This window comes from Cryptomeria japonica, chromosome 7 (genome assembly GCF_030272615.1).
Source record: "Cryptomeria japonica chromosome 7, Sugi_1.0, whole genome shotgun sequence".
Taxonomy (NCBI): domain Eukaryota; kingdom Viridiplantae; phylum Streptophyta; class Pinopsida; order Cupressales; family Cupressaceae; genus Cryptomeria; species Cryptomeria japonica.
Genome location: NC_081411.1, coordinates 335,676,991 through 335,749,079, shown reverse-complemented (window position 1 = coordinate 335,749,079; position 72,089 = coordinate 335,676,991). Strand labels below are relative to the sequence as shown.

Here is a 72,089-nt window from a genome sequence, read left to right as displayed (position 1 = left end):
TCTTCTTCATCCATTTCCGGTTGATTAACAACATCTTCCTCATTCTTATAGTAATGGATGAGTTCTTCAATCTATTTGATTTCATAGGCAATTCAATGGGTCTCAGTTTCAATAATTGCCCTTTCCATTGAGTAACTTCAATCTTCTTGCTTTGAACATAAACTGAGATTTGTATTGATCGACTAAAGCACTAATTTCATCTTTAGAAAATTCAAGAAAGTATTGTACAAATATCTCATCAATAATTTCCTTTTCCAATTTTATAGCTTCCTCGCATTTATCCAAAAGAATATTGTACAAAGAGATTGAAATAACCTTTCCCAGTTCATGTGGATATCTACTGTAATGACACAAATGATTGATTACCTGTTGAATGACTTGCTTCTTCTCATCTTCAGTGAAGGAATCAAAATGCTCTTTGACATTGTCAAATCTATTCCTTCCTAGTGTCTTCATTGTTCTTTCAAAATGGGTTTGAGGATTGTAAGATGCTATATCAATAGGCACAGTTGCCTTTGGCACTTCCTTGACTATCTTTGCTACTCTATCGGTAGCTTTCATCTTCTTAGGTTATTCTTCTATGTCAGTGCCCTCAGATTCTTCATTAAGAATTAACTTTAGACCTCTTTTATTTGTCACATTCTCCTTCTTTGTATAGACTTGAGGTGCCAGTTCCTTTTTGGTTTGGATACTCCTAGTTACCCTTGTATTCTTTATCACTGGAGGTGCTTCATCAATTTTCTTTTTCTTTCCTTTCTCACTTGTGGCAGGAGCAATACTGGTTTTGTCCTGTGCATCATGGAATAATACAATATCTAGTTTTGCCTTCTTTTTATCTTTAGGAAATGCTAATAGGGTATTAGCATAACCAACCAGTAAGTCATGGTTCACCTCATAACTCATATCTTCTATTTCTTCTTCTCTCAATTGCCTGCATCAAACAAAAATCAGTGGTAATAATAAAAACAATGTCTTTAGAAAAATGACTTACCACATCTTCAGGCAATCTCATTCTCATTCAAATCTTCTTCTGAAACTCATTGAAATACATATTCATAGCAGTGGGTAAAGTATTCTTTACAACCTCGATGTTGTTCTTGATTTGTGTTGATACCGGTAGATCCTTTGACCACTCAATATCACCTATTCCCGGTAGAAAATTTTGAAAATAAAAGAATAACCTAACCAATAGCTGACCATACTTGAACTTAAGACTGCTATCCTTTTTGATATATTGAAAGTTTAGAAACAATTGTCTTCTAATAGCCTCGCAAAGATCATAATCTGCATTTTCAACTATCATCTTGTAAGTTGTATGAATTTCTACAGATGGAAGACTATTTAGTCTACTGGAGTAAAATACTAGGTAGCCTATCACCATTGCTACCAATTTCATGACAGGGTCTCTGATATTGTTGACAGAAAAAGCACATTTGTCAGATGTTGAACCGGTTAGTGAGAATATTGTCTCTTTTGAAATTCGTCTTAACTCAAGTACTACACCGGTTGAGAAATAACTAGTTACAACCTGAATGGATTCCTTGGTAATTGTGTGAGTTCTCTCTAAGTACATGTTCTCACCATGAACCCAACTCAAAATAATTCTGATATGCTCTTCCTCAAAATATTCCAGAAAATAAGCGAAGTTATGAAAACCCTTCTCAAAAACCCTAGCATACTGTGATTGAATTTTTCCATTCTCATCACAGAGGGATTTTAGCTGAGTGTAAATATATAGTGATCCTAGATCCTCTATCTTACAATCAATATAACTTGACAAATCTCCTTTAACTAAAACTCCACTCAGAACTTGTGATAATTCATTATACGACACAATTTCTTCCGCTTCTACAACTTCTATCGGCTCACATGTAATCATTAACATTTCTACAGACTTTGAAGATGATGCCATTGCAAATGAACAAGATTCAAAGCAGAATTTTCAAAGAAATACCTTTTCTTATGCACGTTGCCTTGTTTTACTAGTTGAATGCCCAAATGCACACCAGTTCGATCTTCTGCAACCTTCAAATCAGCTTGATTGCAAATCACAAAGCAACTTCAACAATTATCACCCAACAATCTTTCTTAGCTCAACAAGAACTCCAAATTTCTTTCTTGAATGCATTAGGGTAAATTTAACAAAGTAAAAACTCACTTTTATCCTTTTTACCTACTGCATTAAATGCTTGCTAGTTAGAGTTACAAACCCTAATTTCACCACTCAAGGACAAAACCGATTGATAACATATTGACAAAAAGTTACCAAAATTTCATGCTTCAAAATTCTTTTACCGCTCATTTATCTCAAGGGGTCCAAAGGTAATTTGACCATTAATCTCCCCTTAGCCATATAAAAAGACTTAATTCACCGGTGCAGGGTTCTCTTCACTAGGTGAAGGAACAATTTCTTCTCCAGGCAAGTCATCACTTTTCTTCTTCCATATCCGATTCATTTCCTCTCTTGTTTCTTCAACATTAAATGTCTGCTTTCCTTTCTGATCCTTAGAAAGATTGACCAGTTTGATGTTTCTGGATCTACAAAAATTTGCAAGGTGCCCCGGTTTATTACAGTGATAGCAGGCCAGACCAGATGATTTCCAAGGTCCTGCATTTCCTCTCCTAGTTCTTCTTCTGTAGTTCATAGCCACATGACCAAAGTTATTACAGATGGTGCAAATGACATTTGTTACCTTTTCCATCTCAAATGGACTAAACTAGTTGTCATAGGGTCTTTGCCAGTTCATGTTGACCTGGTTGTCAAAATTTCTCATTCAGTTGCCATTCAGTCTTGGATGCATAGGTGGTATAGGATTGTTTGCTCCATATCTGCACTCAATAGATCTATGTCCATACATTCTGCATGTGAAGCAATGACCTTCAAATTTATTCGACACATACCTAGCATTAGTATTGTATCTTGCATTTCTATTAGGTTTGTCTTTACAAACATTTGTAGTGTGACCAGGTTTATGGAAAACAAAATAAATAGGTTTAAAGACCTTCTTACCGGTAGGCTTCTTGATCTTAGGAGCGGATTTTTTCTTAAGAGTATTGCTCTTGGTACTGGAGGATTCACCTTTTTTAGTTGTATGAAAACCAAGTCCAGAGGTATCACCTTTCATCCTTTGTGATTGAATTTTTTCTTCAAGCAATGAACTTTTCCAATTTCTCATTAGCTTCGGTAAGTTGTTTGATGAGATCTTCATTATGCTTTGATAGGCTCTCTCTCAGAGATGATGCTAGTTCAAGATCTAGCTGTAAGTTCTCTTTCTCTTCTCTTTCAGCATTCAAATGCTCATGCAAGGTAGCATTTTCTTGCTTGATCTTGGCAATCTCTTGATCCCTTTCCTTGATAAGATCTCCAGCAGCTCTTCTAGCTTCTAGTTCCCGACTCATGTGAATAGTAAGACCTTCCAGCTATCTCCTCAGATTTAGATTTTCACCATTTAACTTTTCAACCTCCTTGGCTAAAGCATCAATACTGGCCTCATCTAAAGAACTATTGTCAGATATCTCTAACAGTTGTTTAGTTAGCTCTCTCCTTTTGACTTGTGAAGCTTTCAGTTTGACCCTAAGGATTTCAAGCTCATTTCTGCTAGCTTCTATCTCTCTAGCCATCTCAAAGTAGGTCATGTCCCCCATGGTGATTTCAAGGTTCCCTTATAAGCGATTAGGCTTTAAAGAAGTTAGGCTTTGATACCAATTGATGGACTTGAAAAGCATTGAGAGGGGGGGGGGTGAATCGGTGACACCAAAAATAAAACTACTTCAAACACTAACTGGTAGATGAACTTAACAAAACTTTTAAACACAATGCATGTAATCTAAAATGATATAACAACATCCACAATAAGTAAAACATCCACCATAACACAAGTGTTTGTATGTGAAAACCCAAATAGGTAAAAACCATGGTGAGATGGAACTCACAAGTTAACTATCTGCAATAATAGATAATTGACCGATTAGGATCTACAAAGTGGTCTGCTAGGAGTGAATCTTGTTAGAGACACCAAAGCTTGATTAGAAGCTTATACCCTATTAAAGGTAGTACCCTGTTAGGAGTAACCTCGGTGGAGGATTTATGAACCCAAACTAATGGATCACCCTGTTAGAGGATTTATACAAAGAAGCTTGTTAGAGCTTACCCAGTTAGGGAATTTAAATTCTGTTGTGATTGTTAGAAAACAACAGGATTGGCTTGATCTGTTTGAGTAGCACAATAATTGCTTGATCATATCCTTATAAACATATTCAACATTGCTCTTCTGCATACTCTGCAACTTAACTCTTTTGTCTTTCACACACAACATATCACTTTCACTCATATGAAATAATTCATTGTAATGTCAATATATAGACATTAAGATTTCATGTTGGCCTAAAGAAATCATAACACAATTTCCTAGGTGCGGTGTATTTGGTCAAGTGATCATAACACATCACAAAAAATATCGCCAAAAATTTGTTGGTGGGATAACTCATCACGATTTGTGGTAACTCATCACAGAATCAACAAATACCGGTTGGAACAATCAATACCGGTTAGAGTTAAATATATGAACCGTTATCCTTGAATCTCCTGATAGAATCTCTGCTTGATCTTCATCTTGATGCCAACTAATGTGTATCCACTACTTATCTTCTATGCATATACCGGTTGTTACAAAGTACCGATTAGAGATAAACCTCTTAGTATAACCTTTAGCATACCGATTGTAGTATAAACAAATTGAAGCTATACCGGTAGACAATATAAACATGTGTGTGTGTGTGTGTGTTTTATCAATGACAACATATGATGAATATATTACAATCATCATCAAGCCAACAATGACAACCTAGAGAACGAGTTATATAAAAAATGCTACTAGAATCGAAATGGATGCAACTAGGATTCTAGTGAGTGCTAAGATATGAAGATGAAGATGAAGGGTGCAAGCTAGGTGATTAGGAGGCAAAGTATACTCCAAATTGAAAGCTAAGTATTCTGTGTGAGTTAATTAAACTAAGATGAGAATGCAAAACTTACAAAATAAGTGAAATTAAGCTAGGATGGAAGATTAAAATACAACTAAATGAAGCTAAACTGTGTGCTATGGATGCTTGAGGATAATGTTGATGCTTGGTGATGACAAAGACAACTCCTTAACCTGAAATGTGACTATAATTTTTAGGCACAAAATACTTGATCAATTGAAGAAGGAATGGGCTCTATTTATAGGGAAAATAGAGAAATGGATGGTTGAGATTGAGTAATCTCAACAAGGGCTAGGATTGAAAGCTATCAATCCATGGGAGAGATTCAATCCAATGCCAAGTTGACAAATGTCACCTTGAGAGGGCTTGAGGGGATGCTAAACAAGCATTAGATGTTAATCAAGAAATTAGGGATAACCTCAAGGAGTGACATTATGGATAATGTCATTAGCCGGGGAGGCATTGCATTACCCAAAAGGTAAACTCTTGTGCAATATGGGAAAATGGTTAAAGGGACAACCATCATGGCTAAGGGGTGTGGGCTTGCAAGAGGCATTAAATGCCTTTTGAAGACTTTGGAGGCTAACTTTCCCAAAGAGGAAAACCACTAGTGGTTTATGTAAGAGCCTTACATGTTTGGAAGACTCAACAGGTTAACTTGTTGATATAGATAAAGTCTTAAATGCATTTTGAAGACTTTCTTCCAAATTTGGAGAAGTGACTCCCCCAATTTTAGGGATGGGACATGATTAGGAGAATAGGACATGATTATGATAGGATTAGAAGGCTTTTAGAAGAATGATTAGGGGAATGCAGGATTTTGCAAGTGGGTGAGGGAAAATAGGTAATTTTGGTAAATTAAAAATGATTTGATTTAGCCAAAAAAGGGGATGCAACTTGCATTTGTAGGATTTTGCAAGTGGGGGATTTTTAAATAAATTTTGATTTATTTAAATGCAAAAGGGTTTTTAATTAAATGTGAATTTAATCAAAAAGGAGAAAAGGGGATTTTAATTAAATAAATAAGATTTATTAAATTAAATGGCTAGGGGTACTTAATCAAACCTTAGTTTAATTAATAGGTTAGGCTAGAGGAAATGGATTTAATCAAATCTTTAATTTGATTAATATGATAATTAGAAGAATAGGGATATTAATTAAATCTTAATTTAATTAATTGGAAGAATCAAGGATAATTAAATGAATAAAATTCACTTAATTCATTGTGCAACTTTTAGGTGTCTACAGACACAGGTCTATCTTCTTTAATGGCAATAAACACAACTTCATCTCCTTCTGATTCATCATCTATAACACCTTCATCTACAACATAATAATAGTTCTTCTAGTTCTTAAACTTCTAGTTAGACTTATAAGGCTTATCATACGTCTCGTGCTTCTCATATCCATCATTCCTATCATGCTTATCAAACTTATCATGTCTGTCATACTTAGCCATTCTCTCTGGGCATCTATAAGAAAAATGTCCTATCTTATTAGAAGAAAAGCATTTCAAGGGCAACTTTCCATCCTACTTACTGGAACCTTTAGGAAATCTCTGGGCAATCAATGCTTCAAGCTCATCAAGCTATTTTTCTTGCTCTTCTATCTCTCTTCTTTCTCTTTCATATTTGGATATCTTGCACTCATCTGGGTCATATTTCTACTTACCGGACACAGATGCTGATGCTTTAAATTTTGTCTTAGACTTTCCATGTGATTCTCCAAATTCTCTCAGCTCAATGCAACAAGTTTCCCAACCAACATATCACTTGCTACTGTAGTTACACTCCAGATCTCATCAATAACAACAACCTTATGTTTGTAAGTAGGAGGCAAAGATCTCAACACCTTAGAAACAATCTCATCTTCATCAATATTTCCACCAACACATTTGATACCAAGGACAAGTTCATTCACCTTAGCCATGTATGAATGTATGTTCTCATCATCTCCCATATTCAATGTCTCATACTTTCCTTTCAAACTTTGCAACCAAGCAACTTTCACTTGACTATTAGCTTCATACAGGATCTCAAAATTCTCCCAGATCTCATATGTGGTCTGAAGTCCCATTACATTTGTCATTTCAGAATCAGTTAGGGCACTAAGCAATGCTTCCTTTGCTTTGATATTATATTCAACTTCCTTAACCTCATCAGGAGTAGATGGTCCATTCTGAGGAACACCATAGACATTCTTGGTAATCTTCCAGTAATCTTCTCCAAGACATTTCAAGTGCACCTCCATTTGGCTCTTCCACATGGTATAGTTACTTCCATCAAAGCTCAGACTATCCTTTTTAAAAATAATACCTTGAGCTGCCATCCCAGATCTCCTCAAGTGATTAAGCTTCTATTGGAGGATCTAACTCTAATACCAATTGTTAGTAGCAATCAAGAAGGAAGACTGAGAGGGGGGGGGGAGTGAATCAATATTCACTAGATACAGATAATTAAACTCTAAAACATAAATTGATAAACTGCAACAACAAATAGATAAACAAATTAACAACACAACACACAACACCAAGATTTTGACGTGAAAAACCCGGTCAAGGCAAAAACCACGGTGGGAACCTACCCATAGTAAGCTGATACTCTCCAGTAGTATGTGAAAATTATTATAATAGGGAATGCACATGCATTCAGGAACACTACCTAGAGCTCACCGCTCAAAAGACAATTACAACAAATTTCAAGATAATTTCCACCATTGAATGATCACCGCACATCGATTTGATAAGAAATCAAACCCTTGTCACATTCTAAAAATCACTTCGTAGTTTCCCAAGAAATCCAATCCTTGTACACACTCAAACACCATCTTATTATTACACATGGTTTGTGACATGTCATCACTAAGTTATGAATATGATAAGATCCATCGCCAAACCATAAATCATTACCGGTGAAAAGATCTGTTACCGGTATACATTCTTCTTCACAGAGTTTATGATAGTAAATCATAACTCACTCAATTCATTGAATTGCTGATGCAGTGTGGAAAATAGATGCATGTTCCTATCTTCAACACTCCTGAAAAACTGCAACATCTAACTCTTCACCAATCGTCTATATTGGTATCTTGATCATCACACTGTTCCTACTTACCTTGCTGTAAAACACATTCCTCTACTGGTTAGGTTATACCAGTAGGCCTAGATGACTTAGATGACTCAACAAACATGGTTTCCATCAATGACAACACAAATAAATTCATCAAACAATTTACAACTATATCATCATCACCTAGCCAACAATCTCCATCAACTTTACAAGTTATGCCAACAATGACTTTATCGATCATCTTATCATCTCATCATCATCTCCATATGCCAATAATCTCTCCATTATTTGATGGTATGATGAAAGAATAAGTATCTGGTAGATTACTGAGAGGGGGGGGGTGTGAATCAGTAAATTGAAAAAATGATACAAACTTCCCAAAATCAATCTCAATCACACAAGGTAAACTTGTCAATAAAATACCACTGTCAAGATCAATACTCACAAGAATACCAGTTGACTGTTGTAGCAACTTAACAGTAAAAAAATTTAATCTTGTAAACATCCAAATGCTTAATCATATGTCAACATACTTCATCTCTTAATGCTTCAAGTTATCATACCTTATCAAAATAGTTAAGTTTAATCAAAACAATCATAAGATCATAACCACAAAAGCATTCACCACATGACACAAATATTTATATGTGGAAAAACCAAATAGGTAAAAATCACGGTGAGATGAGACTCACGAGATAGCTATCTGAACTCTTCTAAAGATCACCCTGTTAGGAGCCAAGCCTGTTAAAGCTTTTACAAAAGTCATGTTAAGAACTGATCCTGTTAGGAATCACCCGGTTAAGGGATTTACAATAAATGCATTGATAAAAAGCAAGTACCTTGTTAGGAGTAACCTTGGTAGATGATTTGAGAATCAAAGTTAATGGATCACCTTGTTAGAGGATTTAAGAAGTAACCAAGCTTGTTAGAGCTTACCCGATTAGGGGATTTCAATTCTGCTGTAATTTTTAGAAGACTACAGGATTTACTTGATCTGTCTGAATAGTACTACACTTGTTTGATCAGATCCTTTTAAGCTTCAATCCACCTTTACACAAACTGCAGATTCATTATCCGGTTTGGAAACCACACACTCAACTGATTTCTACCATCACCTTTTTTCAAAACAACTTCATTGACCTTAAATACAAATCAAATAGGTCGGTAACACAACAAAAACCTAATTCTCACATAGAGATTACAAACAAATCAGTTCAAGTATGACCGTTGGATTTACATAGCAATTTGTACACATTATTCAAGAAAACTCCAACAACTCCTTGATCACTGCTTCATCGGACTTTGTAACTCATCACGCGCTTTGCATTAGATGTAATACACTCTGCTCATCCCCTAGACAAACAAACAAATGCACCAAAACAATTTGAACTTGTCTTCATACAATGACCATACGTGTCACCATCATTACCACTCAACATTAGATCATAAACCAACAAACTAAATCGGTTAGGGTTTAACGAAAACAACTGGTAGGGTTCACCAGTTATATAGGGTTTATCCTCATATACTGGTTATTGGTTCAACTACATACAAACAAACACATGCACCAAAACAATTTGAACTTGTCTTCATACAATGACCATACGTGTCACCATCATTACTGCTCAACATTAGATCATAAACCAACAAACTAAATCGGTTAGGGTTTAACGAAAACAACTGGTAGGGTTCACCGGTTATATAGGGTTTATCCTCATATACTGGTTATTGGTTCAACTCACATACTTACATACCGGTTTACAATATCTTCCACAAAGCTCTTCCTACCAGTTACAAGACAATATCAATAATGACAACAATATCAACAATATCATAAATATCATTACTGGTTAATTGACATCAATGCCAACATAACATATCATTAATGCAATCTTCATGCAAATGCCAAGAATATGCCAATAATATCCCCCTTTGGAATTGATGGCAACACCAAAATGACAATACCAAAATCTCACCAAAATCTCATCATGCAAAACTTTTAGAGTTCCAGTTATGACTGTTGTACATGTCTTTACTACTCTTCTCATCCTTTGCTTTACTTCTCCCCATACCACTTTTCTTCTCCCCCTTTGCATTTCTTCTCCCCCTTTGACAACAATGCCAAATGTGCAAAGTGTCAAATTCATCTTTTGCTGCTCTTATTTTCTTCATCTCAGCTGCTCCCCCTGAGGAGTAGCCCACTTCTCATCAATCCATAGTGAAAGATCTTCAATTAGTCCAGTTGATTGATGCCTCAACAACATCTTAGTTGACCTTCGATAGGGGCATAACCCCTAGCTTGCCTCTGAGATATTCAAAGGTAGTCTTAGGCAATGGCTTAGTGAATATGTCTGCTAACTGCTCCTTACTAAACACGTGTTCCATCCTGACTGTCTTTTCCTGCACTCTCTCTCTTAGAAAATGACACTTCAGTTCAATATGCTTTGTTCTAGCATGCAATACCGAGTTATTTGAAATACTTATTGCACTTGTATTATCACAATATGTGATCACTGATTCTATCATAGTCTCCTTGAATGCTTCCAATACATGTCTCATCCATATTGCTTGAGTATAGTTCATGGATGCAGCCACATACTCTACTTCTGTTGTAGATTGAGAAATGCAACTTTGTTTCTTACTAGTCTAGGATACCAGTCTTCCTCCTAGAAAGAATACGCCACTGGTTGTGCTCTTTCAGTCATCTACATTACCTGCCCAATCAACATATGTGAATACCTTCAAAGAGAAGTTGCCTTTGTATGGATGACATAATCTATAATCAATAGTTCCTCTAAGATACCTAAAAATTCTCTTTACTGCAACCATATGAGTATCTTTAGGATTATTTTGAAATCTTGCCACTAAACCAACTGCATGAGCAATGTCCGGTCTGCTATGAACAACATAGTGTAGTTTTCCAATCATAGATCTATACCCAATTTTATTCACTGGATTTGAATCATCTTCCTTTGATAATCTACAACCTGTAACCATAGGGGTTCCAACTGGTTTACAATCTTCCATTCCAAAGGTTTTTAATACCTCCTTCACATACTTAGACTGACTGATAAAGATTCCTCCTTTCATATGTTGGACCTGCAAACCAATAAGAAATTTGATTTCTCCTATCAAAGACATTTCAAACTCCTTTTTCATTTCTTCTACAAAATGTAAACTGATGTCATCATCTCCTCCAAATATGATATCATCTACAAATACTTCTGCAATTAATAACTTGTCTCCTTCTGTCTTCAAGTAGATATTGATGTCCTCACTAGTTCTTTGAAATCCAATCTTTATCAGGTGTGAATGGAGTCTCTCATACCATGCCCTTGGAGCTTGCTTTAATCCATATAAAGCTTTATGCAGTTTTCACACCATATCCTTGTCTTCAGTAATGCAAACCCATCCAATTGTTCTATGTAAACTTCTTCTAGAATTCCACTAAAAAATATAGACTTAACATCCATTTCGTAAACCTTGAATCCCTTGAATGCAACAAATGCAAGTAGCATTCTAACTACTTCAAGTCTAGCAATCGGTGCAAAGGTTTCTCCATAATCCTTACCTTCATCTTGTGCATATCCTTTGCAAACTAGTCTAGCCTTGTTCCTAATAACTTCACCATCTTCATTCAGCTTGTTTCTAAACACCCACTTAGTACCTGTAGTCACATAAATCTGTCCACTTAATTAAATGAATATTTAGTATTTATTTGATTATTTAACCATCAATCAATAATTAATTAAATTAATATTTAATTAATTCATCTTAACCCTCTTCTCCCATTAATTAAATAAATTATTCAATTTATTTGATTTAATTCACTTAACCAAATTCAAACCATTAATTAAATAAATAAATCATATTTGTTTAATTAAATCTTCTCTCACATTTAAATAAATTAATATTTATTTAAAACCCCCAAAATCTCATCTCTCACATTTAAATAAATTAACATTTATTTAAATCACCTTTATCCTCCACCCACTTGCATTTTCCTACAAATGCAAGTTGCACAATTATTTTAAATAAATTATTTATTTAAATCACCTTTATCCTCCACCCACTTGTATTTTCCTACAAAAGCAAGTTGCACAACTATTTTAAATAAATCATTTATTTAAATCACCTTTATCCTCCACCCACTTGCATTTTCCTACAAATGCAAGTTGCACAACTATTTTAAATAAATTATTTATTTAAAATCCTATTTATCCTCACCCACTTGAAACCTTTAATGGTTTCCCTTAAAGTCTTCAAACTTGATGGCTTCCTTCTATAGTCTTCTTAAGCCTTTAATGGTTTCCCTTAAAGTCTTCAAACTTGATGGCTTTAAAGTCTTCAAACTTGATGGCTTCCTTCTATAGTCTTCTTAAGCCTTTAATGGTTTCCCTTAAAGTCTTCAAACTTGATGGCTTTAAAGTCTTCAAACTTAATGGCTTCCCTTAAAGTCTTCTTAAGACTTTAATGGTTTTCCTTAAAGTCTTCAAGCCTTTAATGGTTTCCCTCAAAGTCTTCAAGCATTTTAATGCTTTATCTTCCTTTTTCTCATTTAAATAAATTAATATTTATTTGAATATTTACCCAAATGCAAATTACACCATTTAATTGAAATAAATGATTTTATTTTAATTGAAAATACCAAAATTCCTCCCACTTGCATTTTCCTACAAAATCCACTTGTATGCCTAAACCCCTTCTAGATTCTTCTAAACCCTTCCTAATTAACCTAATCCATCCCCTAAATATTGTCACATTCCTAAGCAAATTGGAGTCACTTCTCAAAGACTCCAAAGTCTTTGAAAAGCAATTAATACTTTGTGTGTTCAACAAATTAACCTCTAAAGTCTTCCAAACCACTTATGGCTCTTACATGACCATTAATGGTTAATTCCACTTGCACCCATGGTTAAGGACTTTGACCCCTAACTTAACCCTCATGTAACCCATGTGTCTCTTCAAAGCATTTATTTCTTTGACTAGGGTAACCATCATGTCCCCTCAAGCATTTAATGCTCCTTATCTCTCCTCTCAAGCCTCCTCATGGTGACACTTGTCAACATGGGATTGGGTTGAAAGTCTCACATGGATTGAATATCTTTCAATCCTAACCCTTGTTAAGATTGCTCAATCTTAACCCTTCATTTCCCCATTTCTTCTATAAATAGAACCCTTCTCCTCAAACAAAAAAAGGAAGCATTAGAGTATTGTTGTTATACTGGCATTAGCATAGAGCTTTCTCATAGCATCACTATCTACACTTGCATAGCATTTGCTTATCATATTCAACCATCTTGAATCTCCATATGGCATCCATGGCTAGTGCTAAAAACTGAGAGCTACACTCATTTGGGACTTGGAGAGGAGAGGAACAAGGGATGAGCAACTATGAGCATCTTGATTAGCTTTTTTATTCTATGTTTATATGCTTTCTATTTCATGCTTAATATCTCTCTTGATATGCCTGTTTAGGATAATCTTTTGTTGCTAACACTAACGTTTGTTTCTTGTGCTCTTCTGTGTGTTGCCATCAAACAAATTTTCTAATCCTTTTTGCAAAGCATCAGTACCAATCACATTTTTATCAGTTGGTCTGAGGAAAAGTGACCAAGTGTTGTTCTTCTCTATTTGAACAAGCTCTTCATTCATAGCCTTTATCTAATCATCATCCTTGAGTGATTCCCTCATTGTCTTCGGTTCAACTGTGAAAATCAGACAAGCACTTTCTTTGATCTTTCTTCTAGTTTGTACTCCATCATTCCTCTCTCCAATTATCTGATCTGCTGAGTGATTCAACTTTACATACCTAGGTATAAACAGTTCTACTATAGAAGTCTCATCTTGTTCTTCATCTTCATCTTCTTCATCTACCGGTTGAGCAGTATCCTCCACCATTCTGCTCAACATCATTTTGAACTTCTGGTTCAATAATCACTAGCTTTTGTTCTTCTACTGCATCAAATTTGTTGGTATCATAAGATTTATCAGAATACTCATCAACTTTCACATTAACACTTTCCACAATCTTCTTGGTTCTTTTGTTAAAGCACTTGAATGCTTTGCTCTTAGTTGATAACCAAGGAAAGTTCCTTCATCACTCTTAGGATCAAACTTTCTAGTATACTCATCTCTCTTTATGTAACACCTGATGCCAAAGACTTTGAAATAACTAACATTTGGAGTACGACCATACCACAATTCATAGGGAGTTTTGCCGCTACCTTTCTTGACCAATACCTAGTTCATTGTGTATATTGCAGTGCTAACTACTTCTCTCCAAAACATCTTAGGTACATCTCCTTGTATGAACATTGTTCTAGCTGCTTTAGCTATGGTTCAGTTCCTCCTTTATACAATCCCATTCTGTTGTGGTAAACTTGGTGCATACAGTTTTCTCTTGATTCCATTCTCATCACAATATTTCATAAATTCAGCAGATGTGAATTCTCCACCTCGGTCAGATCTTAGGCACTTCATATTCTTATCGGTTTCTTTCTCCACTAGGGCTTTGAATGCCTTAAACTTGCTGAAAGCATCAAACTTCTCCTTCAAAAATGTAACCCACATCATTCTTGAATTATCATCAGTAAATATCATAAAATATTTATCACCATAAAAACTCCTAGTCCTCATAGGACCACATAAATCAATGTGCACCAAATCTAAAATATTTTCAGAAGAAAATGATTTTCTCTTGAAAGAGGAAGTAGTCATCTTACCCAAATGACACTATTTAAAAATCACATTGTCTGGTTTGACAAATTGTATCATACCTCTAACCATACTTGACTTGTTGACCTTAACCAAATTATCAAAATTCACATGACAAAATCTTCTATGCCATAACCAACTGTCCTCAACTTTTGCAACCAAACAACTGTTAACATTAGTGTTCAGATGAAATAAGTTATCTTTTGTTTGTTTACCGGTAGCAATCAATTCTCCTTTGCATCCTAAAATCCTTCACACTCCACTCTTAAACTCAAGATGATAACCTTTATCATTCAACTGACCAACACTCAATAATTTATGCTTCAATCCTTCAACCCAATATACATCATCAACATTAATTTTTCCATTTAAAGAAATATAACCTTTACCTTTTACCATACATGGTGAATTGTTGCTGAATTTCACTACTCCACCATCAAATTCTTCAAGTAAACCAAACTTGTTCTTGTCACCGATTATGTGATGTGAGCAACCACTATCAATGACCCACTCATCACTGCTGTCAATATGAGATACTAAAGTTTTCTTGTCAAAGATATCTTCCTTAATTGCTACAAAAAAAATTTCCTCATTATCTTCATCCTCAGATTCCTCATCAGTAACACCTTCATCAACTGCAACATAGCATTGTTTCTTTCCTTTTTCTTTATAATTTCTAAACTTTTCCTTTTGATCACTGCTAGGACAGTTTGCAACAATATGTCCTATTTTGTTACAAGAGAAACATTTAAGAGGAAGCTTTCCTTTGTACTTACCAGTGCCTCTCAGAAGTCTCTTAGCTATTAAAGCTTCAAATTCCATCAAGTTGCTTTCATCATCCATTCCTTCATTACCACCACCATGTTGACTTGACCTATAGACATCCTTTCCTTTTCTTACCGGTGCATTAGATACTAATGCTTTGAAAGAAGATTCTACTTTTGGTACACTATTGTCAAAGCTATTCAACTCAAAAGCAATAAGCTTTCCTATCAAAGAATCAACTGTAACTTTATCTTTGTTGACCGACCTCAATTCTTGGATAGCAGATACTCTAATAGCATAAGAAGGTAGTAAGGTTCTAAACATTTTACTTACCACTATGTCTTTTGTTATGGATCCACCATCCCTTTTGATTCCTTAAACAACTTCTTTTATCCTCTGTCCATACTGGGTGATGTTCTCACCTTCCATCATGTTAATGTCATCAAACTTGCCTCTTAGGTTTTCTTCTTTATCTTTTGCACATGCTCTTCTCCACCATAAATCAACTTCAACTTTTCCCAAACTTCATAAGATGTTTCAAGATCATGAACACCAATATATTCAGAATCAGGAAGTGTACTTACAATGGCTTCCAATGCTTGAATATTCCCCTATTGTTCCTTAAGCTGATCTGTAGTCAGAGTATCGGCAGGAGGTGTGTACTGATTAACAACATGCTCCCAGAACTATTGCCCCATTCCTTTGATGTACATCTTCATTCTGTCACTCTAGATTCTGTAGTTATCCTTTGTGAACTTAAGACCCTCATTCTTCATCATTTCGGATCTTTACCTCAAGTGGTTAAGCTTTTGCACAAAGATGACCTAGTGGTCTAATACCAATTGTTATTATGAGTATCCGGTAACTACTGAGAGGTGGGGGGTGAATCAGTAGTTAAACAAATCTGCAATACTTTAAAAAATACTTCAAAAACTAGTATTGGTAGCTACTCAAACATTTCTTTAAACCGATATCAAACCATTCACTTAAGTGTTCATCAACATGCAAATTTTAAGTAAAGATATCAAATCCACATATCAATAATGCATCACCACATGAACATAGATATTTTTCATGTGGAAACCCAAATGGGAAAAACCACAGTGGGAATTGGCACCCACAAATATTTGCACTCTTTCAGAATGCACTCGATTAAAGGCCTAGCCCTGTTAGGAGCTTTACAATATGCCCGGTTAAGAGCAGACCCTATTAGGAGTCACCTGGTTAAGGGATTTCACCTTAGCCCTGTGAGGATCTCTACCCTATTAGAAGTAACCTTGTTACATTATTTTAAACTCAAGCTAATGAGCCACTCGGTGAAGGGATTTTACAAATAAGACCTGTTAGGATGTACTTGGTTAAGGGATTTCAAACTACTGTAACTGTTAGGGAACAATCGGGCAGACTCTTCAACTCAATTCTGCTTCTCACATGCAGACTCTTCAATTTGGTTTAACACACTCTTCTTCTCAAATCACCGACACAAAATCTCTTTTCCAACTCGACCTAAATACACTTTTCAACTAGGTCTATTACATAACCCTAACTACATTCAAAATATAATGAATTTACATTTTAGATCATTACAAATAATTTATAGATCATTACAACAAATTTCAAGACAATTTCCATCGTTGAATGATCACTGCACATTGATTTGATAAGCAATCAACTTGTCATGACATTCTGCTAAGAACTTTGCTGTTTCCCAAGAAATCTGATCCTTGTACGTGCTCAAACACCATCTTATCATTACACATGATTTCTGACACGTCATCACTAAGTTATGAACATGATAAGATCCATCACCAAACCATAAATCATTACCGGTCAAAATATCTATTATTGGTATACATTCTTCTTCATAGAGTTTATGATAGTAAATCATAACTCACTTAATACACTAAATTTGCTGATGCGGTGTGGAATATAGATGCATGTTCCTGTCTTCAATACTCCTAAAAAACCACAACATCGAACTCTTCACTAATCATCTATATCGGTATCTTGATCATCGCATTGTTCCTGCTTACCTTGTTGTAAAACACATTCCTCTATTGGTTAGGCTATACCGATAGGCCTAGATGACATATAACTCAACAAACATGATTTCCATCAATGACAACACAAATAAAGTCATGAAACAACTTACAACTATATCATCATCATCTCGCCAACAATCTCCATCAACTTTACAAGTCATGCCAACAATGAATTTACCGGTCATCTTATCATCTCATCATCATCTCCATATGCCAATAATCTCTTCATTATTATCTTCATCAGTTATGCCAACAATATGCCAATATTACAATATGATTTAGACTATAATCCAGAATAAATGAATTGCAATGATAACATCTACAAATGCTTGGTGTTAGTTCCAGTTAAGCACAATTGTCTGCTCTGCAACACCAATCTCACCACAACACTTCATTGAATGATAAATCTCTCTTTCACACATTCAAATCTCTCTAATAATGTAGACACACATTGCCAACACCCCAAATTACATAGGCATCTCACCTATATATACAAATCATCAACCTTGATAAGAAGGTCAACTAAACCCTCAACCCTCATCTTACAATTACAAAAATTACATTGCATGATACAAAGATCGACCACCAGACCAATATTATGATTTACATTACATAGCATGGACCTAATTCAAATTCCCAAATGAACACATCCACCAGAAATCCCGCTAAGATCAACTGCAACACACTTCACCAACAGAAATATCGCATAACATGAAAATCATCACCGATTCATAAAAATCACCACAACTCACACAACGATCAATGTGGATTGCCAAAACAAATAGGGCACGACTAGGTAACACCAACAAACATGTTAGAATCATTCGAAACAACTTCACCAACACCACTTTTCAAATCTTCATCGATCAACATCAGAAAGCTTAAGAACACAACCAGTCAACAACTGTCATTAAGAAAGATAACTTGCAAGGTACCAAATTATGAACCATCTAAACTGAAGGTTCACAAGATCATCCAAGACAATATCCCAAAGTCTTAGCACAAGATCTGATCATACCAAAATATACCGGATTCTACAAAACAATGATCAACAAAACCAAACTACTAAAAACTGGATTAGAAAGTGTTCCCAAACTCTCCAAAATAACTCATAGGAATATGTTGACATCAATGACAACAACTTATCCTAGTAACATCAATGAACAAACAAATCCAACAATCTCCCCAATAATCCAACATACCTATGGTTGGTTTTTGATTTTTTATCTCCTGAGCGACTCAAGGATGTCTTGAAACTAGAGACGCAAGGAGGGAGTCTAATTTTTCTTTGACTGTTGTTTGTGAGTGAAGCCCTATCTCTATGCAAATTTGTCTTATAATGTGATCAGGTAACATATCACTGAGGACATTATGAATTTGCACAGGACGAGGGTTAACTCTTGTCTGTTTTATGCAAGAAACACTCAGGTCGTCTTGGTTTAATTATACCTAGATGCTTTTGTCATCTTGCAATATCAAAATCCATGTAAGTTATACTCATGTCATTATGGTTTAATTATACCATGATGCTTGTATCAACTTTCAACATACCAAAGGCTCAATGATGATAAAAAAAAATTACTATAATATTTGATCGTAAGGATGACTATATTAGAAATGAGGGATCATTTCATATCATATTCCCCTACACTTAGTTGCAATAATTAATCATATCCACTTAGCTGCTTATCATTGGTTGGTTAAAAGTTTCATTAGTATCATTTTGCATCTCATTTTCAAGATACATCTCATTTCATATCATTTACAAATACATTTAGTTGCATTATAAGTATCATTTAAAACATGTATTTAGTTGCATCATCATTTCATATCATTTTAAAAATACATTTAGTTGTATTATCGTCTTATTATCATTTAAAAAATGCATTTAGTTGCATCATCATTTCATTCATTTAACAAGTGAATTTAGTTATCATATAAAGGCATTATCATTTCATTTAGTATCATTAATAATTTCTTTTCATTTAAATATCATTCCATTTAATATCATCATTAACAAATTGTCCTTCCATATTATTACATTTGGTATCATATATTATCATTTTGTATCATTTAGTATCACATCATTACATTTCCTATCATTAAGCATTTAAAATGCATATCATTTAAATTATTTCATTAGTATCATTGATCATATCATATCATTACCATTAGTACATTTAACACAAGCATTTATCATCTCATCATAAAAAACATTAAGCATCATTATAGGGGCATTTTTTATATCAATCACATGTGCATTGCATTCATATCACATAAGCAAATATTGCATCATAGAAGTATCAATAGAACATGCATTCATCACATATAAAATCCATATCATCAACTCATTTGCCTAACAAAAACATCTGCATTTCAATAAACATCATCACATAGACATATCACCTTCAAAACATATAGATTATCTCATCATAAATCACATGATCACACACATCACATAAATAGCATCACAAAAACAAAATCATGTAGGTCTGTATATAAAAGCATATAGATAATCAAAGAAAATGAATTCATATCATGTATAAGCATATCAATATCATATCATCATGCATGTGTGATCCATAGAGATCCAAAGGAAAATCACTGATACATGTCAGAATGAATCGAAAGAATAATGTCCAAATGTACCCAAATATCATATCAAACAGTAAATGTGCATCAACAAGAGCCTAGGATCATCAATATCCAAGATCAATCATATACCTCATATCACAAAGGCTCAAATATACATCAATGAGTACATCATATCAAATGATCAAAAGAATATCAAAGTATACATCATCTCATCCACGTGAGCAAAAAAACATCATCAAAGGGAAATCTAAGAGTGGCTGTCGCCTAAATCTGTTGGTCGGGCACTGGGACCACCTGCACCTGAACCTATGCCACCACCTTTGGGATCTCTCCCAGGCCCCATGACTCCTCAGCTTCCTTCTTGTCTCTGGGAGCCCCCACACAATGAGCTAGGTACAAATGATGGTACTCATCGCTCTGGCGGCACAACCTGATGATACAAGCTCTTGTAATGCTCATCCCTCTCAGACTGACACATGAGATCTCTAATAGTATCACTAGTCAAACCCTAGGCAGTGGTCTACTGGATCATATGTGCAAGCTTCTTTGCACGGACCAACCACTCTATCTTTGTATCACGCTCAATTGTCAATTGAGTGATCTATCCCTATAACAGGGCAACCTGCCCCTGCAGCTGGCCAATCTATGTTTGTGCATGCGTCAGCTACCCCTTCACACTCTGAAGCTAAGTTATCCATCCCTGTACCTGAACTAACTATGCCTGTAAGCCCTGCATCATAGACTAAAAGGTATCTATTTGCGCCCGTTGTTGATGCAGAGGCACTGTGATCTGTACCACTGGCAACAGAGATGGCTGGGTATCCTGCACTGGTGGCACCTACATTGCACTGACCTGTATAGGAGAAAATGGGGGTAGCATCTATGTCCTCCTCCACTGCACCAAGGGTTGTGGATCCTCCTCCTCCTCCTCCTCCTCCTCATATCCAACACCTCCCATATGACCCATAACCTCCTCGCCCTCCTCCTCCAACTCAGTCTCCTCAAAATATGAACCCTCATTGCCCCTGCCTCCTGCTCCTCCTACTACGAGCCCTAGCTGCAATGGCCCTCCCTGACCTAGACCCTATCTCCACCCACCCCCTCTCTCTCTCACCCCTCATCCTGCATCTCCTCCACCTCCACCATCCCCACCTCCACCATCTCCTCCTTGACCAATCTGTCCTCTCACTTTGCCTATCCCTCCACCTCTCCTGCCAGACCTCTACCCCAACCTCACCTCTCACCCTCTGTCCTCCAAGTCCTCCCTCATCATCATCATCATCATCATCATCATCACCCTTCTCCAAAAGTGGCACTGGCTCCCCCAGTCTTGTCAATCATGGAAAAGGATGCTCTACCAAATACTAGGCATACTAAGCTGTCATACCTAGATATGCTACCCCTGGTCGCATATCCCACTATACATGAAGAAGAACCTGGAACTTTACTTGTGTTGTATCAAAGTCCAATGGGGGACCCCAATCTTCCCTCTCCTTATGCACCCGAGCATAGATAGCCATCCCCTGCGATATTGCCTGGGAACGACCAAACTATCGGAGTACACGAGGCAAGATGAATCTCTCAACAATATAGGGGGTCCTCCCTATCAATTATCTGCTCTAAAATAGGACAAGGATCTTTGCTGCATCCTTTTCCCAGGCCTCACAATCTCTGTAAGGGTGCTAGACCACTAAGTCTATGTCATCTAAGACCCATCTCGAGCACTCCAAATTTCTAAGCATCGGATGTGAAGCTGCTTGTTGATACATGAATATGTAGGGTGTCCCGATTGGTTGTGATCTCTCTACTACTAGGCAAGACACTTCTATGTGCTCATAGGCCCAAATGTGCAACAGTGTGACCCCCACTACTAAGCTAGCTCCCTCATCATATACAACCTACTGTAGCTCATGGTACAAGTGGGCCAACACACAGATCCCCCATGCATATCATGTCCATTGCCTCACCATCTATCAGAGTATCCTCCCCCATCCAACTGAGAACCCATGCCATCTCCTATCTGGACAAAGAAAGCCACCAATCCAACCTGCTAGTATAGATGGAAGTGGGGCATACTGATCCACCATGTCCTACCATGCAATTGAATAAACACCAAGATGCAGATCAGCAAACACCTCCTGCAATGCATCAGTCACACCCCGCACCTCCACATCATACTGTACCAGCTCTCTGGTGATCGGGATCCATAATATCCTATACACATCCTTGAGTTTCACTGTGATCTCTCCAGTCGGTAGATGGAAGGTGTTATTCTCACTATGCCATCTCTTTGCTAATGCAGTAAAAAAGGCCCCATTCTTTTGGTAGGAAGGCATGAACAAGATGTGCGACAAACATCATGCAATAATAACCGCTATGTCCCCATCACTCAAAGCTCCCTGCATAGCCAATGTCTTTGGGTATCGCTCCCAAAGCATCAACACACCTAATGCAGTCTATATCACAATATCCACACCATATCAGTTCTATCTATCAAATGTATCAATCAACATGAGTTAATTAAACAATCTTCTATCCACTCAGTGTGAGATCTTAATTAATCTCATTGAGCCCCTATCAGTGACGTCAGTCATGCTATCATTTGAGAGTTTTGATCATAAACTCTTATTAGTCAGGTGGGTTCATCTTAGCCTATCCTATTGCTAATCAATCATACCTCTCCTATCCGTGACACAAGTAACGCTATCAAATCTAGGTAGGTTAATCTTAGCCCATCCTATCAAATTAGTTATCCCATATTAGTGATGAAGTCACCCTATCAAATCAACGTAATCCCATATCGAAATCAAAGTTATCCCATATTGAATCAACATTATCCTATATCGAAATTAAATTTATCCCATATCAAATCAAATTTATCCTATATTGAAATCAAAGTTGACCCATATCAAATCAAAGTTATCCCATATCAAAAACAAAGTTATCTCCTATCGAATCCATTGACTAATATCGACTCAAGTGACTCATATCCACTCAAGTGACCCATATCGACATCAATGACTCATATCAAAATCGCATGACCCATATCAAATCACATGACCCATATCAAATCACATGACCCATATCGAATCCAGTGATCCATATTGCAATCAATTGTCTCATATCAAAATCAAGTATCCTATCTATGATGCCAGTCACACTAGAATTTCAATCCTACACTCTATCAATCAACACATCAATTCGACATCTCACCAAGTGCTATTACTATCACCAATCCACATTTTCCATAAAATCAGACGAAATCATAACAAAACAATCATTAACTCAGTACCAAACATCATCTACCTTCCAAAAATCAAATTTACCAACTTCAAAAAATTCACAAAATATCAAAAAACTAACTCTGTCTCATATGCGCTAATACAAACATTATATGCGATAAGAAATTTATCATTTGCACTAAATCAGTAAACATATACATGCTATTACATCGATCATATGTGCTACAATCCTAGTCAAATGCGCTAAAACCCTGATCATATGTGCTAAATGAAAATTTGTATGCGCCACGATAAATATCATATGCGCCACACAAACATACAAATGCGCTTCAAAAATGAATATATGCGCTAAAAGAAAGTACAAAAATCTAGGGCACAGATTTGTGCTAAAAATGGCTAAAAATCTTCAAAAATCTACCTAAAAATTCTCAAAAATCACACAAAGAGGTCCAAAAATCCACTTACTGGAGGTCCATATGCTGCTGACTTCTCAAATTGATGAACTTGCTAGAATCGGTGGCGATGATGAGGTGGCACCATCTTGCTCTCTCTCTTCTTTTTCTCTCTAGGTTCCAATCTTCAAATGCCAAGTGCATAAATGAGATGGAAATGGACCCCTGGGAGCTTATATAGCCCATGATGATGTAAGCGAGGTGTGTTGCCTAGATGGACGTATGGGGCATGTTCACACTATGCTCGCACCGTATTTTCACCAAATTTAAATAAATTTTATCGGCACATAAATATCGAAAATTTTTAAAAATCCAAAAAATCGAAAAATAAAAATCGATTTTTTTTAAAAAACTCCAAAAAAAATAAAATTCGAAAAAAATCCAAAAAATTGCAAATCATCCAACATCAATGAAATCGACTCAAGCGTCAAATTTTTCTCAATTTCTCTCCCGAGGGGGCATCATTATCATATCAACTTCATATTAGTATCAGTATTCATATCTGTGACATCATATCGAAAATTTTGGCAACGACAACAAAATCAAAATTTTGGCGACATATCGAGTGATTTTATTTGAATCAACATGTGGTCACACATCACTTCAAAGAGGGGAAAAATGTAGACACCTAAATTTGCACACTTAATTAAATGAATTTTATTTGTTTAATTATCATTTATCCACTTATTAATTAAACTATAATTAACATCCCTTTTTCTTCTATCTAACCATTAATTAAATTCAATATTTGATTAATTCCCCTTTCTTCCATTAATTGAATAAATTCTATTTATTTGATTAAATCCCCTCTCCCCTATTTAATTAAATTATATTTAATTAAAATCATTTCTCGCATATAAATAAATCAATATTTATTTATAAACCTAACCCCACTTGAATTTTCCCACAAATGCAAGTTGCATTCATTTTTAGTACAAATAAAACATTTTATTTTAATTAAAATCCCATTTCTCCCACTTGCATCCTCCTACAAAATCCACTTGCATCCCAAGCATTCTTCTAGAACATCCCAAATCACACTTAACTAGCCCGATTTCTTCTAATCATGTCACATCCCTAAATTTGGGGAAGTCACTTCTCCAAATTTGGAAGAAAGTCTTCTAAATGCATTAAAGACTTTATGCCTTCAACAAGTTAACTTGTTGAGTTCCCCAAATTTGTAAGGCTCTTACAAATTAGCCTCCAAAGTCTTCCAAACCATTAAAGGCTATTACAAAAGCCTTGAAGATTTCTCCCTTCACACAAGCTAAACTCCCAAAGTCTTCAAAGATCTTTTAAGGCTCTTACAAGACATTATCCCTTCAACACATCAACCCATCATGGCTTGTCCCTTTGACCATCTTTCAACTTTGCACAAGAGTTGAACCAATGGATAATATCCTGCATCCTTGGATAAAAGCTTTATCCAACAAGCTTTCACACATGGGGTTAACCATTAAGTCTTCCAAAACATTTAATGTTTCCTTCCTCTCCTCTCAATAAATCTCATGGTGACACTTGTCAACATGAGATTGGGTTGAAAATCTCACATGGATTGATAACTTTCAATCTTGACCCTTCTTAAGCCAATTCAATTTTGGCCATCCATTTGACCTATTCTTCTATAAATAGAGCTCATTTTCTCATATCAAGGATCCCATCTTAGTTATTTGCATCTAAGCTATAGTTAAATTATCTTGTGCAGGTTATCAAGGAGCTCCATTTCCATCTTCAAGCATTTTAGATCATTGTAGTTGCATTATAGCATAGATTTCATAATGTTTTAGTTTCATATTAGTTTCTTTTTTTTTATGCTAGTTCCATATCATCTTCATATCACTCTCATGCTAGCTTAATACCACAATAATCTTCTCATATTGGTAATATATCTAGTTTCATATCCATAACATATCACTAAGATTATAGTTACATGCATTTATATTATAGATTTACATATCTCTCATTCTTTAGGTTGTCATCCTAGAGATCAAGTGCTCTTCCAAGCTAAGAGCCACCTTGAATCTGAAGGATCTTTGGAGATAGAGGACAATGAGATGCTTTTAGAGATTTTGTTGATTAACGTGTTTTGTTCATTTGAATCCTCTAATATAATGTCCCATTGGTGTCTTCAAGTTGTTTGTGTCTCTCTTGCAGGTGTCACTCTTTCTGGCATATAGATACTAACCTAGAGAGGTTGGTAGAGATGGATGCCAAAGAGTCAGAAGTTGTAATTGAAACAATTTTAAGCCAAGAATCTATAGAGGTAGGTGATTTGGTAATGGAAAATGATAACGATACCTTGGTGCCTCATATTTCTTCTATAATCTATTGGCCCTTTGTTGCATTAAAATTATGGAAACAAGTTAAGTAATTGTAGCTATGTGAAAATAAATTGATGGAATAAAAAAAATGATTACAATAAAAATTCAAGGGGAAGTTATAAGAGAAGGATACTGAAAGGTAAGGTGGATACCATAGATACCATCATTCCTTAAATTCTCAATTGCAGACCCCAACAAGGGTATATGCGTTGTTCCTTAGAGAGAAATTGTTAACTTTTTAGTTCATGCAATTGTATTTAGACCCGCCCTATTCTCCTATTACTCCTAGGGAGTTCTTCCATATGTTTTAGTCATCTAACCTAGAGTTTCAAAATAGTTTATGTGATTTTTATTTATATAACATCACCATTCCTTACAATGCCAATTATAATCTACTCCTATATGTTGGGGATATTTGATTAAGAGCCTTCTACTCCTACATTAAACATAAGAAAGCAAGGGAAGGCAAATGATTAACTATAAGGAAATTGAAAGAATAACCACTTTAGCCCTTAGAGCAGAATCTAGTGATCCAAATACTATCTTGAATGATCAGGTGTTACTCATAAGTAAACCTGTTGTCTAGTAGCAAATATTAGGATCCATGACAGAAGTCTATGCCACATATGAAAGAATGGAACATACAATTGGAAGATAAGTGTTAGAATTTGTTGTACATTGATTGCAAGAACTCACAAAGGAAGTAAAAAATAAAGAGCCACATTCCCTATACAATAACCATGTAGCCATCAAAAGAGCGAAGAAGTATATCAAGCTAGCCAAAGAACAAGGGTTGACATGGATGCCATTCCTTTTCTACCCCCCATTGCTTCTATGGCCTATACTAGATTGGAAAGGATTAGAGTAGTATGATGAGGAAGTTGAAGAACCAAGATGGCAACTGAATGCAAGATCTAATGGGTTCTATTAGAACTCATGACACAAAATCGAGATGTTGCTACTCATTCAGATTTTAGAGAAATGACTTTGACACATAACTAGTTATTAGGGCCCACTTTGGGACAAGTAGGATGTTAAGATGGGGGGGATGATAAGATCATGTTTTGTCCACTATTCATAGCTGCATAATAGACTTTATTTAATCTCAAATGGTATAAGCACCATAGACTTTAGTTATATGTTTGACTTATTATGCTATTAATTACTCATATGAGCACTCTTAATATGTTTATATAACGAATCTAAATATAATACATATATTCTTATGATTCTGCATGTGATTGATGTGAATGAATAATTGTTATGGTTTTACAATCTTGTGTTTGCTAACTTGATCTGCAACATTGTACTTGGACTAGAAGCAACTTTTCTTATAGTGGATAACTATGCTGATTTTTGTAGCTGAAGGCACAAATGGCTTTGAATTAGTCAAATGTGGTTCTAGGTTTCCTGAGCTATTAAAGAATGATACTTATGCATGGACTTCTTCCATAACAATCCTAACTACCTATAGGCATACTATTTAGTAGTTTGTTGTAATGTTTTGAGTGGACATTTATGTCTTGAATTAGTTATGAGTTTAAGTCAATTTATGTTTTCTTTACCCATTTAATAAATATCTCTGTAGATTTGGGGATCGAGCAGTAGCTAGTTAGAAGAATGAGTCATAGATTTGAAGATATAAATGATTCCAAGTGCAACCTAAAAAGGTTAACGATACTGTGATTGTAGACACCTAAAATTGTCCCGCCTAATTAACTAAATATTTTTATTTATTTAGTTCTTTTATCCTAATTCTTCTATTAATTAAATAAATATTTATTTATTTAATTAATTCATTTATCCTTTTCTAATCCTTTCCTCATTTAAATAAATACTTTTATTTATTTAAATTATCCTTTTCTAAATTAAATAAATACTTTAATTTATTTAATTGATCCCACTTCTTCTATTGATTAAATAAATCTTTATTTATTTAATTAATTCATTAGCCTTTTCTACCCATGACACATGTTATTCATCTCTTAATTCCTACACTACCTACCCTCTCATTATTTTATTATTTCTTCTACCTACCCTCTAATCCTACCCAACCATTTATCTTTACATCTCTTAATCCTATCCCTCCATTTCTTACAATGTCTTCTATATAAGGAGATACTTCTTTCATTATCAACCCTCAACTACGCATTCAAACTTTCATATGCAATCAAGCCTTTTGCGATGAAGCCATCAACCACATTTCTGTTCTTTGTTGAGCTCTTGTGCACACATAAAATCTAAGAGCAAATATATCAAGCAAGATCAATGGAGATAGGAAGAATGGAGATTCAAACCCTAGTGGACATGTGATGGTATAATCTTTGTGATTTTGTTGATTTACATTGTCTTAGGTAATCTTCATATGTTATAGTGGATATTTGTTGTTGTTGGGCTAGGGTTTTGTGGTTGAATTCATTTAGTCTTTCAATATTGTTGTTTCCATTTTCACCATAAACAATGATTATTATAACATCTCTCATTTTTTGTAAGGCATGAATATCTATGATGGATAAATAAGCAATGTTCTTCTAAATTAGTTGTGTAATTTTGTGATCTTTTGATGAGTACTTAGTATAGAATTATTTTGTTATCATAGATGTTCTTTCTCTAATTGCTTAGCATAGGATTATTTTATTATCATGTTCTGCCTTAGTTGTACTCATTCTTTCATTGACATTTCATTGTTAGTTATAATAGTTTTAATAGTTTTTTTCTTGCATTTTCTTTCACTACAATCTTTGTAGTTAACATAGAATAACAACCTAGTATAAGTTCATAATGCACATACTGTGTTGTTCCATTTTAAGTTATATGATCCTTGGTTTGACAAACAAATAAAACCTATAAACAATGAAGGATTTATTAGTGTGGATGACTATCACTGAGTTGTGAGACTTGTAACTAGCTTCAAATCTTAATTGGGATTAGTAGGCTTGATAATCATGATGTGGTTTATTCAAGCTTGGAGATTCCTACTTAGTTTTAAAGACATATATTTGGAGACTTCCTTCCTCCTCATTTTGTTTGGACATGGAGTGACTTCTTCATCATCCTATGGATTTGTTTCTTCCTAAGGGAATATTCATTGGTTGAAAGCATTGTATCATCTTTTGTTTTCCATTATACTTTATCATCATTGAACCTTATTCATTGGGTAAGTGCACAAAGATGGGGGACCAAAAGGGGGTCTTAAGATGCCACTTTTTTTTCTTTCTAAAATCAGCAAAGCCTGAATTTCAACAAGAAAATGAAGATAGTTATTCTCAAAATATGAAGATGCAACAAGAACACGAGTTGTAGTGCTACGAGTCTACTTTTTAAAGTACTATTTTTTTTTAAATGGTGGAGATTAAGGGTTTCAAAAAGGGAGAGCACACAAAATGGTCCTATTTTTTTTTAGAAAATCATAACATAGCACTTGGTGTGCCCCCCCTAAAATGTCAACTTTTTTTGGAATTTTTAAAATCGCTTTGGTGTGAAATTAGATAACAACATGTAGTTTATGCCAATTTTTTTGACTAATTTTTTTTATGAATATATGATTTTTCACTAATTTTCGAACTAGACACATCCTAAAAACATAATTTTGAGTGTGCTTCTCCCTAAAATTTGTGAAAACTAATCAAAAACCAAGTTTTTTAATTTATTTTTTAAATGTGTAGAATGGAGTCTAGTTTCTAAAAATGTAATTTGTTTCAAAATTTGATCAACGAGTAAAAATCTATGCCCAAAATACAACATGTTGGTATAAAAAACATACACACTAACAAAAGAAATTAGAGTTGAAGACTTTAACATAATCAAAATTTGAAATGAATTATACCATTAGATAGCTAAGAGAGAGCTTAATGATTCTAAGGTGTTTATTTTTGTTTGTATTGAAACACGTGCAAACTTGACAAAGAGAATGAAAAAAAATGTTAGAAAATTTTGTATGTTTTCTATAAAACACGTCTCAAGCCTAAGAAGGATGTCCAAGCCTTTGGGTTTGATGCCCAAGGCATACAATTTAATGCACACCAAATATAGCACACTAACATGCGCCAAATGTAAAAAATGAAAATAATGCTTTTGATGTGCGCTTTATTTGACATGCGTGGTGCATGATAAATGGCTCATGCTAAATGCATTGTATTTTTTTAATCAATCTCTCTCTCTCTCTCTCTATATTTGATAGTAAAATATATACCTAAATCACATTTTAATATGTCTTTTTTCTTTCTTATACTTTAGGTTATATTTTATGTATATAGTGGCAAGATGTTTGAAAGTGATTTTAGATCTTTAGGAGTTATAATATAGATTCTAGTTTTTAGAATATACATATAAATTTTAGACTTAGTAAAATTTTAGTAATCAGCATGCTCGTATCAACATTCTCTCTCTAAGGTCTCTCCCTCTCTTTCCTTGCATTCCTTCCTAATGAATAAATGATGAATAGTTAGTACCAAACCGGTACTGAGAGGGGGGGGGTGAATCAGTACAAGCAAAAATCACTTTTCCTTAAACTGGTTTGACTAAGAACACTGCACTTTAATTAGTAAGCAATAACACTGGTCTAAACTAGATTACTACCAATTACACACAGTAAGAACATGAAAGACAAACCAGTAACTCTTAGCTTTCCACACAATCTAACATCTTATTTCCACTTCACCCATATGCATACACTAGTAATACATCAATAGAAATGTAAAGACTTAATGGTTCAACAATCTTTACCACTTGACAGAGAATAGCATCACATGAAAAGCATCACACATAACACACATATTTTTCACATGGAAACCCAACTGCAAAAAACCATGGTGGGGATGAATACCCACAAGCTGTTCTTTGAACCCTTTTGAAGTCTGCTCTATTAGGAGCCTAGTCCGCTTAAAGACTTTATAATAGGTTCTGTTAGGAACTGATCTTGCTAGGGATCACCCAGTTAAGGGATGGCTAAAATACTCAATTAAGGGTTAAACCCTGTTAAAGGTTACCTGGTTAGAGGATTTTAAGAACTCAATGATTTTGAGTCACCCTTTTTAAGGATTTTACAACAAGCCGGTTAAAGCTACCCTATTAAGGGATTTTCTAACTGTTGAAGTGGTTAGAGATCAACATGTATTACAATGATCTAGTAACAACACTCAATGCCAATGTAGATTTGCTTTAGTTCCTTCCTTTTGCAATCACACTCTGCAAGTATCTATTCTCTTATCTGGTCTGGCAAGAATCACGTATCTCTGCACTTAGATACACACACAACATTTTCCAACAACCTCAACATGAAGAACAACATTGACCTTATAGGAAATAGATAGGTCAGTAGCATAAACCCTAAACCCTAAACATTTAGGTTAAGCAATTCAGTCAGTTTAATCCTGACCGTTGAACATATTGCATTGATTACAATAGTTTTGAACAGATCTCAAGATGTTCTCCATTGTTCATTCTTCACCGCTTCTAGGAAGCTGATAACCCATCACACGTTCTCCACCGTTTACAAAGACTTCGCACATTCCTGAGGTAGATAGGGTCAATCTCCTTCATGCAAGATCCTTCACACGCACAAGGCTGACATGGCAACATAATCTATTCTTCATTACAATGTTAACTCATCACACAATGTCATCGATTGAATCACATAGGCTTGGAATACTTCAACCGAAAACCCTGAAACTAAGACTACCAACCAGTAGTCATACCACATTCCATATACTAGTTTACATTCTAACATACCAGTTCTCTTGAAAGTTGCTTACTTCAATATACCAATTCACTCTTCAGCATATTGACATCAATGACAACATACAATATCATCATGTCATCATATCGGTTCATATGCTAACAATCTCCCCCTTTGGCATTGATGGCAATATACAAAGATATCTCTCCACTTCACATCTTCTCCCCCAAAGTTGCAGATATCTTCTCACCATCACAACTTCTCCCCCTTTGACAACAATGCCAAAGTGGAGGCACAAGCTTTCCCGTTCCACTATGCTGCTCCCCCTGAGGAGTAGCAACCTTCAACACATCAATCCTGAAAATATTTGACACTGCAATACCTGACTGATGTGGAGCACATACCTTTAGTTCACCCCTTGAAGGGGCAACACCCCTGATTCACCTCTCAAATAGGTAAAGGTAGCCTTCGATAGAGGCTTGGTGAATATGTCTGCTAACTGCTCCTTACTGGAAACATGTTCCAATACAACCTCTTTGTTCTGAACCTTCTCCCTCAAGAAATGATACTTGAGCTCAAAGTGCTTGGTTCTAGCATGTAAAACTGGATTCTTGGAGATGTTAATTGCACTTGTGTTGTCACAAAATATACTTACCGATTCAGATACAGGAACTTTGAAGCCATTTAATACATGCTTCATCCAAATTGTCTGGGTGCAGTTCATGAAAGTTGCAACATACTCCACTTCTACTATAGACTGAGAGATACAACTCTGCTTCTTACTCATCCATGAGACTAGTCTACCACCGAGAAAGAATGCACCACCGGTTGTGCTTTTTCGGTCATCCACATTACCAGCCCAATCGACATCGATAAACACTTTTAGGTTGAAATCATTACTATATGGATATCATAATCCATAGTCAATAGTTCCCTTCAAATATCTCAGAATCCGCTTGACTGCTACCAAGTGGGATTCTCTTGGGATTTTTTGGAACCGTGCAGTAATGCCCACTGCATGTGCAATGTCCGGTCTACTATGCACTACATAATGCAACTTACCAATCATTGACCGATATTCTTTCTCATTTACCAATGCTGAGTCATCCTCCTTTGATAATTTGCAGCCGGTCACCATCGGTGTACCAACCGGTTTGCTATCTTCCATGCCAAAGGTCTTCAATAACTCTTTGACATACTTGGACTGAGTGATAAAGATTCCATCTTTCATTTGTTGAATCTGTAGTCCAATGAAGAACTTAATCTCCCCTATGAGTGACATCTCAAATTCCTTTTTCATTTCATCTACAAAATCATGACTCATCATGTCATCTCCTCCAAAGATTATGTCATCAACAAATACCTCACAGATTAGAATCTGATCTCCTTCTAACTTCAGGTAGATATTACTATCCTCACTTGTTCTCTCAAATCCAATCTTCACAAGATGGGAGTGCAAGCATTCATATCATGCTCTAGGTGCCTGCTTTAGTCCATACAAGGCCAAATGTAGCCTACACACAATGTCACTGTCTTCTGATAGGGAAAACCCATCTAGTTGCTCTATATACACCTCCTCTTCTAGTATTCCATTCATGAATGCAGATTTTACATCCATTTGATATACTTTAAATCCCTTAAAAGCTACATATGCAAGGAGCATACGAACTCCTTCCAATCTGGCTACTGAAAAAAATGTTTCTCCATAGTCTTCTCCTTCTTCTTGGGCATATCCTTTACACACCAGTCTAGCTTTGTTTCTTACCACAGAGCCATCATCATTCAGCTTATTTCTAAAAACCCATTTGGTCCCAATGACATTTTTATGCTTCGGTCTGGGTATTAAAGACCAAGTACCATTCTTTTCTATCTGGTCAAGTTCCTCTTCCATTGCCTTGATCTAGTCTTCATCTTTATGTGCTTCTTTGAATGTTTTAGGCTCAAATTCAAAGATCATGCAAGAGTTTTCTCTGACCTTTCTTCTTGTAAGAATTCCTGCATCCTTGTCTCCTATGATCTGCTTTGGATCGTGATTCAGCTTTACATACCTAGGAATGATCTTAGTTGTTTCCTCTTTATTTTCTTCTTCATCCTCATCTTCATCAGCATCAACATCTATCGGTGTAGGAGCACTGTTACTAGTGATGGGCTGTTTTGCAACCGGTTCCCAAAAGGTTACTACTGGTTCATCTCCTACTTGCTCACTACCAGTTTCCTTAGATTTCTCAGAGGTTTCATCAACTCTAACATTGATGCTTTCAACAATTCTCCGAGTCCTTTTGTTGAAACATTTAAGAGCTTTGCTCTTTGTGAAATACCCTAGGAATATTCCCTCATCACATTTAGCATCAAACTTGCTCTGATGTTCACTTCTCTTGATATAATATTTGCTACCAAACACTCTAAAGTAGCTTACCACTGGTGTCTTACCACTCCAATACTCATAAGGTGTTTTATCCTTACCCTTTTTGATGAGTACCTGGTTCATTGTGTAGACTGCAGTGCTCACCACTTCTCTCCAAAAGGTGTGAGCAACCTTCCCTTGGATCAACATTGTTCTAGCTACTTCAACCATAGTTCGGTTGTTCCTTTCTGCTAGGCCATTCTGATGTGGAGTCTGGGGGGCAGACAATTGCCTCTTGATGCCATTTTCTTCACCGCACTTGTTGAATTCACTGGAAGTGAATTCTCCTCCTTGATCAGTTCTAAGGCATTTGATTCTCTTACCGCTTTCTTTTTCTACTAGTGCTCTGAAGGCTTTGAAGTTTCCAAAGGCTTCAGACTTGTCCTTCAAGAATGTGACCCACATCATTCTTGAGCAATCATCAGTAAGAATAATAAAATACCTATCTCCTTGCACACTCCTAGTTTTCATAAGACCACACAAATCAGTATGCACAAGATCAAGTAAATTGTCCACAGTGAAAGATTTACCTTTGAAGGTTGAGGAAGACATTTTCCCCAGTTGACACTCTTTGCACAAAGGATTTTCCGGTTTGCTTAGCATAGACAATCCTCTAATTGCCTTGATCTTACTGGCCTTCACAATGTTATCAAAGTTTACATGGTAGAGTCTCCTATGCCATATCCAACTATCATCAAACTTAGCCATAAGACATGTACTGATATTTGCATTCAACTGAAATAGGTTACCTTTGGTCTGCACACCAGTGGCCATCAGTTCACCATTCTTTCCTTTGATTTTGCACACTCCATTTTTGAATTCCAAAGTGAGTCCACTATCATTCAGCTGAGCAACACACAAAAGGTTGTGTCTGAGACCTTCTACCCAATACACATTATCAACACTGCTTCTTCCATTCAAAGAGATGGACCCTTTACCTTTTACCATACATGGTGCATCATTACCGAAATGAACCACACCACCATCATACTCTTCTAGAGAGAGAAACTTACTCTGGTCACTAGTCATATGGTGAGAACAACCACTGTCAATGATCCACTCATTGGAATTGTCAAAGCGGGAGACAAGAGCTTTCTTGTCTGACAAATCTTCCTTGACTGCTACAAACATAATATCTTCACTTTCTTCATCTTCTGATTCCTCATCAGTGACACCTTCATCAACCGCTATAAAACAGTTTCTCCAGTTTCCTCCTTTGAACTTCTTGAACCTCTCTGGTTTGTCCTTGTTATCACCATTAGGGCAGTTTATAGCAATGTGTCCTATCCGGTTACAAGAAAATCATTTCAAAGGGAGCTTACCTCTATATTTACCGCTTCCCTTGGGAAGTCTCTTGGCAAGAAGAGCTTCAAATTCCATCAGGATCTCCTTATCATCCATTTCTCTACTTTGTCTTGATTCACCACTGGTACTAGCTTCTTTGCCTTTTCTAGATGGTGCAGCAAATGCTTTGAAGGCTGATTTAGTCTTCTGAATACTGCCATCATAATTATTTAACTCATAGGCTATTAACTTTGCAATGATGGAGTCTAGGGATACCTTTGTCTTGTCTATAGACCTCAACTCCTGAATAGCAGGAACCCTTATTGCATAGACCGGTAATAAGGATCTCAAAACTTTGCTAACAACAGTGGAATCTTCCATTTTACCACCTGCACTCTTGATATCTCCAACAATAGTTTTGATTCTTATTCCATATTGTTGAATGGTCTCTCCTTCAACCATCCGCATGTCTTCAAACTTTTCCCTAAGGCTTTCTTCCTTAGCTTGTTTCACATGCTCATCACCACCATAGATATTCTCAAGGGAATCCCATACTTCTTTGGGATTCTCTTTATCCTGAACATCAATAAACTCAATGTCAGATAAAACACTGATTAGGGCTTCCATGACTTGCCCATTCTCCCGAATCTCTCTCTTTTGATCATTGGTGAGAGTACTGGTAGGGATAACATAAGCATTCTCAACATAGCTCCAGTGTTGAGCACCCATGCTTCTGATGTATATCTTCATTTTGTCCTTCCATATTTTAAAGTTGTCTCTGTTGAATTTTGGACCTTCCCTCTTCATCATTGGAGTAGGATCTTTACCTCAAGCGGTTAAGCTTACAACATAGAGGACCTGGAAGACACTCTGATACCAATTGATGAATAAATGATGAATAGTTAGTACCAAACCGATACTGAGAGGGGGGGGTGAATCAGTACAAGCAAAAATCACTTTTCCTTAAACCAAAGCAATAACACCAGTCTAAACCAGATTACTACTGGTTACACACACTAAGAATGTGAAAGACATAAACCGGCAACTCTTAGCTTTCCACACAATCTAACATCTTATTTCCACTTCACCCATATGCATACACTAGTAATACATCAACAGAAATGTAAAGACTTATTGGTTCAACATGCTTTACTGCTTGATAGAGAATAAAAAAGCATCACATGAAAAGTATCACACATAACACACATATTTTTCATGTGGAAAGCCAACTGGGAAAAACCACGATGGGGATGAATACCCACAAGCTATTCTTTGAACCCTTTTGAAGTTCGCTTTGTTAGGAGCCTAGTCCGGTTAAATACTTTACAATAGGTTCTATTAGGAACTGATCCTACTAGGGATCACTCGATTAAGGGATGGCTAAAATACCCGGTTAAGGGTTAAACCCTGTTAAAGGTTACCTGGTTAGAGGATTTTAAGAACTCAATGATTTTGAGTCACCTTGTTAAAGGATTTTACAGCAAGCCGGTTAAAGCTATCCTGTTAAGGGATTTTTCAACTGTTGAAGTGGTTAGAGATCAACAGGTATTACAATGATATGGTAACAACACTCAATGCCAATGCAGATCCACTTTAGTTCCTTCCTTCTGCAATCACACTCTGCAGGAATCTATTCTCTTATCTAGTTTGGCAAGAATCACGTATCTCTGGACTTAGATACACAAACAACATTTGCCAACAACCTCAACATGAAGAACAACATCAACCTTATAGGAAACAGATAGGTTGGTAGCATAAACCCTAAACCCTAAACATTTAGGTTAAGCAATTTAGTCGGTTTAAGCTTGACTGATTGATTACAATAGTCTTGAATAGATCTCAAGACATTCTCCATCATTCTTTCTTCACCGCTTTTAGGAGGCCGATAACCCATCACGCTTTCTCCACTATTTATAGAGACTTCGCACATTCCCTAGGTAGATAGGGTCAATCTCCTTCATGCAAGATCCTTCACGCGCACAAGGCTGATGTGGCAACATAATCTATTCTTCATTACAATGTTAACTCATCACACAATGTCATCGGTTGAATCACACATGCTTGGAATACTTCAACCGGAAACCTTGAAGCTAAGACTACCAACCGATAGCCATACCACATTCCAGATACCGGCTTACATTCCAACATACCAGTTCTCTTGCAAGTTGCTTACTTCAATATACCGGTTCACTCTTCAGTATATTGACATCAATGACAACATACAATATCATCATGTCATCATACCGGTTCACATGCCAACACTCCCTCCCTCTCTCTCTCTTCCTAAACCCCTCTCTCCGTCTCTCTCTCTAGTCTCTCCCTCTCTTACACTCGGGATTTCTCTCTCTCTAGTCTCTCCCTTAACCCACACCTTCCTCTCTATCTCTTACTCTCCCCCTCTCTTTACCTCAACCCCTCTCTCTCTCTCAATCCCTCCCTTCCTCCATCCCTCTCTCCAACTTGGGTTATCTCTCTTTAGTCTCTTAGTCTCTTTCCATCCCTTCTTCCCTCTCACTCAGGCTCTCTCTATCTCTCACTTTCTCTTTCTCTCTCTTTCCCTCCCCCCTCTCCCTATTTTTGGCTCTCTCTCTCTCTAGCTTTTCCCTCAATGCCCACCTCTCTCTCTCTCTCTCTCTCTCTCTCTCTCTCTCTCTCTCTCTCTCTCTCTCTCTCTCTCTCTCTCTCTCTCACACACACACACACACACACACACACACACAGGTCTATCCCTCTCTTTCCCTCAACCCCTACCTTCCTCCCTTCTTATCTCTCACTTAGATTCTCTCTTTCTCAACCCCTCCCTCCCTCTCTCCCTCTCTCTCACATAGGCTCTCTCTTTGGTCTCTCCCTATCTTTGCATCAACCTCTCTCTCTGGTCTCTCCCTCTCTTTCCATCAACCTCTCTCTCTCTCTCTCTCTCTCTCTCTCTCTCTCTCTCTCCCTCCCTCAACTCCTACCTTCCTCCCTCCATCTCTCTCACTTTGGGTCTCTCTACCTCAACCCATCCCTTCCTCCATCCCTCTCTCCCTTTGTTCTCTTCATCTCTTTCAATCCCTTTCTCCATTTCTCTCAGGATCTTCTCTCTCTATTATGTCCATCTCTTTCCATCCCTTCCTCCCTCTCACTTAGGATATCTCTCTCTTAGGTCTCTCTCTCTTTCCCTCCCTCCCTCTCTCTCTCAAGCCCTTCATAGAGAGGGAGAGACTTGAGAGAGAGAGAGAGAGAGAGAGTGCACAAGATAGGGAGATGGAGGGAGGGAAATAGAGAGACCTAAGAGAGATAAAGAGAGGGGAAGGAATGTAGGGGTTGAGGAAAAGAGATGGAGAGATGTAAGAGAGAGAGGGGGGAGAGAGTGAAAGAGAGAGACCAGAGAGAGATGGAAAAAGAGTAAGAGACCAGAGAGAGAGCCCAAATGAGAGAGGAAGGGAGGAAGGGAAGGGTTGAGAGAGAGAGTTTGATGGAAAGAGAGGAAGAGACTAGAGATAGAGAGAGCCCATGTGAGAGAGAGAGGGAGGGGGCAAGGGAGGGGTTGAGAGAGAAAGACCAAGTGAGAGAGAGGGAGGAAGGGAGGGGTTGAGGGAGAGAGAGAGAGATCTAAATTCTATCCTTCTTTTCCTCAACCACTACCTTCCCCCCTCTCTCTCACTATCTCCCCCCCTCTCTCACTTAGGCTCTTCTCTTGGCTCTCTCCCTAGTATATCCCTCTCTTTCCATAAACCCCTCCATAGTATATAGTTCTTTCCATCAACCCCTCCCTTCCTTCCTCCCTCCATCTCTCTCACTTTATCTCTCTCTCACTCTAAGATCTCTCCCTCTCTTTCAATTACCTCTTTCTCTCTCTCTCAACCCCTCCCACTCTCTCACTTTGGTATCTCTCTCAATCCCTTCTCCCTCTCTCTCACATGGTCTCTCTCTAGTCTCTCCCTCTCTTTTCATCAACTTCTCTTTGGTCTCTCCCTATCTTTCCATCAACCTCTCTCTCTCTCTCTCAGGTCTCTCCCTCTGTTTCCCTCAAATTCTACCTCCCTCCCTCTATCTCTCTCACTTTTCCTTTCTCTCTCTCTTTACCTTAACACCTCCCTTCCTCCCTCCTCTCTCACTTGGTCTCTCTCTCTCCCTTTGGTCTCTCCCCCTCTTTCCATCCCTTCCTCCCTCTATCTCAAGCTCTTCTCTTTGTAGTCCCTCCACCTCTTTCCATCCTTTCCTCCCCCCCTCTCTCTCTCTCTCCTCTCTCTTTCTTCCCTCCCTCTCACTTGGTAACTCTCTCTCTCTCAACCCCTTCATAAAGAGAGGAAGAGACTTGAGAGAGAGAGTGCCCAAGATAGAGAGAGGGAGGGAGAAAAAGAGAGAGACCTAAGAGAGAAAGAGGGAGGGAGGAATATAGGGGTTGAGGAAAAGAGAGGGAGAGACTTGAGAGAGAGAGAGAGAGAAGGGTTGTAAGCTAGGTTGATAGAAATAGAGGAAGAGACTAGAGATAAAGATAGCCCATGTGAGAAAGGGAGGGGTTGAGAGAGAGAGAGAGAGTACAAGTAAGAGAGAGGGAGGAAGGGAGGGGTTGAGGGAGAGAGAGATATATAACAAGAGAGAGAGATTGGGAGGGAGGAAGATAGGACTATCTCTCTCTCAAGTGTCTCCCTCTCTTTTCCTCAACCCCTACCTTCCCCTCTCTCTCATTCTCTCTCCCTGTCTCTCACTTAGGCTCTCTCCCTTGTATATCACTCTCTTTCCATCAACCCCTCCCTTCCCCCATCTCTCTCACTTTATATATATATTAGGTCTCTCCCTCTCTTTCCATCACCCTCCCCTCTCTCTCTCTCTCCCTCAACCTCTATATCTATCTCTATCTCTCCTACTTGGTCTCTCTCTTTGGTCTCTCCATCTCTTTTTATCAACGTCCTTCCTTTATCTCTCCCTCTCTCTCTCTTAGGTCTCTTCCTCGCTTTTCATCAACCCCTACCTTCTTCCCTCCATTTCTCTCACTTGGGATATCTCTTTTCCTCAACCCCTCCCTCCCCCTCTCACTTAATCTCTCTCTCTCTGTGGTCTCTTCCTTTCTTTCCCTCCCTTCCTCCTTCCCTTTGTAGGTTCTCTCTCCTTGATACATCCATTTCATCAACCCCCCCCCCCTCTCTCTCTCTCTCTCTCTCTCTCACAGGTCTCTCCCTCAACCCATTCCTTCCCCCCTCTCTCTCTCTCACACACACACTTGGTATCTCTCTATCCCTAGTGCTTTCCTCTCTCTCTCTCTCTCTCTCTCTCTCTCTCTCTCACACACACACACACACACACACACACACACACACTTTGGCTCTCTCTATTCTTTCTCCTTGTTATATCCCTCTCTTTCCATAAACACCCCCCTCTTCTCTCTCCTGGTATCTCCCCTTCTTTCGATCAACCTCTCTGTTACTCCCTTCATCTGTCTCACTTGCTCTCTCTATCTCTCCTCTCTTTCCATCCTTTCCTCTCTCTCTAATATCTCACTCTATTTCCATCAACCTCCTCTCTCTCTCAGGTCTCTTCGTCACTTTCCCTCAACCCCTCCCTTCCCCCTCTCTCTTGGTGGTCTCTCCCTCTCATTCCCTCCCTCTTTCTCACTTGGGGTCTGTTTGTCTAGAGGTCACAAACCTAGAGCCTAGGGAGAGAGATATAGGTGAGAGAGATGGGGGGATAGAGAGGGAAAGGTAGAGAGAGGTATATATGGAGGGAGGGAGAGACATAGGGATGAGGAGAGAGAGAGGGAGAGGGAAGAGAAAGGGAGGCATGAATAGAGATGGGGGCAAGGAGGAAATGAAAGGTAGAGAGGGAGATATGGTGGGAGAGACCTAGAGAAGGGAGATGTAGAGAGGTGAGGGATAGAGAGATGTTCATAGAGAGAGATGGAGATGCATGTAAAGAACTAGAGAGTGAAGAGACCTAGAGCCTGGGGAGAGAGGGGTGATAGACCTAGGGGAAGATAGAGGTGAGAGAGATAGATGTAGAGATAGGTGGGTAATGAGATAGGGATGGAGAGGTAGAGAGGTCAAGATAGAGGGAAGGAGAGACCTAGGGATGGAGAGCAATAAAGGGTGGGAGGAAGAAGTAATGATCAAGAGAATGGAGAGAGGGGAGATAAATAATAAGAGAGGGAAAGAGAAGAAGAGAGAGTGAGGGAGGAAGGGATAGATATGCCCAGGTAAGGAATGACGATGAGTTACAAAGGGAGATAAGGTGGGAGAGACCTAGAGAAATAAAGGTGGCGAGGGGGAGGTGTGTAAAGAAAGAGAAAAAACATATAGTAGAGAGTGAAGGGTAGGAAAGAGAGGTGAAGAGGTAGTGTTAAATTTTAGGGTCGAGAAGAGAGGGTGAGATATAGAGAGGTAGAAATGGTATAGAGGACGAGTTATAGAGAGAGGTCTATAGGTTTAGAGTGAGGGGGAGATAAAGATAGTGGCACATAGAGAGTGAGAGAATGTTGATAGAAGTATGATGATTACTAAAATTTGACTATCTGTATATTTAAATGATCATCGAAAACCTAAAAAATACATTCTAAATCCTAGAGATATAAAACCACTCTCAAACATCTTGCCAATATATACATAAAATATAACTTAAAGTACATGAAATATACTTAAATGTTATATTTATTGTATATATTCAAAGAGAGAGAGTGAAAGAGAAAGACAATTTGCACTCTCTCTCTCTCTCTCTCTCTCTCTCTCTCTCTCTCTCTCTCTCTCTCTCTCTCTCTCTCTCTCTCTCTTAAATCAAATAAGGTTTGGCATGCCAAACCTATTGGCACATACCAAATATGGTGAGGGCCTTATTTAGTCCATGCCAAATGGCTACTTTTAGGCAAAATGTTTTTTTGGCAACTTTTTGGTCCCCCCATCTTGGTGCACTTACCCCATTATGGGGAGATATCTTGCCTCTTTTTTTCCTTCCTATGGGGGAATCATTAGTTGTATACTCATGATGGATTTAGTCCTTGGGGGTATCATTGAGTCATCCATACATCATCCTTTCTTGTTTGTTTCCTTTCTTTGTTTTGGAGAGGAGTTTTGTCCCACTGGGTTTTCTCCTTTTTTCTGTTTGCGAGATATTTTCATTACACATGGGTGCCTAACATGGCCTTGTATCCAGGACACATCCTAATAATCTTACTTCTTTGCATAATAACCTACTCCCCAAGTTTCACTTAAGAGGGGTGTTGGTGTGAATAAGGTTTTAGACCTAATAAAGGTCTTGTACCTAGTGATTTAGCTAGTTCCTAGTGGGGGACATTCACATAACTTAAGTTTACTTAGCTCCTAGGTATCCTTATATAAGATTGATTAGTTGTCATATGATTTGATTTTATCTCATGAAAATTACTTTAGTTATCTTAGAGGTCAACACTAGAACCTGAAAGATTCGCTTGTGGATTTCCAAATCATGAACCACCAGAATTGAGGACACACCTGAATGTCCCAAATACTCTACCAAATCCGCAAACCAAGATATTGCAATTCCAAAGAAATGAAGATCACAAACCAGGACACTGAATAACACAAACAATTCAAAAACAAACTTCAATACCGAACCTCATAGCTTGATCAAATCATCATGCGGACCACTGAAACTTATGTTGATTCAACTAAAGATAAGCATCTCAAAACACATTAAACCGCAACAACTCAATTGCAACACACTGACCAAACCAACTCATTTAATTTGATTGCAACATTGGAACTCACAAAAGAATATGTTGGCATCAATGACAAAACACTATTCCAGCAAAATTCTCAACAATATCCAACAATCTCCCCCTTTGGCATTGATGAAAACATATGAATGTGAAAAATGATCAATGCAAAGAAAGAAATCAACAACCAACAACTCTCAACAATCTCCCCCTGAGATCAACACAGGATATAACAGTTTTTCACATGCCTCTCTCCCCCTTTGACAACAATGCCAAAGACAAATCTCTACAATATCCACAACTAAACATCTAAACCACCACACTGACTACTCGCCCTGAGTAGCAACCACCACTCATCAATCTGTAGCACAAAATATCTCTATAAATTTCACCAGACTGATGCAACTCCACACTTCTTAGTTCTTATCAGGAGGGGCAATTACCCCTAGCTTCCCTCTGATACACTCAAAAGTATCTTTAGGCAAAGGTTTCGTGAAGGAATCTGCAATTTGTTCCTTTGTAGATATATACTCTAATTCGACTTCCTTCTCATTCACCTTCTCTCTCAAGAGATGAAACTTGATTGATATATGCTTAGTCTTAGAATGTAGCACCAGATTCTTGGAAATATTAATGGCACTTGAATTATCACAATATATGGTAGTAGGTTCATAAAAAATAACTTTGATATCCTTCAACATTTTCTTCATCCAAATTACTTGAGTACAACTGCTAGCAACAACAATGTATTCAACTTTTGCAGTAGATAAGGAGATAGCATTTTTCTTTTACTTGACCATGCAACCAGTCTCTTTCAAAGGAAAAACACACTATCACTAGTACTCTTCTGGTCATCCACATCACCTGCCCAATCGACATATGTAAAAGCACTCAAAGTAAGGTCATCATCTTTAGGATACCACAAACCAAAATCAATTGTCCCTTTCAAATATCTGAAAATTCTTTTTATAGCTACAACATGAGATTCTTTAGAATCAACTTGAAATCTAGCAACAAGACCAACAACATTCATAATATTAAGTCTAGTTTGAGTCAAATACAACAATCCACCAATCATAGATCTATATCTAGTCTAATTTTCTTTTGGATAATCATCATCTTTTGTTAACTTACATCCAATTACCATAGGAGTACCGATAGGTATAACATCATCCAAACCAAAAAATTTCAACAATTCCTTCACATACTTGGATTGAGATATAAAAATACCTTTACCTGATTGTAAAATTTGCAATCCCAAGAAAAATTTCATCTCACTAATCATAGACATTTCAAATTCATTATGCATATCATTAGCAAACTTCTTGCACAAACCATCATTTCCATGAAAAATAATGTCATTAATAAATACATCAACAATTAAGATGTTATCATTATCAATCTTGAAATATAGATTACCGTGACCAGTACCTTTATTGAATTCAAGCTTCATCAAATACCTAACCAATCTTGCATACCAGGCTCTAGGGGCTTGGTTTAATCCATATAGTGCTTTCTTCAACCTACAAACCATATCCGTTTCCTCAATAAACTGAAATCCATCTGGTTGTTCAATGTAAGCTTCTTCTTCTAGCTCACCATTAAGAAAGGCTGACTTGACATCCATCTGATACACTCTCAAATCTTTGTAAGCAACAGAAGCAAGAAATAATCTAACAACTTCAATTCTAACTACCAAAGCAAAATTCTCTTCAAAATCAACAACTTCCATCTGTGAATAACCCTTACAAACAAGTCTACCTTTATTCCTAACAGCCTCACCTTGTTCATTCAATTTATTTCGAAATACCCACTTAGTTCCAATTATATTTTTATCTTTAGGTCTAGGAACTAAAATCCATATATTGTTCTTTTCAATATGATTCAACTCTTTTTCCATTGCTCTAACCCAATTTTCATCTTTACAAGCTTCATCTGCATCCTTAAGTTCAATCTTAGAAATCAATCTATACTCTTAAGCAATTCTTCTCCTAGTCATTACACCTCTGATCTTATCTCCTATGATCTGATTATATGAATGATTTAACTTTACATACCTAGGAGTCTTAGGATTATCTCTATTTTCAAACTCTTGAACTCTCTCTTCTGCATTAGTATCTACACCTTCATTCTCAGGCTTTTTCAGAACATTTGGAATTTGATTTTGGGTTTTCACTTGCTTTCCTTTATCTATACTGACATAATGATCATCTGAGTCATATCCGCAAGGTCTAGGCTGATACACATTTCCTTCATCAACTTTCACATTAGCACTTTCAACTATCTTTCTCAATCTTTTGTTATAACACTGGTAGGCCTTACTCTTAGTAGAATAACCAAGAAAAATTCCTTCATCACATCTAGCATCAAATTTTCTTAAGTCTTCATCTCTTTTGATATAACATTTACTACTAAAAATTCTGAAATATCTAACAGTAGGAGAATGACCAAACCATAACTCATAAGGAGTCTTACTGGTATCACTCTTGATATGAACTCAGTTCATGGTATATACTGCAGTACTCATAGATTCTCTCTAGTATATTTGCGATACATTTCCTTCAATCATCATCATTCTTGCAGCATCCTGAATTGTTCTATTCTTCCTCTCCACAATACGATTCTATTGAGGGGTCCACGAAGCAAATGACTATCTCTTCACCCCATGCTCTTCACACAAAAGGAATTGAAATCACCAAAGGTAAATTCTCCACCTCTTTCAGATCTCAAACACTTCAGCTTCAATCCAGTATCTATCTCTACCATAGCCTTGAAAATCTTGAACTTCTCCAATGCTTCAGATTTCTACCTTAAGGAGAGAACCCACAACATCCTTGAATAGTCATCAATCAACAACATGAAGTACCTATCACCCTATAAGCTTCTCACTCTAGAGGACCACATAGATCAGTATGCACAAGATCCAATATTCTATTAGAAGTATACTGTTTTCTTTTGAAAGAAACTCTTGTCTGCTACCCTAACTAACATTCCTTACATACCGGATTAGAAGGCTTTACAATCTTAGGAAGATCTCTCACATCTTGATTGGAACTCATTTTAACCATGTAGTAAAATTTACATGACACATCCTTCTATGCCACAACCAACTTTCATCAATCAGAGCAATTAAGCAACTTTTACCACTAGAATTCAAATGAAAGATATTACCTTTAGTTTGTGTACCTGATGCAATCTCAATTCTGGAGCTACTCAAGATCTTACATTTTCCATTCTTGAATTGCAAGTCATATCTCTTATCAGCCATCCGTCCAACACTCAAAAGATTATGCTTTAGACCTTCAACATACAAAACACCATCAGTGTTATGCTTACCATCAAGAGAAATAGAACCTCTACCATAAATTAAACAAAATTTATCATCTCCAAATCTCACTACACTACCATCATACTTTTCTATACTCACAAATTTACTCTTATCACCTGTCATGTGATGAGAGCAGTCACTCCCAATAACCCATTCACCTTTCTCTTCAACTTTAGCAACCAAATATTTATCTTCAATAATGCAACTAGTAGGATCAACAATCACCAGATCATCTTCCTTGATAGAAATGAACACCCATTCATCTCCCGGGTTTCCCTTCTATGACTCATCATCTGTTACACCTTCGTCAGTGGCATAATAACACTTCTTTTGATATTTAGGCTTGTAAGGCTTCAATGGATTCTTAGGATTTCTATCTCTTTCTAGGCATCTAGAAGCAAAATGTCCAATCTTATTGCATGAAAAGCGCTTAAGAGGCAACTTACCTTCATACTTATTGACACCTTCATGTAATCTTCTAGCAATTAGGGCTTCAAGTTCTTCAAGATCTATCTCTTCTTCTTCAAGCTCTTTCATCTTCTTCTCATATCCAAATACCCTTGTAGAACTTTCTCCTAGATCATACTTTTGCTTCCCAGATTTAGTAGATTTGAATGCAGATTCAGATTTAGGAGGAACTTCACCAAATTCGCTCAACTCAAAGGAAGTAAGCTTTCCAATCAGCATGTCTCTAGTCACATCTGTCACAGTCCGCATCTCTTCAATAGCAACAACCTTGTGCTTGTAAGCAGGAGGCAAGCATCTCAACCTTTAGCTACAATCTCAGATCTTCCAATACTCCACCGACACATCTGATATTCAATTCAAGCTTGTTCACCCTTTGCATAGAGGAGGTAATGTTCTCATCTTCTCCCATCTTCAACATCTCATACTTACCCTTCAAGATATGCAACTTAGAAACTTTCCCATGACTATCACCTTCATACAAAGTCTCCAGCTTCCTCCAGATCTCATGAGCAGTTTGCAAATCCATTACATTAGTCCTCTCAAAATCTATAAAGGCACTCAACAATTCTTCCTTAGCTCTAATATTGAATTCGACTTCCTTAACTTCATCCAAAGTAGTAGGACCATTCTGGGGAATATTATACACATTCTTAGTGATCTTCCAATAGTCTTCACCGATGCATCTCAAATGACATTCCATCCGGTTCTTCAAGAGAATATAATTCTTTCCATCAAATCTTGGACTATCCTTCTTAAAATAAAAGGTTGTCATCCCAGATCTCCTCAAGTGGCCAAGCTTATTCTAGAGGATCTAGCTTAGATACCAATTGTTGGCAACAATTTCACAAAATAAGAAGGGGGGGTAAATCAGTTTGCACAAAAACTCTACACAACTCAAACTTAAATTCAGATTTGATAATTAACAATTAAAGCACAAATTAATACCACATAAATATCACACATAACACCAAGATTTTTGACATGGAAAACCCTGTTAAGGGAAAAACCATAGTGGGAACCTATCCACAATGAGATAATACCCTATTAGGAGTAAGTGAAATATTACAATGGAGAATGCACATGCATTCAGGCTCACTGTCTAGAGCTCACTGCTCAGATACAATAAGGGCTACAACCTTGGGGAAGACTCACTATCTTACAAAAGATTCAGACAACAATCCGGATTACATGAATTGAGAAAATAGCATCTCTTAATGCCTGATTACAGTTTTGAATAAGCACATATACTCAAACTATGCTCTTACACTTCTACACACTCTTACACACCTCTTCACTCTTCTCTTCTGCTATTAAGTGATCAATACAATATCCGCACATGTAGATGCCTCTCACAAATGTATATTACATGAATGTATACAAATCATCAACCTATATTTCAAGGTCGACTAAACCCTTAATACAAATTACAAGATAATAACCTCACACGCTACAACAACATATGTGAACTAAAACAATGTGGACGAAGACATAGTATGGACCCAAATCAACATCACAATTATGAAGCACCTCCAATAATTATGCCTCAAACATCCACAACACACTACAACTCCATAAATGTCGCATAACACAAAGAACACCACTGGATCAAGAAAATGATCAATAGCATGTACAACGATCAATGTGAACTAACAAAATGGATAGAACACGATCTAGGAACATTCACAAGCAACATGAATTGCATCACAACAACCGCAACAACTCAGATTACTAGAATCATCATCATCTCTTTATTGGAGCACAAGAACACCAACATAATTGTCTGTCAACCTAAAATATTTGCTTATGGATTTCCAAATCATGAACTACCAGAATTGAGGACACACCTGAATGTCCCAAATACTCTACCAAATCCACAAACCAAGATATTGCAATTTTGAAGCACCGTGGAGCACAAACTAGAACATTGAATAACACGAACAACTGAAAAAACAAACTTCAATACCAAACCTCATAGCTCAATCAAATCATCATGCAAACCACTGAAACTTATGTTGAATCAACTAGAGATAAGCGTCTCAAAACCCATTAAACTGCAACAACTCAATTGCAACACACTGACCAAACCAACTCATTTAATCAGACTACAACATTGGAACATTGGAACATGTGAAAGAATATGTTGACATCAATCACAAAACACTATTCAACAAACTTCTCAACAATATCCAACAACTTGTAAGCACTAACCCACTAGAGACACAAATCCCCACAATTGAGAGCCAAATTAGCAAGAGATACCAATCCCTTTCATTTGGAGGCACCAACCTCTTTTTCTTTTCTACAAAATTAATTTTTCACTGGATGATGAACAATCAACTTTGCTTCAACAATTTTATCAGTTATGCTTTCCTACAAAAGATGGAACATTTTTGCACCACGTGGATAACACCCAATCAATAAAAAATGTTTCTTCCTTATATATAAATCACACACCTTAATTTAGAAAGATGTCAAACTCAAAATGATAAAAAAATAATTTAGTAACATGCTATAATCCAATCATGATAAGAATCATCTAATCACCAGAGTTGGCCATGTGTGCCAACTACCCATCAGAAACTAGCCACCCTTCTACAATTTTGAATATGAGTTGTTGATCATGTATTGCATGGGTAGGATCAATGATAATCACTATCCTTGATCAAATTTGAATATTTTTCCTAGATGACACGCTATGCAAATAGTCATCAACAATTCAAGAATAACATAAAAATTCACCCTTTGCAACTCATTAGTCATGGTCCACACAACCAACAACATCCTAATCTAAGTTGGAAGAACACATATCCTAGTGAAATTGACATGGACATATGTTAGTTTATCACATTATCATGGTCATGGCTAGGCTCCTCTTCTCTCCTCCTACCACTACATATGAAACTGCCATGTGGAAGTATTCTTCAAATAGCTCTAATCACTTCGATGGGATTGATACATGCATGCAAACTTTGCACCATCATGTTCTTGCCAAGTTTAGACCTTTGTACCTTTGTAGTCTTGTGAAATTAGTCAGGAGCAAGCATGTGGAACTAAGATGGAAGAAATATTCTATCCGTGCTTTGCTAAGACTTGGGTCCAGTTTAAAAAATTGCTATGTGGCATGACCACACAACTTCACAACTTTGACAAGTTTCTAAACTTTGAAGTATGTTCTCAAGCAAGAGGTTGCAATATGGAGAAGTGGGGCCACCATCTCTAGTTGAAGAAATAAAGAGTGTTGGGACCTACCTCTAACAATAGGACATGTGTCATAAGTGCACAACTTTACAATCTTGTCAAAGAAAAATCATTTGTAGCACATGATGGTGTGATACCATGACACGTGTCAACATTGCACACTATCAAAGCTTTGTTTAGTGCACTAGCATTTTGCTTCTTGAGATGACACAATGTGAATAAAAATGTGTCACTTGGCATTGACCTGAACACAACTAGGGACCATATGTAGCAAAAGCCAACCTTTAAATTAAAAATAATATAAGGTGACTAGGGATAACCAAATATTAGGATAGCTGGGCCAATAAGCCCATGAATACTATGAGATTTTGCCAAGATCAAGAGCTCAATGAAATGTACAAAATAGAGACACAATATAGGACAAGAATAAACTGTATTCTCATCAATAGAAAATGATCAATCGTTCAATTGTTACAATGAATATGAGCCTGCTTATATAGGCAAGGCTATATGGATATGTGAGCACACAAACATGACATGTGGCTCAATAAGAAACAAGGGTAGGTAGGAAATAGGTGTGGGTAGGTAGGAGAAACAATATAATAGTCCACATGAGGTGGATCACCCACTGAATGTGGAGTGTAACAATAAGATCAACACCATAAAAGGTGGAAATTCTCCTACACACTATCCCAATGTTGGCACAAACACCCAAGTGTCTCATACCCAAACTACTATGAAATGCATTTCCTAAGTAAACTTAAGTAAGTGTAATAATATCCAAGATGAATAATTATTTACACCAACACCCCCCCTTAAGTGCAACTTAGGGGAATGCACTTAAGTCTACAATGTGACTAAGCAATGCAAGATGGGTCCCAACGATGAGGCCATGTTAGGTACCCATGTACAAATGCAAATGCATGAAAACCAATGCAATGAAATCTCTCACAAAGTGGTGAAAGAGAGAAAAACCCAATGGGAAAAAACCCTCCCCCAAAAGAGAGATGAAAACTAGATACAAAGAACTCTCATAGAAGTATGTGAAGGACAAAACCCCATGTGAGGAAAAAGTCCCCCCCATATGAGAGAAGAAGAGAAGCTAGGAAGCCCCCAATGATAGAAGCTAGGAATCTGCTCCATGATAGAAGCTAGGAAGCTAGGAATCTGCACCAATGATAGAAGCTCGATGTATGAAGAAACTGCTCCATGAACGTCGAACAACATTCCTCCCCTTAGGAAGAAACAAAACCAAAGGTGTATCCATGAAGTCTCCCCAATCATGAAGGGAAGATGTATGAAGAAAACTCATGATGAATGGAATCTCTGAAAACTGCTCAAGTGTCCCCATGTCGATGTTGAAAGATACCCCCTCCAAAGGTGGCATACTATGCCACACTGCTGAAAAAGGCACTCCAAGATCTAGTGGAGATGGATGTAGAACATGTCCCAAAGACTCACATGTCTCCTCAAAAAATAAAGAGACCTCCTCCAACTGTTGTACATAAGTATCCACAATCATATCAACCTCAAAGGAATGATCATGTAGAGAATGAACAAGAGGGTCAGAGTGTGCCCTCGCAACAATCGAAGAAGGATCATCTTCATCAAAGAGAAGATGAATGTCATCAATGATGTCTCCCAAATCTGCAATGTAGGATTCCACAAACAAACCTGCAATGTCTGTCAAGTAATCATCCCATGAATTTGAAGCTGGAAGACAATGAATATCCTGCTGCACTGAATCACATGAAGGCAAAACTGTCGCACTATCTGCATCATCAGGTGCAATAGGTGATGTGATATCAATATGAGGAGACGAAATACAAGGCTCAAGAATGGGGTCACATGTGAGAATCCCCATGTTCAAGTGCCCAAAGTTCTCCTCAAAATCTGAACCATCACAAGAAGTGTGATCATCATGTGTAGAATCATCAAATGTGAAATCATCATCATCAACAAAATCTGAAAAGGAGTATAATCGAGATGCATGATCAACCACCCCAGTCACAATGATAGCTCTAATCTCCAAGTCTCTAATGAAAACTGACTCAGGTGTGAACTCCACAACTCTCTTAGTTGCGCCATGTGTGATTTGATAGATGGAAAGGAGATTGTTTGTCAAGTGGGGTACACACAACACATCATTGAAGGAGTTATCCCCAATGTCAATAGATCCTTTCCCAATCGCATCCATGTATGTATGATTGCCCATCAAAATTTGCGGCATGGTGCAAGGCTCAAATGTAGAGAACATAGACTACGAAGATGCCATATGATGAGAAGCCCCTGAATCTAGAAGTCATCTCTCTGAATCATGACTGATAGTAGCACATAGAACTTTTCCTTTTCTTGTCTCAAAAGAGTGAGTCTTCCCACTTGTAGAAGCCATGAATGCTTGCTCTTTTCCTTTTGAATGTGAGGAAGTGGAAGTTGATGAATCATCCTTCTTGTAGAGATTAGGCAAATCAATATTATTCTTTTTGAGGATATGTGTGAGCTCATCAATCTTCTTAAAATGGCAACGACGCTCCTCATGACCAAAATTTTTACAATAGGCACAAGTAGGTTTCTCCCTCTTTGGTGAATTATCCCTCTTGGAAGAGGATGAATCTCCTTGTTGTGGAGAGGATGATGCTTTGTCCTTAGGCTTTGATTACCATTTCTTCTTGTTTGAGTTGTCCTTTCCTTGATTTCCTTTGTTCCCTTGATTTGCCACTAATGCTTGAGACTTAGAAGCCTTAAGAATGCCCATGCTTATCAACTTAGTTTGTTCCATCATCAACATTTCAGTGAAAGCGTCAAATGTAGGCATTGTGTAGCTTGAATCCATTGTCATCCTATGGATTTGGAAACTAGAAACAAATGCTGCATATTCTTGTGGAAGCTTGCCCATCAAGTTGAAGATCAATTGAGTATCCTTCTTATCAATGCCACAATCTTTGAGTTGTGCCCTCAACTCATTTGCCTTAGTGACATAATCTTGTATAATATCAAAGTTCTTGGGATCCAACATGGTGAGATCACTATCAATTTGATATCCCCTAATCTCATCAACTTGACCATACAAGTCTTGAAACTTTTGCCAAGCATCCTTGATTAGAGTACACTTCTCAATATGAAAAATGAGATCCTTTGATACATACTTTCTTAAGGTACCAATTGCCATGATATTTTTAGTGAGCCAATCCAAGTGACCAACTGGATCAACCTTAGGATCAGCGGGAGCAGCAATAGTTCCATCAATGTAATGAGTGAGTCCTTTTTCCATAAGTTTACTCCATGCATCAATTTTCCAAGTAGCATAATTATGAGGAGTTAAGAGAGGAAACTTAGAAGAACTCATAGCAGAAAAAAGGAAGGAACACAAGAGAACAAAAGCACAAGAGACACCCCCCAAAATTCACTCAATCAAGTACCCCCCCAAAAAATGATGATTTTGGCACTTTATATGTAGTGCATGTACAATAGGCCACTTGCAAACAATGGCAAGGTGGACTTCTAATTTTGTTTTACAACTGCCCCAATAGTCTAAGAACTACAAAGCAAAAGATCAGAAAGATAGATCTATGCAATACAAATGCCAAATTGGCCAAATAAGATCATATGATGAAAGTATAATTTCTACCCACAATTTCTTTAAACCGATAGCATATTCTGAGAGTAAACAAGAAATAATGCACTTTAAAAAAAAATGACACCTGAAAAGGAGTTTGTATGAGCCCGAACGGAGACTTGGAAGTTGCAGAAACAAGGATTGGATAGGTGCAGTCACCAAAAATAGAGAATTCTGAAAAATCTATCCATCAAAATCAGAAAATAATTCCACCACGTGAAAGTACACAAAATTATAGCCTATTTCAAAAAAAATTGCACCAAAAAAGGAGCAAAAATGAGCAAGATATGGCCATTTGAAGTTGAACTACAAATTCAAAAAGCTCAATGAGAGGGGCCTGCAAATTTTTTGAAAAATGATGACGTCAGCGAACTACAGGGTTAAATTTGACAGTTGTATGACCGTCGCCAAAACTTCACGGTTGACTGGGCGCTGACCTAGTGCGATCTAATTGGCCAAATAAACTAATGTAGCTGATGACGTGTTAGGCTGATTGGGCAACCAACTAGACTGTAGACGTGGTGCTCAGGCAAGCCCCGCTGGTAGTCACTGTCGTTCCGGTGCATGGTCGCCAGAATCCGGTGATGGGAGTTGTCGGCGGGAGGTGGCAGCGAGGCTGGGAGGTGCGGTGGTGGAAGCTGCATGACGGGAGGTTGCAGGGCGGCACGGTGGTGGCCGGGGAGCCGAGGAGTAGGGAGGCACGGCGGGTGGAGCTACCGGGGGAGCTGGTCATAGGGGCGGCGCCAGCTTGTGCTGCAGCAGGGCAGTGAAGCCGCCAGTGGAGGTGCCGCCGGTGGTGGAGCCGAGACCTACAAGGGTTATGGGGGGGTCTTCGGACCCCCAAACAAAAAGAATTGATTTTTTTTTAATTTTTCCGCAAATTTTTTTTTTTCAAATTTTTTTTGACGAAATTTTTTTTTTTTTTTTTTTTCAGAATATTTTTTGCAGAAATATAAATATTTTTTGAAACTATTTTTCAAAATTCGTACAATAATAGCAAAATTGGCGAAAAAAATTTCTCACCAAAATAGGCCGACTTTATAACCAAAATTTATGGAAACGGCCACCTGGATGCAATGATGAGGTCGGATCTGGTCTAGGACACCTCCAAAAGATGCTGCTCCTCAGATCTGCCTCTTGACGTCGCAATAATGCCTCTTCAAGATGAATCAATGCCGCTCTAATGGCTCTGATACCATGTGAGATTTTGCCAAGATCAAGAGCCAAATGAAATGTACAAAATAGAGACACAATATAGGACAAGAATAAACTGTATTCTCATCAATAGAAAATGATCAATCGTTCAATTATTAAATGAATATGTGCCTGCTTATATAGACAAGGCTATATGGATATGTGAGCACACAAACATGACATGTGGCTCAATAAGAAACAAGGGTAGGTAGGAAATAGGTGTGGGTAGGTAGGAGAAACAATATAATAGTCCACATGAGGTGGATCACCCACTGAATGTGGAGTGTAACAACAAGATCAACACCATAAAAGGTGGAAATTCTCCTACACACACTATCCCAATGTTGGCACAAACACCCAAGTGTCTCATACCCAAACTACTATGAAATGCATTTCCTAAGTAAACTTAAGTAAGTGTAATAATATCCAAGATGAATAATTATTTACACCAACAAATACAAAGGCTTAAGATGTAATTTAAGTGATTGAGTATGAGCCAAAGCCACTCAAAATTGAAAAATAACAAAAAGAAACAAGGGTGCATACTATTTTAGGGATTTTGGGCTAGGGCAAATAGATAACCCTAATAGGCAAGCACAAAACCTAAAATTGCAATAGTGCTACTAGTGGTAAGAATCCAGGAATATCCACACTAATTATCTGTACAACATGCTCCTTTGGCATCAATAACAATATTTCCAACAAATTGTCTTAGTAACATTTTGCAAACTATCATGGACTCTAACAAGAACTACATTTTAGCCCTTGTTGTCATTGGAATATGAAATCAATCAATTAAATATACCACCAAAAAATTATAAAAGTGTGTTTGATTGGTTATAATATTTTTTTTTTTAATTGATTAATTGTAATAGTATACTAATTTTGGTAGGTATTAATAAATTTTATAATTAAAAATAATAAGTTGCTAAATAATAACAATTGTGATGAGAAGGATTTCTTGTGTAATACCAAAATTTTAAGAGATGAAATAAATATTGAAGTTAAAAAATATTTTATGATATAAAGATAATTATAAGAAGTCTGTAAATTTAAAATTATTTTCATTCTTTAAAATAAATATCTTCATTTTTAACTAAAAATTTATTGTTTATTTTTTTAAATATAAAGAGATTAAATTTTAACATATATATAAATTATTAAAAATTATATAAACAAACTCAACATTAATTTAAACTCTAAAATCATAAATTCTATGTTTGATATAATATTCACATACATATATCAACGACTATACTAAAATCTAAATTTTTGTTAGAAATATAGCAACTAATTAATATCTTGAATACTAAGAACTCTAGGTATTTATTTTAAAAGATATTACATATAGCTATTTAAAATTTACTTATTTATAGATAATATCTATCAATTTTTTTTATAAAATAAAGGGGAAAAGAAGGTTTCCTTCCTTTACAAAGTTCAAAGGCAAAGCCAAAACATTATCATCACAAATAAAACAATAAATTTTAATAAAATTGCTAGAAAACAATATATCAAAACTAATAGTAAAAATAAACACAAAAATAAGAACAAAGAGCCATTACCTAGCTAGTAGGAGACTCAACCAAGTCATGAAGCCTACTCATGGTCTCATGCTCTTCAAATATCATGCACAACTTGACTTTTAGGGAGTTAGACTCATCATTGGAATTATGTTAGTAGCTTTCCCCTTCTTTGAGTTGGTTCTATTATCCTTGTATGAGATATTGAAGCTATTAATAGTGAAATTAAGGCTTTTCTTACTTAAGTTGATAATGATATTGACCAAGTCCTCCAAATCTTAAAAATTTCATTTTATCATAGGAATGCTTTATTGAACGATGTTAATCTTCTTTTTGTTAATGTGGAAAATGGTATAAGGAACATCATACTTCTTGTTTACCTCCTTAACTTCAACTCTCATGTTTGGTTGATCCTTATTCATTGGGGTATTTGTGTTCTTGTTTTGATCCTTAATATCCCTCTCTTGGGGCCTGTTCTCTATTTTCTTTTCTATTGGTAATCTCCTCATCAACTTAATTTAAGCATCACAAGGCTGCAAAAAGTCAAACATTGGTTTTGAATGATATTAATCACATTTGGATTAATACTATAATTTGGATTAATACTATAATGCTAGGGGTACAAAGAAACCTAAAAAAAATGATAGCTCACAATCTAGAAAACAATAAAGAAATGGAAATTTTGGGATACAAAGGCAATGATCCATATGAGATACAAAGTTGGCATTTAAAAGTTAAGTCTTGGCACATTTGTAATGGCATTGATTTCCTTTTACTTCCCTTACATATTGGCACTTCATCACTCTTTTGTTTTCATTCCATCTAGGAAAGTATTGGTGGTGGTAGAGTGAGAACCAAACCCCAATCTTGTCGTGAGCTATAAAACATCAATGATTTGTGGGAGATATTTTAAAGAGGTGACATCAAATCATATTTTCAGGCCATGAGAGGCTTTGACCCCTCCCTTTTTAAAATTTTCCCAATCCTTGAATATGGGAAAGGTGAATATTGAAGGTGCATAGTTTGAAGTGATATTGGATTTAATTTGCACAACCACTAGTCTCTCAACTAAAGGAATAACAATAGCATGTTTGAAGAGTAGTAGAGATAAAGATTGCATAAATATATTCTTTATGTGTGATGGATAGCTTGTAAAGTACCATAGTGGCTATTGTAAAAGAGAGGATTTCCCTACCCCCTAGTGTGAGGTAAGCAACCACTTGATAAGGTAATTTTATCTTGGAAGGAAGATTTTAATGTGTTTTCATTTAACATTTTTGGCTCTTGATTAAGCTTTTTCATAATTTGCTTGTAAGATTCTCTTACCACCTTCTTTTCTCATTGGAAAGCTCCATGAAGGAGATCCTATACAAAAACTTTGACTCATTTTTTTTTCTCATACCACCATTGTCTTATTAATTCTCTTAGTATTGTAGAGTGTCCTTTACATGAGTTCTAAATCCTTACCCCCAAATCTAAAATATTCTCTAAGGTCCCCCTTCTCTTTCCTTAAAAGTTAGACTATAATAGAGGAGAAGGATGAGAGGTTGGTCGAGGAGGTTAAATCCCAAGCCTCTATAGTAGGAAAAAGACCCTTTTGGGGGAGGCCAAGAATGAAGATGGGATAAAAATGAAAGAGAAGGAAGTGGTCCATCCCAAGCATAAAAGGGAATAGGAGATTTGCTAGACAATCAACTCTTAACCACAATTTGAAGGACAAAACCATGTCTAATGATGTGAAGGCGGTGAGTTCTAGTGGGGGTGAGGTTAGCCTCTATGAATACAAAGAATCTGAAAAGGAAAATCTTACAAAAAAAGATTATGTTATTTCTAATTTTGATTATAGAAAATTCGAAGATGGTTAAAATACTCACAATATTACTAACACCAAAAAGCCAAAAAATCCCAAGTTATTACTAACTCTTTGGTTAGCATGTTGATTATTATAGAATAGTCTCATGATATATATTTGTCCCTTATAATAGATAAAAATATATTATTGAATAAAAATTTCTGAAAGATTATTATTAATATTAAATGTTTTAAATTAAAAAATATTATTTTACAATAAAATAGAACACCTGCCTACCAGTTTTGAAGTCCAAAATTATTATTGACCATCTTTATTGACTGTTTGAAGGTTAAGGCATTTCTCATTTTGTTATTCAAGTAGAACTGCATAAGCTTCCATTGACCACCTATCCCTATGGGAAACTCGCCTGTGGTCGTTGCACTCTTCCTCGTCCTCCTCTGTCCTGGGCCAGCCGTCGAAGCTCAAACGGACTTCATCGATGAAACTAGTTTCTCTTTCGTAAATCTGTCTGGAAGTGCAACAGTGATCCCCGATGTAGGTATCCGCCTCACCGATCAGGCAGAATTCATCAAGGGCAGAGCTTTATATTCAGAACCTGTGCGTATGAAAGATGGCGGGTCCGTGGATGAAACATTTTCATTCAGCACTACCTTTGTATTCTGCATACTCCCTCCTTCAGATCTTTCAATGGCCGGAGATGGATTGGCCTTTATCATAACGCCTCGGGCATCGCAAGACAAAGCTGCAACCGGTCAACACCTTGGTCTGTTCGACAAGTTTACGAGCATGGGACAGTCTTCCAATCATCTGTTTGCAGTAGAGTTTGACATAGTAAAGAACGAAGAATTCAATGACATTAATGGCAATCATGTGGGGGTAGATCTCAACTCTTTAATCTCCATAGAGTCTAAGTCTGCAGGTTATTGGATTGGCAATCAGTTTTTAGAGCTGGATCTCAAGAGTGGACAGAATATACAAGCTTGGATTGACTATGATCATCTTCAAAAGGAGCTCAATGTAAGTGTAGCCCCTGCTGGTTCTCTTCGCCCAGAAATTCCCCTGATATCTATGGAGAATCTGAGTTTGTCCAGCATTCTTGAAGAAGAAATGTATGTTAGTTTCTCAGCATCAACAGGATAGTTTCTCAGCATCAACAGGATTAACAATTGCAGGAAATTACATCCTTGCCTGGAGCTTCTCTACAAAGGGAAAGGCACCTGCCCTGAATACATCTATGCTGAAGCCTATTTTACAGAGGAACCCCAAATCCAACAATTTGCCACTAATAGTCGCAGTTAGTACCGGTTTGGGTGGTTTCCTAGTACTCGGGGTTGCAGCAGGAGCAGTAATGTGGTTTAAATGAAAGAAACGCAGAGACCCAATTGAAGATTGGGAGGTGGAATATTGGCCTCATAGATTAAGCTACAGAGACTTAGCCATTGCAACCAAGGGTTTCAGAGAGGAGCAAGTCATAGGATGTGGAGGCTTTGGCAAGGTTTACAGAGGAGTTCTTCCTAGTAACGGCCTTGAAGTTGCTGTCAAATGTCTCCTCCGAGAGAGCAGGGAAGGAGTGAAGGAATTCGTAGCAGAGATTTCAAGTCTGGGGCGTTTACAACACCGGAATCTTGTGCAAATCAGGGGTTACTGCAGGCGAGGTAAATGGCTTTTCATAGTGTATGATTACATGCCCAACGGAAGCTTGGACAAATTGATTTTTGAGAATTCTGGAGGAGTGCTGGGATGGGCTCAGAGGTACATGATTCTACGGGATGTATCTGCTGGACTGCTGTATCTTCACCAAGGATGGGAACAGAGAGTAGTGCACAGAGACATCAAGTCCAGCAATGTTTTGTTGGATTCGGAGCTTCATGGAAAATTGGGGGATTTTGGGCTTGCTCGTTTGTATAAGCATGATGACAATTACTTGAGCACTCGTGTGATGGGAACGCCAGGGTACATCGCACCAGAAGTAGCACACACCGGAAAGGCCACTCCCGATTCCGATGTGTTCAGCTTTGGGGTTTTAATGTTGGAGGTTGCCTGCGGAAGGCGTCCTGTGACTCCCTTTCCTGATGCCCCTCAAATTGGTTTGTTGGACTGGCTGAGAGAGTTGCAGGACAACGAGAAGCAATTGGATGCAGCGGATCCAAAGCTTAATGGTGAATACATTGAGGATGAAATGGAGAGAGTGCTCCATTTGGGATTGCTCTGTTCCGATCCTCAACCGAAAGCCAGACCGAACATGAGGCAAGTGCTGCAAATTCTTCAAGGGGAAGCATCCCTCATTTCACTTTCGCTTGACATGTGTGAACAAAGTCCAATGACAGAGAGCTCAGACAATTACAGTACATATGCCTACCGTTCCACTTCCTTGGAGGGACGTTAGGGCTGTAGCCGCGGATTGGGCGAACCGGGTGATCTTTTCAGTTTTTTTTTTTCAATTTTACGGTGCATTGCATATCTAGTACATGTCAAAGAAGTTAATAATACTTATATTTTAATGATATAAGATTTTCAAATGTTGTTGTTGTTTTATATGTATGGAAGTCTGTACTACATTCTATGATTTATCATTCATATTTTCAAAAAGAAATCATTTCAATTGCAGTTTATTCATAGGAAGCACAGAGGGTTTATTTTGATCTCATTTTCTAAATTGTCTATTTATGCTCTCAACTACAAGGGGTATCCAAAGAGCAGGTGAAGTCCGACAAACAATTGGATGTCATTAAATATCAAATTCTCCAACTACATGAAAAAGACACCATACGATAGATGCAACATTTATTGAAGTTCAAAGTGTAAATCTGCTGTTGTAATGTTTCATTGGTGATCAAAGTCATTTTGTTAAACTGATATTATACGTTATTTTGGACTGACTTGTAATTGATTTCTTCTTATTTTGACAACCTATTTGCTGCTCTTTTTTAGGTATCTATTTTTTGCTTTGTTTCAATAAAAAAATATTAATATGCTACTTTCTTTTGATAAATTTGATATTAACACGAGTAGTTTTTTAAGTTGATCATAATTTCAAGTTATATACATTACAATAAGCATCGATTCATAATGTGTGACTAAATATTTCTCATTTGCTTGTTCAAATGTAGGAGTGCAACTAAGCTTCTTGATAATTCGAAGGCCTTCCATGGAGACTCTACAAGTGGAGTGTAATCTTATTCTTGAGATAATACATTAAGTTGTGTGGGTATTATTGGAGGCTAAGTTTTTTTCAAAGGGGTTTTTTAAGGTATATATAGTGTTATATTAATATGAGAATGTTTTGTTATTCTTTTATGTTGTGGATTTTGAATACTTGTTTTCATTTATTTCCTCATAGAGATTATGTGGATTTCATATATTTTTCTTGTAATTTCATTTTACTACATACACTAATCTAATTGATATACCCCTAAATTTTTAGTGACTATCTTATGTATTTATTTCTAGGTTAAATTTGTATATCCCCCTCTCATTTCTATCTTATCAACCAAATTCATCACTTGCACCTACGTCTAAGTCAAAACTAATTTTATTGTCATCTCAAACATTAAATCCTCTATAAGCTAAAAAACGACATACCATCTTAGAGAAAGTTTTGATTAAAAAGTACTTATACATCTCAATCCACTAACACTTACCACACCATATATTACAACAAATCGTCAAAATAAGTAAAATCATAAATATAATATACAAATCTCAATCTAAATTATGATTGAAGGGTTCCAGAGATATTTGGTTATTCTTTTGGGTAGCATCGTGACATTATCAAAAGCTACTCAATAACTAGAATTAGGAAACTTTGATAGTATTAAAATCAACTTGCACAACACTAGTGTGACAATTTTTTTTTTTTTTGATCAGCTATATTAGAGTTGAGATTAAGTAGACACCCCTATGATTACGAGGCTTTATCACGATACATGACTATGTGGTGTAGAGAAAAGGTAGCTTCATGATTTTTATAAGACTAGCATAGTGAATGCCATCTCCTTTAATCAACCTATGCAAAGTGCTATGTAGAAGATTTGGAACACCAATTGTACAACCCCACTCCCTTCTATACATGCTTCCTAACTCCCAATACCTAATCATATATACGGTGTTTAGTTTTAAAAACATTGAAAGTGATGATTAAGGCACAATGATGCTGATGAAATTATGGTCAAAATTTGACAATTTATTAAGATATGTTATGCCATGTGATAACATTACTTTGACAATGTAACGTAAACAATTAGCATTAAAAAATTGAGACATGTCCAAAATATGTGATAGAAAGAGATAACAAGATAATTTTAACATGTCAATGTTTGCAAATAGGTCCTTGCCTTGATACCCGAAGAAGTATATATTGATTACATTATATGTTAAACTACTTTCTTCTCTATGACATTTTTTTATAATATCTAATCATTCAATATTTTAATAATCTATATCAAAATTAAATATAAATTTTAGTTGGATACTTCATTTTTCTACACATCAATTTTCCTCTCAAGTGAAGTGGACCGTAGTGGTAGTTTTCTTCTTTCCTTTTTTCTCCTACACGAGGGTGACTTCAAGTGGTGGCTAGTCTACCTTTTGCGAGAATACTGTTTAAGTCTTTAATGCACCCATTGCTATCATCCACCTTTTACAAAAACGCTATAGAAAAGTCTTAACGTTGTATTACAATCTACAAAGAAATGAAGGAACACCATAATTGGGCCAAAAAAGTCTCATCTTTTTTAAGGAGGAAGATAAATGAAGCATCTTCAAACAATATTGATATTGAAGAATATTACGTGTAGGTTTTTTATTGACACTTGTATATTTTTATGTATTGTTATTTTTATTGATAAAAGTAAATTAATATATTTAATTTTGAAGAGATGGTTGTTCTTATATTTTCAAGCTTTCAAATTTTTTTATTTTTAATAGTTTTGAAAATTGAAGCGTTTTGAGATGTTAAAATTGATTTCAAATAAAAATAATTTGCACTTTTAATATAGATTGTGAATATGTTTAATGATTAAGTAAAACAATTGTTATGAAATTGAGATTTTTTTTAATTTATTTATTGAAGTAATGCAAAAGAATTACATAAGATTGGTAGTCAAAACACTGTCAAGAAGGATCAAAGACAACTATGACATGTTCATATAAACAACAGAAGACAACAAGGACCAGTTGAGTAGCACATAACAACAAACTAGCTGAGTCTCATAGTAGCAACACATAAAACATAAGAGAACATAGCAACATTACATGTGATCAAATCATGAAAATACAATTGAATAAGAGAACAACTATAACACAGTTGGGAGAAAAGCAATCAGCTGCGATGCTAATTCAAAGACCTTGAGCAATACAGAGCTTCCTATTCTTGAGTAGCTCAGCCACTTGGTGTTTGATGGTACAAATTTGGAATTCCAACTTTAAAATCTTCCTAGCATCCTCCTAAAGATGAGAGAAAAGAGATGCAAGAATAAAAAATGTCAGAGTAAAACTTTAAAACTGCAAATTCCTGATGATCATGATGATTATTAAATACCACTTTGCATCTGATTCTCCATAAGTGCAACAAAGTAACATGTCGAACTCCATCAACAATAACATTATTATAGGGTGATATTGCTAACATTGGTCATTCTAGGAATTTTTTGATTTCTCACTCTTATTTTTTGGAATATCGCAATGCCTACCGCTGCGAAGCCTTCCGCTGCCCTAAGGTCGTCTGTTGCAGCCGTTGGGAAGCCTGCCGCCCTACGGCCTTCTACTGCAGCCACCCAGCTTCAACCGACTGCGGATGTCATCCCGCCTCCTCTCCCGAATGCTGCACCCCCTAGCGTGGCTGCTGCGATTGGGGCCTTGGCGGAGGTTTATGTTCGTGCCTTGGTGGGGGGTCCGGGAGCTTCTACGCCTCTTGCCTCGGTTGCTGCTGGTAATATGGTGGATGGCAATCTGGTGCATCCGGTGCACTCAGATACTAAGCGGGTTGCACGTGGCTTGGGCCCTGTGGCTATTACTGTGTGCAAACCCTTGGTTTTCAGGATGTCTGCTGATACTGAAAAGGAGGTTATCCATAACTCCTCTGTGTTTGAATCTCATGGTTTGATTTGTAGGTTTCGGGGCTTTTGGCCTAGCTTCCCTCAGCTGCACACTTGGATTTCTCAAAACTGGGAACCGCTCTTAAAAGGTTCAATTAACATTTTTCCTTCAGCCAAGGGTTTTTTCATTGCTAAATTTGAATATGTTGAGGATAGATCAAAAATTTTAAGTATTAATCCTTTCAGCTGGGAGGACAAATTTGTTTTGATGGTTAAACCTTGGTTCTCGGGTTTTAACCCATCTACTGATTCATTTAATGAGATTCCTATTTGGGTTAGGCTCCCTAACCTTCCCCTTCATCTATGGACATACTCTCTACTAGAGGAAGTAGGGGAGGTTTTAGGCGTATTCTTAATGGTTGATAAGGATTCTTTCCAAATTTATTATTCTACTTATGCTCGGATATTGGTTAACATGGATGTTTCTAAAGGGCTTCCAATTGAGATAGAGATTGAATCTTCCTTTGGATCTTAGGTCCAACCACTCGACTTTGAGAGTATCCCCTTTAGATGTCGAAAGTGCTTCTAGATTAGACATGTTGTTGCACAGTGTGAAACTAATAAAAAGAAAAAAAAATCTGCTTCTTGGTGGAAGGTTGCCTTCTCTGAACACTATTGTGTTAAAAAGAAAAGCTTTTCCTAGGTGGTTGCGCAGGTTCCTCAGGCTGATGGTATTGTGCCTCTGTTTCTGGTGTAGCTTTGCCTCAGGAGTGTGTGGATGCTTGCGGTGGCATCTCGATTGATCATTTGAAAAATGTTGGATCTTCTTCTTCGGTAGATGGCCTTCCTGCTTCCCAGATTGCTGTTGGACCTTTGTCTGATTCTCTGACTTCTATTGTCCCTGCCTCTCTCGATGTTGGCTCTGTTCCTCTTGGTGATGGGAGGTCCTCTATTTTGGACCCATCCTCTTGGCAAAAGGTTGCTGCTAGGGTTGAGGAGGGATGGATTACTGTTAAAAGAAAAAAATCTAAATTGTCCTAGTCCTCTTTTGATATGACTCTTTGATCCCACAAGGGCAGATCAAATTCTTGATCCATCCTGATTGGGTTGGGGCTGCTGTCTTTTGCAGCCCGCTGGATTTTGTTGGGGGTCCCTTTGTGTTGTTCCCCCTTTTGTTGTTTGGTTGTGCCGCGTCTCTTTTGTGTTTTGTTTCTTTGAGTGGACTTTCAAGTTTATCTTTCGGTTCAGGTTGCAGGTCCTTCTAAAACCTATCTTGTATAGGGTTTCTGGTCCCTTAAAAACTTGTTTTCCTTAATAAAAAACAATAATATTATTATGAAGCCCAACCCCAAGTAAGGCCTCTTTCCAACTGAGATTGTGTTAAAAAATGGTTGGCAAGTCTTGAAAAATAGAATTCTAAAGTTTCTTAACAAATTGGCAACCCTAGAAAATGTGCTTTATATCTTCTCGACCATGGCAAAAGGGACAATTAAAGGGTTGGACCATAATACACCTCAACTTGCCCCCAATGGGGAGTTTGCAATGTAGTATCTTCCAAGCCATTAACTGGGCCTCAACATTGATTTTTGATTTTCATATTTGAGAATAAAGTTTTGCCCAAAATCTTTCACTAAACTTGCAATTCCATTTAATGTTTAGGCAAGATTTCAAAGGCAAATTAGGAAGCAATTGTAAGTATATCTTTTTGAAGGAAAAAAATAGGAAAGGATAAGTTGATAACCATAGCTAGTCTTTGAAAAAATTACATTGAATAGGAGTGCATAGCTTCATAGATAGCTCAAGTGGCACCAAGGATTGAACAAAAATCACAAATGGTTTGAATTTGTTGCTGAGATTTAAATGAAAGTCAACAATATGCCATGGTAACCAATTAAGGGTAGTAAAATCTCAAAGGTCCCCAATTGTATTGATCCCTTTCTTATGCATGAAATAAGATTGTTTCCGAAAACTTAAAGACAAATGGTGCCCATGGTACAAGATATGTTTGTTCCACCAAATAGATGAAGTGGAGAAACTGAACCCATGTTGAAGTGAGGCATCTTTCTACCTTATAAGTTGACAAGTACATTGTCAAGCCTTTCGAATTGATTGAACAGTAGGAGAAGCTTTAATGGAAAAAAAGATGCATAAAGTCCGATTTTATTAAAACAACGCACAACCTACCATTTGCCTTTAATTGAGGCAAGGTTAATTCAATTTCGTATAAGGATTTTCCATGGTTCATCTCCTTTTATAGCTCTAATAATCCATTTTGTCACTAAACAAATCCATTGAGTTTTTGGGTCAATTAACCCCAACCCTCCTTTACATCTAGGTTGAATAAATCGAGTCCAAGAAGTGGCAATAAAGCCATTGCTTCAATCCCATTTAGTCCACAAAAATCAACAAATAATTTTGATTAAGTCCCCATAGCCTTTGTTAGAAGACATCTAACAAGAGGAACAATAAACATGAGTAGCAAGGAAGATTTTATTGGCAACCTGTATTTGTTTTGCTAGTGAAAGGAATTCATTAACCTAGTTAAAAAGTTTAGATTTAACTCTATTGAGATACCAGCTCCACATATCAAATAGAGGAACCCCAAGATCAAATGGTATCCCAAGATACCTCACAATTTCTCCATGCTTAATCTGTTTCCATTCTTGAGGTATCTAATGAGGAGTAGACCCAACTTGTATCATCAAAATTTTAGTCTTATCATGAGCAAGCTTGGATCCAAAAGCAACACAATATAGCTCCAAGATATCCATCATGTTGGAAATATCCTTTTTCGAGTTTTACAAAAATAACAAACTGTCATCAACATAATGGGAATTATTAACGAGGATACTATCTCTGGTTGGCATCCCATAACGCTTCTCAATACTTTTTACAAAATCATGGCAAAGGCCTTGGCTATTAGGATAAAGCTTGTGGTGCAAATGATTGTTCGAACTAAACAAATTGGTTTTATTGCCAGAAGATATATTCTTGATAAACTAGTTTTGGCTTGGGAAACTTGTGAATGGGCCCAACAAACTAGGCAAAATATTATTCTTATCAACTTGATTTTGATAAGGCATATGACAAGATTCGATGGAATTTCATCCTTAGCATGCTTCAATGGTTGGAGTTCAACTCTAAAATTCGAGCTCATATTCAAATGTTGTTTCAAGATGCCAATGCATGAATTATTATCAACAATATGATGACGAATCCCTTTTCTCTTCAGAGATCTATTCGTCAAGGATGTCCTTTAGCTCCATTTTTATATGTGCTGACAGCTGATGCATTGGGTTATATGCTGAGAAGTATTTTTACAATAGTAGATTAAATTTTGTTATGGAAAAAAGAACATGTACAATATCATGTAAAATGTAGTCAACATGTAGCCATTGTAATTAATGACAATGGAAATTGTTACTTATATTTTTTAAAGACTATTTAAAACATTATATTATGTAAACTAATAGAATAATTGAAACTATATAAAATGTTGAAAGAACATGGACAAATTTTAAGTGCATGGGAGATTAATGTCTTGGTCAAGTGGCTAATAGAATCCAACTTAAATTCTAGAAATAAACATGTGTGTAAATCTTAAGCTTATTTTTATTCAATGTGATACAAGATTACAAATAAAACAATTATATGCTTAAAATCTTATAAGTCTACTTGTATTTTTCTTTTAAGTGTATGTAATAAGTATAAAATAAATAGATATGCTTGAACACTTCCACTAGTAAACAAAATTTATTATAATAAAAAGAATCCTTAAAATATCTAAGATAATTTTACAATCTCTAAAAATACAATATAATCAAATACAATAATCATGATAACAAATGTACTAGACTAATACAGTGAATGTCATTTCCTTTAATCAACCTATGCAAATCGATCTGTAGATTTGGAATGTTAGTTACAAAACCCCACCCCCTTCTACATACGCTAACAACCCTCAGTAACTACTAGTTTATAGAGGGTTTGTTTTAAAAAATATTGAAAGTGATGTTTAAGACACAACGATGTTGATGAAATCGTGGTTAAATTTTGGTAGTTTATTAAGAAACATTAAGACACATGATAATATTTATTTGGAAATTAACATATAGAATTCATAGTGGGCAAATAAGAATGGAGTCGTTGCAGGTACTTGATAGGGGTTTTAGGGGATTGAGCAGTCAAGGGCTTTCACTCTCTTTGATGGTGAGGGATCGGTTTAGTCTCTCAGGTGGGCCTCTTTTTGGCCTTCCCTCATTATCTGGTGTTACGTAGGTGCCTCCCAGGACGACTGCGGTGAGGGATATGGTGTTAGGGTCAAGGGATGTTGTGCACCCCTGTGCAAAATAAATTTCGCTGGAGCTTTCTAGAGAGATTGAAATGGAAGTGGAGCATAATGTGAGTGTGTTTTCAAGGCTAAGATTGATTGGTTGCTTCAAAGGTATTTGGCCGAGTTTAAAAGATTTTCATAAATGGATTTATGAGAATTGGGAACCGATTTTGGATGGCTGTGTTCAAATTTATCCAAGTGCGTGTAGTTTTTTAATTGTAGTTTTTAAAAATGTGAAAGATAGAAGTATGGTGATATGTGACCATCAATGGTGTTGGGAGGACAAATTTATGCTAATGTTGAAGCCATGACACATGAATTCCAATCCATCCACTGAATCTTTTGACTTGATTCTTTTATGGGTTAGACTTCTGAATCTCCCTCTTCATTTTTGGTTTGATTCTTATTTTAAAACGTTAAGGAACTCTTTAGGCAAATATTTAATAGTGGATGAGGGTTCATCAAATATTTTGCACTCCACTTATCCACAAATTTTGGTGGAGATAATGCTACTGTGGTACCCTTAGAGGAGATATCTATTAAAACTTTGAATTTTATATGTAGGAGATGTTTTCAGACAAGCCACATAGCTTCTTAGCGTGTCAAACAAAGAGTTTGAAACTACAACTTAGTGGAGAGATGTTTCTACTTCCCATTAATCAATGGAGAAAGTAGTTGATAATACAGTGAATTGCTCACAGGCCCCAATTGGTAAAGATTTATGTTTTGAAGAGTTAGGGGTGGAATCTCTTCCAACTAGGATCTCTAAGGGGAATGTGACTAACCTAGTTCTAGAGTCGAAGAATCTGGAAACTCTATTAGTACGAGATTGTTTGGAATCTAATGAAGTTGAGTCTTCATGAGACAAGGGGAAGGAGGGACTACCCATTGAAGGTCGGTCTCAACTTGAGGGAGAGGAGATGGAAGAGGGTTGGAGAGGGAGAGGAGATGGAAGAGGGATGGAAGCAAGATGATTCGTGTCATATGCTACTTCGTTCTCACTCTAAAGATAAGGCTAGATAGTTTTGTCTAGTTTTGGCTTATTTATGGATCTCTATTTCTTTAGAGTAGTTTGTGTGAGGAGGTAGCTCCTTATATGTAGCCCCACCTAGTTTGGACTAGGCCAAAAACCCAATTTAATGAATTTACAATCTTATTACCGACCAAAAAAATAAAATTATTAGGAAATTGAAGGCAAGCATTTTTAGCATTTAAAACATGGAGATTGTAAAATATGTAACTAATTACATCAAAGTTCAAAATTTAGTTTTGTCCCTACCAATAACAAACCCCACGAGTTCTATAATGTAAATTTAATCAATTTTTTTTAATTTTCACTAGGACATGTTTAAATTCACATGTATCTAAAGACTCACTAAAAAACTAAATTTTTAATTCAAGCTAATATTATATGATACTTTGAGTTTGATTCATGGTAATGTTGATGTTTGAGGATGCTTATATGTCACATAGACCTGATGAAATTTTATGTTAGCCTCAATCTAATTTTCTTTCTAGGAATTTTTGTTATGAACAACCATGGGTGTACTTTAGTTTCCAAACTAGCAAGTGGCCACCAAATGCTTTTTTATAATGAATCTAGTTAATGCGTAAAAAAGTAAACTAAAGGAATTAGGAATAAAATGAAAAACAAAAATTAATTTCAGTTGACCCTTTGGACCCAATGATATCATCAAGGAGGTCTATGTGTGCATAGGAGAATTAAGAGGATCCACATGCCTTAAAGTGGGAAATTTATGGTGGTCCCAAAGTGCATATCTAGTGTAAACTTGTTTATAGATTTATATTGTGTTGTATGGTTTAAAACTAAACCTAGAAGATTCAATGTGTTCATGTTCATGGTATTTCAAGAATACAAATTAACATGAGCATGAATATGAATCAATTATTTTGAGGGAAGAACCATGTATGTACATTGAATGTATATAAAAAAAATTCAAATTTACCAATGTTAATAAACCATTCTCATTAAGTTTAAATAGATAGAATTTTCCCTACATTTTTCTTATGAAGAGATAATATCAAATCTACAAAAAATTACATCATAATCTTATTTAAATCAACACATAAAAGAATGAATGACAGAAGAAGTATAAAAGCATAGAAAGAGGAGAGCATATATTTATATATACTTAAGGTAAAACTTCAATAGGAAAACCCTAGCCTCCAAAACACCAATTCTATATGTATGTTAACGATAAAATATATATAATACAATATTAGGTTCATATCCTTAACATAGACACAAGAAGCCGAAGAAAACTACCAAAAGGAATTACCATCGGCATAAACAATGTCTTAAAGTACCATAGTAAGAATTCTCACAACCCACACTCCATGTTGGACTCATCAATGATGTGTCATAAGTGGGTCAAGGTTCCTACTCCACTTTGTAACCTACCTCTTATATGCTCTTACAAGGCTCAAAAAATCTATTACATATGCACTTAAAATAGCATAGTTGTCCCTACACATCTTACATGACATTATTCTCTTACATGTTCTTATACACACACACACCATACCAAGGAATCACATGGAAAAATGGTCAGTTCATATGTGGGATGCCATTTTCTATAAGGACACAAAAATATTATAAAATAAAAAATAAATAAATAGGCTAAAAATAGAAAGGATTTGCAAGGTGTAGGGAACACCTAATTCCAACATTCTTCCACGTGTCATATACCTTGCAAGAGCAAAGGGGAACTCCAACAAATTTATGATCTATTTACAAAAGGTAGAACCATGTTGTACCAACTAACTCATTTATGCTCATAGACTTAACAATAACATTTGTAACACGTTTGATGTGATCACCATTCCATACATAACTATCTCCTACTTCATCATGCCCAAGGATGAAAAATGATAAGCCCAAGCCAAGATACACATGTAATATCACATGGACATACTACTGTAGACGTATAAAAATGACCATATTCCTAAATGAATATTTAATATTCATTTTATTCTCATTCCTCTATTTTAGTTAAATCTAATTTAATTAAATCACCACATTCTTCTATTTAATTAAATAAATTATTCAATTTATTTATTTAAATTCACTTAAGCCCTTTATATCATTTAATTAAATAAAATGATTTATTTAAATAAACCCCTTCTCTCTACTTTTAATTAAATTTACATTTAATTAAATAGTTTACCCCAATTAAATAAATCTAATTTATTTAAATCTCCAACTTGCAACCAAATTGAAATAAAACAATTTATTTTAATTAATCCTTTGTCCTCCACCCACTTGTATTTTCCTACAAATGCAAGTTGCACAACTATTTTAAATAAAAATTATTTATTTAAAATCCTATTTATCCTCCACCCAC

General features: G+C 36.5%; 2 protein-coding genes across 2 annotated transcripts; both read left to right on the top strand.

Annotated features, from left to right (window-relative positions):
• The first annotated feature begins 58,749 nt into the window (after window positions 1-58,749).
• On the top strand, window positions 58,750-59,496 carry LOC131057130 (L-type lectin-domain containing receptor kinase VII.1-like). Its single transcript, XM_057991314.2, has one exon. The coding sequence runs from the start codon at window positions 58,750-58,752 to the stop codon at window positions 59,494-59,496; it is 747 nt and encodes a 248-aa protein (XP_057847297.1).
• LOC131057129 (L-type lectin-domain containing receptor kinase SIT2-like) lies at window positions 59,466-60,766 on the top strand. Its single transcript, XM_057991312.2, has one exon. It carries the CDS (start codon window positions 60,041-60,043, stop codon window positions 60,740-60,742), a length of 702 nt encoding a protein of 233 aa, XP_057847295.1. The 5' UTR covers window positions 59,466-60,040; the 3' UTR covers window positions 60,743-60,766.
• The last annotated feature ends 11,323 nt before the right edge of the window (window positions 60,767-72,089 follow it).

Bases quoted from the DNA above. Each gene is read 5' to 3' on its own strand.
- LOC131057129 (XM_057991312.2), top strand. From the start codon at position 60,041: ATGCCCAACGGAAGCTTGGACAAATTGATTTTTGAGAATTCTGGAGGA.
- LOC131057130 (XM_057991314.2), top strand. From the start codon at position 58,750: ATGGGAAACTCGCCTGTGGTCGTTGCACTCTTCCTCGTCCTCCTCTGT.